This window comes from Vulpes lagopus, chromosome 19, assembly GCF_018345385.1.
Source record: "Vulpes lagopus strain Blue_001 chromosome 19, ASM1834538v1, whole genome shotgun sequence".
NCBI lineage: Eukaryota > Metazoa > Chordata > Mammalia > Carnivora > Canidae > Vulpes > Vulpes lagopus.
In genome coordinates this window covers 34,928,010-34,988,957 of record NC_054842.1, presented here as the reverse complement: position 1 = coordinate 34,988,957, position 60,948 = coordinate 34,928,010, and the positions used below count along the sequence as shown (strand labels likewise).

The window sequence follows — 60,948 nt, the reverse complement described above, 5'->3', positions numbered from 1 at the left end:
TTTATTTATTTATTTATTCTTAAAGATTTTATTTATTTACTCATCAGGGACAGAGAGAGAGAGAGAGAGAGAGAGAGACAGAGAGAGACAGAGGGAGAAGCAGGGTCCTTGCAGGGAGCCCCACATGGGACTGGATCCTGGGGCTGCAGGCCCTGGGCTGAAGGAGGCGTTAAACCACTGAGCCACCCATGCTGCCCCCTGTGTTTGATTTTTAAATGTCCTATACAAATATGTTGAACCAGGGTTCCAGGACCGCACTGGGGCACTGTGCCTCTTCTGCTTCAGAATGACTTTTTTTGTCCATGTAGAGCCCCTTTTTAATTTTTTAATTTTGGAGACAAGCTTTCTTCTCTTTTGTTGCTAAAGCCTTTTTTTTTTTAAGATTTTATTTATTTATTTGAGAGAGAGAAAGAGAGAGAGCATGAGCAGGGAGGGGGTTAGAGGAAGAAGTAGTTTCCCTGCGGAGCCCAATGTGGACATGGGGCTAGATCCTAGGACCCTGGGATCATGATCTGAGCAGAAGACAGGTGCTTACCAGGCTGAGCCACCCAGGCACTCCCTTCTGTTGCTGAAGCCTTAACCTATGTGCCATGATCCAAGTGTTAGTTGTTATACAGACATCTGCAGTCTTCCTTCCAGATCTTCCTGCAAGCAGATCTCCCACATGGTGGTATCTTCTGTTGTGGGTGGATTCCCGAGAGGTGAGCGTATAGCCTCCACTTCTCCTGCCCCACCTCCCCCTTCTCTGTCCCTTCATTTCCCCCAAGGAAAATTTCTATTTTCTTTTTAGACACACAAAATGTGGTAATTAATTTTTTCCCTTCAAAGTTGTCTGAAATTTTACTTCCCTAAAGAGCTTACTGTGGGATTGGCACATTTACTGTAGCAAAAAGGTTAAAAGAAGGAATTTAATTTGCTCCTTTTCCCATTCCTTCTGGTTGGTGGGTGGAGTATTCACCTGGGATGGGTATACCAATGGAGAGAGATCTGAGAGGGCTCCAGGTCCCAGCCCCAGCCTGGGCAGGGGAGGGCAAGAGAGGGGAGGGGAGGGGAGGGCAGGTGAGAGGAGGGGAGGGGAGAGAAAACCCGAAAGCCTGATGATTACATAGGCAGGCATGTCTTGCTGGCTGTTCACCACAGCCCTAGTACAACTTTGCCTCTGTCTGCTCAGTCTTCCTCCTTGTCCCCATTTTTTTTAAACAGCAAAAGAGGAACCAAAATGGGAATGTGTTAGAAAGACAACCACTGCTTTAAACATAGTTAATTCTAGCTATTTCTGATGTCAGAGCCTCTCAAATTTCAATGAGCATACAAATTATTGAGGATCTCGTTAGAATGCACATTCTGATTCAATAATCTGGGACAGCATGGAGATTCTGCATTTCTAACAAGCTCCCGGTAATACCCAACGCACTGGTCCTTGAGTAGCAAAGGCCTACGGTTTAGACATATAGCCATGTACTAACATCAAGAGGAGGGCTTCTGGGGCCGGGGTCAGAAGCCATGTGAGATTTTTGTGATGCTTCATGGTCTCTGCCACAGTGGGACAATACCAGTGGAGGCATAGAAGGAATGAGAGGGCATGAGGTCTTCAGTTTGGGGTTGATGTCTTGGCAGCAAAACTGTACTTTTATATACTTTCATAAATCTAGTCTTTGCTTGGGTGTGATTCCCAAGGGGGAAAAGTCCAGACTGAGAAACAGAAATCTCTATGTGACCAGTATGTGTCCTGGAATTTTACCAGTTTTAAATTGATGTATGTACATACTTAGGCCAGTCTTAGGAAACAGTACAATTGCATCAGTTAGGAATACAGCCAACTTCCAGTAACAGAAAATCCAGTAACAGTGGGGTTGATTGGTTTCACATAATGGGAAGTCTGAATCCTTCAGTAGTGTGGCATTACCTCTGACTTCTTTTCCTATATGCCTCTAGAATGTGGTTCTCAATCCTGGCCAGACCACCTGGGGAGCTTTTAAAAGTTCTGATGCCCAGATGACTGCCTAGACCAATTAAATCAAAATTTCCAGGATTAGGACCTGGGCATCAGTATTTACAAAATCTGTCCACATGCCTGAAATGACCGAGAATCTCTGCTCTTGGCCTTGCTGCCACACGGCTTCCTCTAGTACTTTTTCATCATGGTCTTAACAACCCAGCCTCTGGCATTAGTTTAGTGCCTGACAATGTTACTACCAGCATGCGATTGTTTGGCCTCTCCAGCATGGTTCCTAGATAGCTGCTACAGCCCCACTTGCTCACTGAGTCTGCATTCTAGGCAGGAAGAAGGGGAGAGGGCGAAGACAGGGCCCAGACTTCCACTCACATCTCATGGCTGGAATGGTGCCACGTGGTTTCTTTTGCTAGGACAAAAGTGGCTAGAAAAGTGACTATTTGAGCTTTTCCAGCCTCTATAGCAGAAGCAGGCAAGAGCAAAGAGGGTGGGGAATGCTATGAGGTAACAGAACTTGTGTAGGTCTTTCAAAACGTTTATTTTCAATGCAAACATAAAAACTACATGCCCCTTACAGAAGATGAAGAAAAGCAGAATAGAAGAAAGTAAAATTACCCAAGTCTCAGCACTTAAAGACCAGGACTGTTTATAGTTTTTTTTTTTTAATTTTTATTTATTTATGATAGTCACACACACACACACACAGAGACAGAGAGAGAGAGAGAGAGAGAGGCAGAGACACAGGCAGAGGGAGAAGCAGGCTCCATGCACGCGGAGCCCGACGTGGGACTCCACCCGGGTCTCCAGGATCGCGCCCTGGGCCAAAGGCAGGCGCCAAACCGCTGCGCCACCCAGGGATCCTGACTGTTTATAGTTTGATGCATTTCCTTGCAGATTCTTGTCTGTTTCCCTCCTGATTCAGATCATAGTGTATTTACAATAATCAATTCTACCCTTTCTTGTAACATGAAATGATGAGAATTTCTCCATCTGTTATGACAATTTCTTAAGCACAATTTTATTTTCTCCATTATATTTCATTATGCTGGCATGCTATAGTTTAACTTCTCTCCTGCTGTTAGGATCGTTTTTGTCCCTTTTCTGGCTTTATAGAATTAAAAACAACAACCCTGCACTGAACTACTTTGCACCTTCAGCCTTTTGTTTCCTTTGTTCTATGTATATCTTTTTTTTTTTTTTAAATTTTTGATGGGGGAGGGTAAAAGGTAAAAAAAGTTGGTGTTTGCTTCAAAATGCTTTCCCAAACAGTGGCGATTCATTTTTATTCACATCATTGTGGATGAACACTGTACTTCAGGCTTTCATTACAGTTTGAATTCAAGATAATGTGTGTAATATGTGTTTTTCTGAAATCCACCACATTCATTTGCACGTATGAGGTATGTTCCTTGTGCTCTTGTTCTCAGATGAATGGTATTGGCATTTTGGTTTCAAGAACAAATAAAAAAATCACAAATACAAACAACCTGTATTTGATTTGGGTCTGGACTAATTTACTAAGGAAACATTCAGCAATAACATTTTCAAATATTTAAAGACTTAGTGAAACTGCAATGAATTGAGGGACTGTTGGTTCTAAGAACTAGGCAACCATGGGGACTGAGGGAAGAATTTTAAGTCTAGACACCACGTTCAGAGCCAAATGTCAATAATCTCCTCTTCATTTTTGCAATTATCTATAAATAAAGTAGAAGGAGAGGATAATTAGAATTATCTGAATAATGTTAAATAATAAGTACATACAGAAGAGGTAAAAATTTTTTTCCACTAAGTTTGCCACTCATTCCACTTCAATAAAATCCTTGTAAGGAGAATAACAATTTAAGGCAGAAGACTATATTGCTGCTCTTCAGAACTTCTTAAGAGCAAAAGAATGTAGTCTTAGTTCTGGTTAACTTCCCTGGTTTAAACTTAATGGCTTATTTGAAAATGGGTTATTTTGTAACCTGGACCTCTATGTTATACCTTCAAAAGCCGAAGAGGGAAGTAAATCATATAGAAAGTCAGAAACTTCACCAATACATCTAGACAGACATTTGCTGGTGGTTTTTGGTATCTAAAACCTTTCCCACCCTACATCACACACATGCCCTTTTTATAGGCACAGCCCTGGCAGGAATGGGAACCTGTGTAGTACACAGGATTTTTTTTTTTAAACAAATTCTCCAAGTGGGGAACTTATTCTTTCCATGTGGATTGAATCCTGAGTTTTTGAAGTCAAGACTTTATTTTTGTTCAGCTTTCTTCTATCACTTTCCATAGTATTCCTTGGACATGCACAGATATGTGTCTGGAATGATAGCATTAGCAAGTTTCTTTTCACATTCTCCGTACCCCAGTCTTCCACCGATGATTCCCTTGGCAGGACCACAGCCAGGCTGACTTTCTCTCAGCAGATTCCCAAGAATGGAGCTACTGGGTCCCAGGGAATGAGCCAGGTAGTCTTGCTGTGTGTTGCCATAGAGGCTGTGAGGGTCATCCCGACACCAGCTCTCCAATAGCCTTCATCGGGTTCTCTCCGTTCTATGGGCTGTGCCCCTCTGCAGCCAGATGGGAGTCTGTCTGCATGACAGCTATTGGTGGGAGGGCTGTACCAGTCCTCACATGCACTCACCACTGACATTCAAAATATCTCTACTCATATTCTGACCCCTCACTCCCACCCCTCAACATGTTTGCTTGCAGAGGGGCATTTTTGTTTTTCTCTCTCTAAATTATGATTTAACTCCTAAGACTTGGGCAAACACTCCCAGTATCATAAGGGGCTGGCTGGGCAGCCTGTGCCCTGTTAAGGTAGTTTATTCACCCTTCAGCCTCACTCCATCATCCTTTCCAGAGCCATTGCCATGGCAACTGTCCTCCTTTGGCCATTAAGTATGGGTGGCAAAGTCCTACATGCTTAACATGTTTGATATTTCATCTTTCAAAAAATTCTTTGGGGGAAATTCAAGTTGGCTTGTTGAATTAAAACAAATAAGCTTTTTAGAGTCAATGAGGACTAAGGACGGCAGCTTTGATAACAGGGAAAGATTGGAGTGGCCAAAAACCTCAGACCAGCCACCTCCAGCTCTACTTGACACAAGAGGGGAACAGGAAGTCTCTATAAGGTTAGTGGAGACTGACTCAGACTCCAGTGTTGGGGACTTCAACCTAAGATTAGTGCTGAGATGGCGTTCCTTGGCCCAAACCCAACCTCAAGGACCTCTGAGTGGCTTAAGCTGCCACCACTGGAGGATTTCATCTGCAGACAGGGCACTTTGGGGACCCTGGGGTTTACCTGCCCTTTGGATGGCATCATACCACAGTCTTTTCTGGTTCGGAAGCCCTTAAAGCACACACACGTCCCATAACACACTAAGAGCTTTGCTGAGGTGAATGTGACAGCTCGGAAGGGATCAGTTAGCTTGGTGTTCTCCATTCCCACCAATTGTCCACCATTTACAATAAATTTTCTCTAGTTTAATATTGTTTTTTTAAATTTTTTTTTAAATTTTTATTTATTTACGATAGTCACAGAGAGAGAGAGAGGCACAGAGAGAGAGAGAGGCAGAGACATAGGCAGAGGGAGAAGCAGGCTCCATGCACTGGGAGCCCGATGTGGGATTCCATCCCGGGTCTCCAGGATCGCGCCCTGGGCCAAAGGCAGGTGCTAAACTGCTGCACCACCCAGGGATCCCATTGACATTGTTTTAAACATGAGAATTAAACATTGAATTTACAGTATATTGTTTTAAGTACTGTGCTTCTTGGATTCATACGCAGATACCTTTTTCTTTGGATTCCTTCCTTCCTTCCTTCCTTCCTTCCTTCCTTCCTTCCTTCCTATGTATGTATGTAGTTTGCCTGTTTAGTGAGATTCACATTGGCATAGTAGAAAGAGAGTGAGATGTGGAGCCAGACAAACCCTGGTTGGAATCCATCCCCAACCAGAAGCAACCACTTTAAAAATAGCTTTGGATTCAGTTTTATTATTCTAAACAATTGGCATATATCTTTGGTCATAAATATTTATGATTATTTCCTTAGGGGAATTTCAAAAAAGAGAGATTGCTCCATTAAAGAACAAATATTTTTAGCTTTCTTTTATATTACATAAAAATTATCTTTACATTCCTCCAAAAATCTAAGTTGACAGAACAAAATATGATGTTTTCTATGAAGGGAGTTGTATGTTTCTTGTTTCCACACAGGACCTAGCTCCGAAGGCTCTCTATGGAAGAAGTCTGTTTTCTTCCAGCAACCCCTACGATAGCGGTGTCTAAGAGATTTCATCTTCTTTGGTCATTAGGTAGTAGTTGCTTTTACTATTGAGTATTGTGGTGGTATGCACACTAAAACCCATCACTGTCAGAACTTTTTTTTTTGGTACCTAATTAAATACTTTAGTGGCATTTTGTCTCCATGATACAGTATCTTGCACTCAATATTAAACCAAAAGGAAACTGTTTATCTTCAACCCTTAATACCTTTTAATATTCACTTCATATTAATTTGAGCTATTATAAAGAGAATAATCTCTTTCTTTTTAAACTGTGGATTGGTAGGTATAAAAAATCAGCCTGGCTTCAGCTTGAGGAATGAAATAGTTCAAAAGCAGTTCTGAGGCACCTGCAATGCCTAAGATTTGAAAAATCCAAGAAATTATGGTTCCTGCTGAGGATCCTGAGTAATTTGAGTGTGTGTATCTGTGAGTGTGCATTTATGTGTGTGTGTGTGTGTGTGTGTGTGTGTGTGTGGTTGCTGACGCATGTCTGCAAGATTTGCACTGCTCACTTTGAAAGGTCGTAGATTGGAGGTTAGTGGAGTGAGATCAAGATTATTGGAGGATTAGAGATGAAATCAGTAACACCCTAAATGCAGTATTGATGATCACAAGGAGTTAATAAAAAAGTAATGTGAATTATTGTGATTGATCCTTCAAGTTCACATAAGCTGGTTGCCCGTGGAGTCAGGACAAGAAGTTCAAGTTTCTGATTCTGAGTCCAGTGTTCTCACCAGTGGAAAGCGTCAGTGTGAGATGCCAGGTCCTTTGGAAAAAACTGTGCCTATTGCTGTGGTTGACCCTGTGTAATGTCCTGTGGAGGCAGGGCAGGGTTGCTTATTACTCTAGAAAAAGCTACAAGAATTGGCCATCCCATGGAGACATTGATGAAATCTCCTTTCTTTTGGACATCAAGGTGGTGACAGAGGAATACTCAGTAGTCATCAGCTTGAGATCCCCCAGGTGATTTTTATGGATAATGGCGGTGAGTCATATTTTGAGCACATATGCTATGATTTGATTCATTTATGTCTTTGCATGGGAGTCTTCAAAATGCCCCTAATCTTAAGAAATCTAATTTAAATGACTCAAAAGTCTGTAACTGAGGACAGTTTTCTACTAACCAGTTTTGTAATCCCATTTGTTTAAAATTGAATGTAAAGTTTTTGCCATTTTTAGGTTTAATTATCCATTTTCTGTGAGAACTAGAGTAATCTCTCAGATCCTTCCTCTCTGTACTATAAATACTATGCTATTAGGTAACTGGTCAGAAAGGTTTGGAGGTTGTTGTGCCTCTGAAGCTTGTCTCGACATCAGGCAGCCAAAGGGGTAATAAATGAGGCAAAGCAATGAATTTGCCCAATTTCTAAGGATTCTGGGTCCATTGTGTGTACAACAAATTTCTATATCTTGTCTGTGGGACCCAGGCTTGGTTAAGCTAAATACCACTGCTCTGGTTGTATGAAGATGTTTAGGAGTGGTTATATGACTCAAAGAACCCAATAAGTTTTATCAGGATTTTTTTTTTCTCCTACAGTTATCAGGAAAGAGATACTTCCTTTTGGCAAGGTACCCTAGCTGAAAGATGGCATATGCCTAGAACTATGAGCAGCCATCATTATTATCCTGTGGGGACATCCTGCCTGGGAAGGAAACCAACAGAGAGGAAAGCAGAACTGAGGTGCGGACAGAAAAAAGTAGAATCTCAGTCATATCCCTTGATACAGCTATGCCTGAAGCCAATACTGGCCTCAGATGTCCCACTTCCCTAAGTCAATTCCCTGTTTGTCTTAAAGTTATGCAAGTTGAGTGTCACTTAAATAGGTCCTTTACTTGCATTATTTCATTATGCTTATTATCCCCACTCTGTAGAAACCGAGACTCAGAAAAATTAAATACTTTGCTCAAGCTAACACAGCTGGGAAGTGGTGGCCCGAATTTGAGATTGGGCTGTTCTGACTCTATAGCTCATGTTTTTCCTTAGCTTGATTCATCTTCGGTGAGTACAGCTAATGAAGCCGGTGAAGCCAGACCTTGACAGCCTTAAGAAGACAGGGGTTGGCTCATGGGCAGGCCAATGACATTAAACGCTTCAGGCTGGTACACTGAGGGTCAGATAGGCTAAACATGGTCCTTGGATCCCATGCCCCATGCCTGGCTGCTCTGGAAATCCCCTTTGATTCAGGCTTCCCAACTTGTAGGAACTAAGTGGGTGGGATCAGATCTCTTTGGTCTCCCGGCAACCAGGCTACTGCCGAGTAGACAGATGCTGCAAGCAGAAACATTCCAGATGATGCCCTCAGCTTTGAGGTGCTAAGACTCCCCCCTCTATGTCTTGAAGCTTAGGACAAAAGAGCAGGAGCTGTTCAAATGTGAGATAATAGTAATTTTAATATTTAGTTCACAAAACATGCAGGTCAATAGTCAATGCATATACAATAGGATAGAGAAACAACAACAAAAATTAACGAAGCACAATCTAACTACATGGAGGCTTGCAAACAATGAAGTGCTGGTTAGAGAGTGTGCTAATTAAAAACCCAGCTGAGCCATACCTCAGTGCCTCAGATCTGACCAGGGACTTTCTGGTGGTAGGAAAGAGAGCTTCTTGTGTCCATGGCCTTCAAGTCAGATTGTGAGAACTTTTACAGTCTCCATGCCCTGGATTGCTCTGTTTTATCTTCCCCCATCCCTGCTTTTTTTTTTTTTTTCCTTTTTTTCTTCTTGAATTATCTATTCCTCCTTTGTTCCATTTGAGACAATGAGTTCCATAAATACCCTTATCTGATATAGCCTAGAACCATTGCTGTCTCAGTAAGAAGGGTCTCTCTGAATTTGTTTTGGTTGTTGCTGGCTGAATAAAATTCTTCTCAGTTTAATGGGCTGTGATCTCGTTTTTCCCAGACAAACTGTCCAGGCTTAAGACCCCCATGAATAGTCCCCCATCTCTCTGGAGGCCACTTTCATACATGCTATTGGTGTAAGGACTTTTTTCCCCAAATAATAACCTGATGGTGAGATTCCCCCAGTGTCAATGCTGCTCTCTGATTAGATAGTTTTGAGAGACTGCCCTTATTTTAGTTCTCAGGAGACCTATTCTGGCTCTGGTACTGAGATGGAATTCTGGTGGCCTGGAAGGAGTTTAGCCTTTCTGCAGCAGTGATGTGAACACGGGGAAGGTGTGTGGCTGCCAAGAGCTTTCAGTTCTTGAACATCCAATGGTCCAATCACGGTAGGTGAATTTAGTGAAGGGAAGAGCTCTCCAAGTAACAAAGCTGACCACAGTGTCAGGTAAGTGCTACTGTCAACTGACAGTGACCCCTAGCCATGCAAGTGTGCACCGGGGGGTCACGTGATATAACATTATATTTAGGCTCATCACTTTGTTGTTGCTGTTTTTTGAAAGAACTGGTTTCAACTCATTCTCTAGGTTTCATCATTTGGTTTTTGCTGTATTTATCATGTATAGTCACAGTCCTGGAGAGCTCAAAGGGAAACAATTAGGATCAGGGAACATTTCATGGAATTTGAACTGAAGTGTGTTTTAACAAAGTCAATATAGACAATATCAAAGCTATTATTTTTTCATTTTCTCCTATTCGTGTGCAGGGGTGAAGTTAATTCAGAGACAGTGTGTCATTTCACTAATCTATTATCTATTTTAACTACACTTAGAATATCAAATATATTCAGATTACCCACAAATATCCTCTTCTCATTCTTGTAGGGATACTTTCTGGCCCGTGACAGAAAGAGGACCTGCAATGGAGAGCCCAGGAGACCCCTGGGGCGTCTTGCTGGAATTAGCAGATGCCAACAAAAGCAGAAAGCTTTCCTTTAAACTGAAATCGCTTCAGTCCAGGTAATGTCAAGATCACAGTGTAAGAAAACTCAGATAATGAGCTGGAGACATTACAAATATCTTTCCCTATCAGCTCTACTTCAATCAGTGTTTATTAGTAGCCAAGTTGGCCGGGGAGGTTAAAATCAAATAGTAGGAAATGATGTCTTTTGATGGACTCTCCTTTTTTCCTTTCAGAATTGTTCTGGGGGATGAGTTGGGAAATAGATCATCGATGAGCTATTGTCTGATAGGAATTCAAACCACATTCTATCATCAGATTAGAAAGGTTAAATTAAAAAAAAAAAACCAGAGGATTGGAAACTGTGAACTGTAGCGTCTAATTCATATCTGATAACTCAGCTGTTTTTGTGATGGAACATTAGAAACACAGAGACAGTGGCCCAGACCATCTGGCCTCCTTACGGGTGAAATCAAGGTTTTTCTTACTTTCAACTGTGAGTCAAAAGCAATAAGGAGTCAAGGTAAAATTTCCTTGTTTTTCAAGTGAGCTCTAATCGGGGGGTTCTTCTGCCCATGCTGAGGTGCCCTGGAATGCTACACATAGTCGTACTTGGAGGGATGAGATTGCATCTCGTCCTCTGTGCGGGCACCCCCATCGTATATCTTCTTGTTTTTGCTGCTGGGCCCAAAGCCAGTGCTGGCCTTGAAGCCTCCTGGCTTGTAGGCGACATTGTGGCCTGAGGCATGATAAGACACGGCTTTGTAGCTGAGAGAAAAAGAAACATTCCATGACCACAGATGTATTTGGTAAGAAGGCAACCCCCTCCATTTACCCTGGGATGTCTCCTTTTTAGCACTGAAAGTCCAGCGTCCCAGTAAACCCTTAGTCCTGGGCAAACTGAGATGGTTGGTCACCTGAGGCTTTGAGACACTGGTTTTTCTGCTCCTGCACTGGAGCAGAATTTCTTGCCTTGTATTACAGCTGATAATTAGCAACTAGTGAGTTCCCTCTGTTAATCAATTAAAATGAAGCTGAACCCAAAACTGTCCATTCATATCTGATAACTCAGCTGTTATCTAATTTATATCTGATAACTCAGCTGTTTTTGTGATGGAACATTAGAAACACAGAGACAGTGGCCCAGACCATCTGGCCTCCTTACGGGTGAAATCAAGGTTTTTCTTACTTTCAACTGTGAGTCAAAAGCAATAAGGAGTCAAGGTAAAATTTCCTTGTTTTTCCAGTGAGCTCTAATGGTGGGGGGGGGGGGGTGTTCTTCTGCCCATGTTGAGGTACCTATGAGAGCACTATGAGGTAACTATGAGAACATAGTTATGCCAAAAAAAAAAAAAATCACAGAATTTGTGAGCTGGAAGGTGCATACACAGAGCCCATCTCCTCTAACCTGCTCAGTTTATGGATGAGCTAATAGAGGCCCAGAGAAGGGAAATGACTTGCTGGATCAGGATTGGGATTCAGGTCTCCCAGCTGCAGGTCCATTTAGGGAGCTATAGTGGGGTTTCTCTGCAGTACTACTTTGGCATTTTGGAACAGATTCCTTTTTGTTGTGAGGGTCTCTCCTGTGCATTGTGGAAGGTTTAGCAGCATCCCTGGCCCCCACCCACTAGATCCCAGTATCACCTCCCTCCCTGCCCCCACTGCTCCAACCACCCAAAGCTGCAGCAGTCAAGAGCCTTCAGTTGTTGCCAAATATCTCCTGGTGGGCAGACCTGCTTTCAGCTGAGAACCACTGAGTTACAGAATCCTGAAGTCAGAGGGAACTTAGGGGAATATTTTTCTCCTCAAACATGATCATTTCTAAATCTGCTCAGCTAAGATGTTCCTATTCTGTTCAAGGTTCCCCCAAAAAGAGAAGGTCCAGGATCCTTTAGTTAATAAATTCTTCCATAAACCTAGACTGATCATTCTGGCTGCAAATTATACTTTAAAATGGACTCGGATGAAATGTCTGATTGCACTGGGATGGGGAGACTCACTTGCTTTCTTCAGGAACCAGGCCCCGGCAGGCGATGCACATCATCACACCCCCAATTAGTGTGAGGCCTCCGGCGACCCAGCCCACGAACAGAGCTGAACCAAAGGTGTACCTGAGAGGGGGAAATGAGGCTGTGAATGTGGGCAACTCAACTCTCCAGGCTCCACCCACGGCACTCAGCCACACCCATCCTCTCTGTCCACTCTTTTGGGTTCCACACCCATTCCCACCCATACTGTTGAGCAGACACTCCTTGGGGTCACAGCAAACTGAATGAGGTGCCCTAGAGAAGAGAATTGGGACTGAAACTAGTCAGTAAAACAGCAGAGGGATTCTCGGGCCCCTAGCATCACTCAGGCATGGAATTAATTATAAGTCTCTAATCTCAGAGAAACATCTCTGGAAATCCACCTTCCTCCCTACTGGCATTGGGGAATGTCTTAAAGATTTGGCAAGAGGAATTTGAGAGATGTGGAATCAGTCTGAAGTTATTATTTCTGAAGGAATTTGGCCCTTTGAGTTCTTCCTGTGGGCCAATAAGCTTTCATCTTATGTAATTCAAGTACCCTGGTAGGCATCCATGCAGGTAGGAGCATTATCTTCAGAAAGAACTAAGTGAAGTGACCATTCATTGTTTCATTCATTGTTTACACATTTGTTCAACATGTATTTATTGAGCTCCTACTATGTGCCCAACACTGCCTTGGCACTGGGACACAAGGGTGAACAAGACAGACACAGACTCTACTTTCCTAATGCTTCTGTTTCAGCCCACAGTGGAATCTGAACCTGTGATCATCGGACTCCAAAGCTGGTGCCCTTCCCCTAAGATGTATGCCTCCGTGGGACTCGTTACATCTGAGCAAGACTGCCTGAGAACAGTGTCCAGAGAATAAAATAATTCTGATTCCAAATGGACCTTTGTGGATGGTGGAGACCATGACCAAAAACTGATAGGAATTCAGTGGGTATTTCTGTGTTAGCTGGTAACTTTCCCTTCATCTCCAAGAGCCCCGCAGAAAAGGAGAGCTCAGCACAGTGGATACCTGCCCTTAGAGGCTTTCTCCTTGTGCTCATCAAGGAGCGTGGGGCTGTTTGTGGAACACCATGAATCACTGGTATGTTAAAAGTCACAAACTAAGAACACTATACCAGTAATTGGAAGACAGAAACATGTGTGCAGACCTCTGCAACCTAGGAAAATAAGATACTTTAGATGTGCTTAAAAAGTGCACACATTTTGGTAGGATCAAAGTCAGTGATATAAGCCTGATGACCAGTGTAATGTACAGGGCAAAGCTAGCACACTGAGCTCAGGGCTTGAAAAAGTTCTGGGAGGGCAGCCTGGGTGGCTCAGTGGTTTAGTGCTGCCTTCAGCCCAGGGTGTGATCCTGGAGACCCGGGATCGAGTCCCACGTCGAGCTACCTGCATGGAACCTGCTTCTCCCTCTGTCTGCGTCTCTGCCTCTCTCTTTCTCTCTCTCTCTGTGTCTCTCATGAATAAATAAATGAAATCTTTATTTTATTTTTAAAATTTATTTATTTATTCATGATAGATATAGAGAAAGAGAGAGGCAGAGACGCAGGCAGAGGGGGAAGCAGGCTCCATGCCTGGAGCCCGATACGGGACTCAATCCCGGGACTCCAGGATCGCACCCTGGGCCAAAGGCAGGCACCATACCGCTGAGCCACCCAGGGATCCCCTAAATGAAATCTTTAAAAAAAGAAAAAGTTCTGGGAGAAAATTTATCTATAGGCTATCTTTATTTCCTTGGACTAGGAAAAGATAAGACATTTGTTTTGAGGGCTGTTGGCTTGGAGTGAAGAACCCCATCCCACTCTCTTGGTCCTCCCCAGTGTGGCTAGGGGTTTAACTGCTGACCTCGTCCTGGGGTTCCTCCTGAGCGGTCCCTGGGTGAATCTTCTGGGGGGGAGTCCTGGCCCTTCTGCCCTGGCACAGAACCCCTGTCCTTGATACTCCTCTAGATGGTTGAGTGACTGCATAATGTTAATGACAACAATCGCTACCATGTATTGAGCCCTTACTGACATTGTGATGGACGCTTTTACCACAATTCTATTTAGCTCTTCCATCAGCTCCATTTGGTGGGATTTATCACTCCCATTTTATAGATGAGGAGAGTGAGGCTCAGCTCAGAGAGGCTAAGGAGCTTTTTCAAAGACCCAGGAAGGAACTGCTGGAATTCAAATATAGATCCCTTTGCCTCCAGAGGCCTCATTGTTAGTCATTAAGCTAATACTATCTTCTGTGCATGGGGAATGAAGTCCCCTCCTTTTACTTAGATCCTTTTGGTCAAGGTTAGCAAACCTAAATACCTAACTGGGACAGCTATGAAATTTAAATGAGTGAAGTGGGCTGGGTATGAGAAAATATTTCACTCTCTTAATTCTATTATATATGGGGAAAAAGCTCCACAAGCATAATGATAAATGACCTCAGATTTGGGACATTTGAGTGGTTGGGGCTGTGATGAACTAGAAAGGGTGAGTCCTTGTATCTGTCTCAGCTAGAGACTGTTGCCATAGAGGGCCCATTACTGTCAGATCGGATTTTTTTTTTTTACAAGAAGCTGGAAAAACAGATTGTGTACATAGGTGTGCGCACATGCACATGTGTAGTGTGAAATATCCTTGTAGCAAACACTAATGATGTTCCACCCAGGTTCCCTAGGTTCCTTTACCCATTTCTTCTTCAGCTCCTGAGGTCTTTGCCTTTGCCTGCAGTCTCCACATCTCCCCCTGGAACATCTGCTTTGGTATAGCTACTGGAGCCATTTTGCCTGGTGCACAGAAGCTGACTGGTGCTAAAGTGTGAAAGTTTGGAGTCAAGACATCTCTGAGGTGTGCTTCATGCCCCACAGCTCCCCAGGATTGGGCTGAGTCCCAGCCTTCATTGCACCCGCTTCTCTATCCTGGGTGCCCCACCCCCTTCCCAGTCTCCCCTTCCGTAATAAATCACTTGCACAAGGAGTCTTGGATCTGTTCCTGAGTAATCCAACCTATGACACTTCCTATTTTTAAAAGTTGATGATTAATTCAAGATATAAAATGAAATGTTTAGGCTAATATAAAACACCTCGCAAGCTGTGTATAACCTGAAGGCAGGCAGTTTGTAGCTCAGGTTCTCAGTATCGCAATAGCAGAGGAGGGGATACCAGAAAGTGCCTTCAATTGACTGCCAAGATCTTTCTTGGCAACTGTGCTGTTCTGTGATTTCTGGGTAGAGAGGATGAGAAGACAGAAAGAAAGGAAAAACTGCTGCCCATCCATGGAGGAAGGCATTCAGGAGGTCTCTCAGAATCCTATAGTCTTGATCTAAGGACTGAAGTTAGCTGTTCAAGGGACAGGGTAGGTTCTAGGGAGATGATGTGGGATAATGATGGAGGGCATTAGTGCTGGGTGCCAATGGGATGGGTGACTCCTCTGGGCAGGGACAGTGATACTAGGCATCCAGATACTCCAGATAAGATAGCTCTTCTGAGTAGGCTGACCAACCATCCTGATTTGCCTATGAAGCAAGAGTTTCCCAGGATATGGGACTGTCAGTGCTAAAACTGGTAAAGTCCCAAGAGAAGCAAAATGAGTTGGCCAGCATACTTCTAAGTTACCCTAGTAACCAAGAGACCACGGGAACATCACAAAGGAGGATGAGGGGAGATGATGGGAATCATTTCCTTTCATTCTTGAAACAAAGCAAGAACATGGATGGGGACTGGAGTCCCAGGGAGCCAGAGAGTAACGGATTCATTGCATCCTCACCCCCTTTTGTATCCCTCGATGGTGTGGCTGGAGAAATACCAAGTGTATCCACTCCAGAGATGATGGGTCACTTAGATATTATATTTAGATCATTCACAGAACAAGATTTTTCTTCTTCAAAAACTCACTGCTGTTTCTTACAAATATGTCCTTTTGAAATGGCTAAATGAATATGGATGTTAGAATTGCTCTTCAATCATTTAAAAGTTCTACTCTCCTTCAGAAACCAAATTATAGTGTGGTTTCATCTCCCTCAGCTAGACCAAAACCTCCATGAGGATGGGGACTTAGTCTTATTCCAAGTACTCAGAACAGTTCCAGACCCACCACAGGTTCTCCATACATTTGTAGAATGAATGCATGTATGAATGAGAGGAAGAAGCAGTTATACAAGGAAGAAACATAACATTACTCTTCTCACATATATTGCACCTTGCTCAATTCCACTCAAGCTTTCACCTATCCCTAGCCAGGGTCCCATCATGGCCTGGAGATGCAGGTTGATGCCCATTTACATGCCTGGCCTAATAGTGTCTGTTTCACTGCCACCACAATGGGGCCTGTGTAAGTGTGTTAGATAAATACTGTGAACTGTCGCTGTATTTCAATGCAAATGTCAGCTCAGCCTCAAGTCATAGTACCAAGGATATTTCACTGAAATGAAGTTTATGAATTTACGGATCATTGTTGATTTATGATATGGCATGGTTCCCTCTGATAAATTTTTGCTATTTCAGGCACTGACAGTCACATTAGGCATATGTGTTTAATAGGATTTTTACAACAATATTCACTACAGAATACTAAGACTAGATTAGGAGGTTACCTGGTCTGAACGGTCTGCACCATCCCACCGAGGCCAGTGTACATGTTAGCTGTAGACATCCAGAAGTTAGTAACTAGCATGTTGGCAAATACAGATACTCCAACGATTGCACAGAGACCTGTGGGCCAAGAACAAGAAAGCTCCATAGTCAACTTTAAAGGGATCACGATGTTTCTGAGGCAATGTGTGCTTAAATGAGCTTAGCACACATTCTTTAGCAAGCTGAAGAATATTCCCTTTCTTTTTTTTTTTTTAAGATTTTATTTATTTATTCATGAGAAACACAGAGAGGAGAGAGAGAGAGAGAGGCAGAGACATAGGCAGAGGGAGAAGTAGTCTCCGTGCAGGGAGCCCGACGTGGGACTCGATCCCAGGTCCCCAGGATCACACCCTGGGCTGAAGGCAGTGCTAAACCACTGAGCCACCGGGGCTGCCCGAATATTCCTTTTCTATAACAGAATGGCTAATCCAAGCACTGATTATTGAATTCCCACTATGTGCTAGACATTATGTTAAGTGCTTAGACTCTCTTATCTTTCTAATTGTGGAAGGATTTGTATGTGTGTAGAAAGAGATTTTCCAGCATGTTGGGACAAGGGATTAATAATACAAATATTTTGGGCCTGGTCCTTTGATGGTGTCAAGTGCTCTTCCCTTAAAATCATTTTCTAGAGTCTTACCAAAATAATACCTTTAGAGACTGAGTCACATGACTACCTTAGGATTGAGAATCTCTTCTAATAAAATGGTGTGGCAGCTGAGGGGGACCTTAACACTCATGGTAATTTTGTAGAGCACAATTGGGCCCTAAATCTCAGATCTTGAATCCTAGTGTATAAAGCTCTGATCCATGTTCAAACTATGCTCAGTAGTGAGAAGCCATATTTTCTTTGCCAGAATGATTTTGCTTTGACATTCCCACAAGCACATTTGAGAGAGGGAACTCGGGCTCCTTGTTTACCTGAGATGATGAACATGATCCCAGAGGTCAGTGTCATGTTGGCTTTGGCGGAGTCCTCCATGCTGCCAATGCGGATGCACTTCAGGGCAAAGATGGATACCAGGAGGCCGATGGCACCCAGAACAATGCCCACGATCATCAGGGCTCGCACTGCCTGCAGCATGGCTGTGGGACAATGGACAAGACACAGGCTGACAGATAAGACCATCTCCACATGACTGATTAAGTTTTGGTTTAATGAAATAAAGCAACCATAATCAACCAGCACCAAATTGCTGAGAAATAGCAAGTCCATAAACTATGAACCTTGTCACTGCTAGGGGATGTGGAATTGTGAGAAATGCAAAACCACCATGTATAATCCTCTGATTGTTGAAGGACCTGCACACAGTTGTCTGTAGAATAAGAAAATTGTGGTGCTGGGACAGCCAATGGAATTTAGCTATTTCATTTCCTCATATTAAAGCTTGATAATCTGAGGTCTAGGTAGAGGAAATGGCTTGACAAAGGAGACATGAAAAATTATTGATAGAACTTATAGTAAAACCGTGTGGCTTTGACTTCTAACCCAAACATCTTTCTCCTCCAGTCTTTTCATATAGGCTTAATGCTTCATATCATTGTGTCCACTTTAGGAAAACCCAGTATTCATTTATAGCATGTGATGGAGCAAGGTTACTAGGGGATATAAGAAGGACACCATATTTTTGCCTCTTTCCAAAGAGACTACTAGGGTCAGGGTGAGCTGTAGGTTTTGGGTGTGTATAAAAGGACTGCTAGATCAATCAGAGGCCTTTCAACACAATCAGTTTATCAGCTGTTCCTATCTCAGGAAGCAATGGAGACTGTAGGTCCAGCTAGGACTCTCCAGCCATGACCTCCCTTCCAGATATATCCAAAGTGGTTTTAGTGTATCCTTAATATGCAGTGACTCATTTCAACACTTTTTCTAAGCCCCTATGACTATTGCACAGGGATCACAGTAATTAATAGGTTAAACATGGTCTTTGTACTCATGGATCATGTGCCAAAGTAGGGAAAGACAGTCATTAAACATGCCCATAATGCATTTTTCAAAAGAAAGGCAAATGAATCCTTGGTGTTCTCCACAGGGAAAGACCCCAAGCATGGGTATTTCTGGTAGAGAAGAACTGAAGAATTATGTGAAGCAAAGCAGAAAGCTCTGTCCTACCCTAGTTATTATAGCCAATTGCTACTTTTTGACTGAAAACTATTAGTGGCTTTTCAGGCATGAAAAAATTTAATCCACAGAAAAAAACCCCCTGCAATGTAGGTGATATGATTACCTCCATTTTATAGTTGAAGAAACTGAGAGAAGTTAAGGATCTTGCCCAAGGACACATATCAAGTGACAAGTAAGAGCCAGGGGTCAAACCTAGAACTATCTCAAAATGGGGTTACTTTTTCCATTACAGTACATTGCTGAGGTACCTAATCCTGGAAAAAACAGGCTGCCATCAATGTAAGGGGATCTGTAAGCACCTAAGAGAATGTATCCTCCAAACTTGGAGACTCAGCCATGAAATACCATACTCTAAAATGGATGCTAAAAATGTATAAAGACATATTCTCTAAATATCATCTCAGGAATAGCCTGTCCCAGGAGATTATTTCTAAATGTGACTCTCAAGACGAGGAATCTCCTGGGAGGAATTTCTCTCTAATCTCTTCAGGAAGATTTCCATCTCAAATATGGCCAATATCACTGGAGCTGCCAGCTTATTCACTCTAAGGTGTGTATCACAAAGCAACTAGTCATGATGGAAGAATTGGCAATCAATGAAGTATATTGAAAAAGGAGCAGTAGATCATGCAGACCTCATTTAAGAGCCTTCTGTGTTGTCTGAGAAATGGAGGCCCTGGCAACTCTCTCCCTGTGTGGAGATGGTGGTATCCAGCCACTCTAGTTCTATGCCACTTGATTCCGATTCTCTTCTTCCTGAAGAAACTTCTCTAGTGAAAAGAGAATTCTACATGCAGCCATCATCAGTCTTGGTCTTACTGCAACTATATTGGCAGGGTTAATATGTTGGTTTATGGTGTGGATCAAGCCTCCATTCTTTCCTGGGAGAATTGAACTGATTAACATTGATATGTTGGGTTGCAGTTGAGTTTTCACTCTAGAGCCATGGTGTCCCCAGTAGAGTGAAGAGAACTCAGGAAGGCCTTGGAGTGACCCTTGGATCCACTCCTAATATAGGAGGGCTCTGGAGGGTCACCTACATTCCCTAAAGCTTTGCCCAGTGGCTTTACTGGCCCTACAGGATACGGGGAGCAAACACTCTGTTCAGTCTCTTATTAACAAATGCAAGTGTACAACATCTAGTTGTATATTCATTTACATTTTTGTGTTTACATCCAGCACATTTTGGCATATGCTCATAATCATATGTTACATAACCATACAACTAATCCATGAAGTCATTCATTCATCAATACTTTAAAGCTCAAATTCTCTACAAAACCCTTTGTCAGATGCTGTAGGAGGTATAAAGTTTCATGAAAAATAATCACTGCCTTCAAGGAGTTTACAACCTGAGAAGATCATATTTCTACTGGAAATTCTGAACCTCAAATTTCTTTTCACTTTGGGAGTACTTGGCTAAGTAATAGTAGAACCACTTTCTCATAGTTGCTCATGATGTGGTTTTAATTCTCTTTAACACATATAATTACACTATAAGCCTGGTTCAGGACTGCTATGGAAAGGACATTTGTGGGGCAGTCCCAGACTTCAGGAAATATCCTCCAGGCTATACTAATATGTATGTTACTATCAGAAAACTGGACATATGGGAAAAGGAAGGAACTTGACTTTCTCTCTATCTTGTCCCCATGGGCCTCTTGCGAACTTCAAATCCACCCAGAAGCCCACTGGAGGTTTTAGACATTGCTCTCATTCTGACATTTTAAGCCTTAAGCTATTTAGAGAACAAAATCATTTATCCCTTTTGAGAAGCACCTGGCAAGGCACCTGATTAAAACAACCAAAAACCAATCAACCAACCAGCCAACCAACCAAACAAAAACCAAATAAACAATATTAATTAAGCAGGATAAAGGATGTCCCTTCCTCATTATACAAAAACATTACATTTCTCCTGGACTCTTGGCGAGGATGGGGTCATTGACTTTTCTGACTGAGTAGTTTTAATGTTTATTCCTGAAAACATATCACCAGGTGGCTGTAGCTGAGGCACATGGTCTTGCCTGACATTGCTGGATTAGAAAGGCTGTGGGCAGTTGCTGCTGCTGTGCCACAGCAGCCCTTGGGTATGGGAGCCCCTGCCAGCCTATCTTAGTCAGCCTTCGCCTCAGGCTCTCAGAGGCCTTCTTGCCTTTGCTGGGTCAGGTTTGCATGACAAGGCCCATTTTTTCCTGCTCTTTCTTGATCTCTGGATTTCTGATAAACACTGGCACCTACTTTGAACCAGGGGTCCAACTTCACCCTGAGTAGCTTTTTATTTCTTAGAATCTGTTTCTAGCTTACTCCTGCCCCTTTCTTTTAGCCTGTGGTTGGAAAAGACACAACACTGTTTTATATCTTGTGGGACCACTGTCCAAGTCCCAACCCTGAGCCTGGATGGATGGACCAAAGTCTTCCTTGCTTTGGAGATTCCTTGAGGGGTTCTTTTGAGAGTGGGAGCTATGATGGGGGCAAGTTCCAGGAAGCGGGAGGAAATATTATTCACCGCTCGCTGCCAGAAACTCCCTATGTCTAGTAATGATCATGGAGATACATGGAGGTGATCTCAACTTCCTTTCCAGCTGGAAGATTCTATCATATGGGGTTCTAATCTTTCATAGATGGGCATCCAGAGAAACCGCTCCCAAAGGAAGTAGGTTTCTCTTTTAGCCACTCTGTCCCTTATTTGCTATTCCAAGCAAGAGGCATATAGGCTTATCAGCTGATAACAGGTGAGTCAACGGCTTTTTAGACTGATTCCCCCCACCAAAGGTGTGACTACTGCATTCTTTCCAATGAACAATGAGGCATTATCGGGCTTGGAAGGGTGGGCAGGATTCAGGGCTGACAGAAGCAAACAGAAAAAAGGGGAACTCCATGTTCCCTCCCTATTGCAAAATAGCCAATTCCCCCAAAGCAGCTATGCACTGACAGGCAAAGTGCCTTTGGATCTGGTTCCCACCCCTGGTTATACCTTAGCATCTCCTGGGGGAACTTGTAAAGAAATGTTAGATTTTGCCTCCACCCTTAGAGATTTTCATTTAATTGTTTAATAACATAAAATTTCAAGGAATAATCTGGGAAAACTGCCCTCAAGAGGGCTCAGGAGGAGGTATTCAGAGTGACGAGTTGAGAGGAAAGAGTTCCCAGTGGCTGACATCCCTGAGCTAGCTGGGGTGCGGGGATGGGACTTATGAGACAAGGGCCTGGACCTGGGGCTTTGTTGGTGGGGTTAGAGAGGACCCATACCTCAAGGTACAGTGTGACTTCAGATTGGAGGAAGGGAGGGCTGATGGAAAAGCGTGATGGGGTCAGTTTCTTCCACCAGACATTGGGAAAAGACAAAAGCTGGTCTCACAAGATCATGAACGTTGGATTTAATGTGAAACACTTAGCCACTAGTAAGGGAAAATAAACCAGCTGGCTCCTTTAGAAAAGATGCTGAAAAGCAATTTCATATTTTTTCCTTTATGGTTTTTTGTTTTAGATTTTGTAGAATTGTTTTCTGGGTTAAATATGATTTTGTTAAAACTCCCCATTTCCATGTATGTAAATATGATCGACAGGTTGATGGGAAACTCCTAGCTCTCCAGGAGCTGTTGTTTTTTCACATTGCAATCAAAAGGGGCAATGTGGCCAGTTGTATTAAAAAAGAAAAAGCAAGACCCTCAGTGCCTGCAAAGAGGTTGGAAACCAATGATGTGTCCAGAACACAGGTGGAATGGGGGACTGAAGGGAGAAAAAAGAGGGCCCTAAATAATCCTTATCTTGGGTATTTGGATTCATAAAAGATGCTGGATTTTGGAGAGGAAAAAAGCCCTGAAGGATCAAATTTCCTGTTTGGGAGCTTTGGATGGTGTAGACAGGGCAGTGATGATTTATTGACAAGAGTCAGATCTTGTAAATGGGTTGCAGAGAATTTTCATACAGATGCCTTATTGAGGCGCATTTCACAGATGGGGAAAGCAAGGTCAAGAGGTATAGCTAGCCAAGCTATGCTTTTGGTCCCAACTCACTTGCCTCTAACCGTTAACATGGCACCAAATTCAATCCAAATATTTTTAAACACGTTAGAAAAAAAATATTACTTGGAGCGCCTGCATGGCTCAGTCCGTTGGGTGTCTGACTTTTGATTTTGGCTCAGGTCATGATCTCGATCTGCTTGGGATGCTCTCTCCCTCTCCCTCTGCCCCTCCCTCTGCTCTTTCTTTATCTCAAATAGACAAATAAATAAATCTTAAAAAAATTACTTGACTATGATGTCATCATGGGACCAGGGACATGGTCTTTGCCAGATCTTTGCCTCTTCTCCACTCTGTTCATTAATTGCCCTTCCCCTCCCCCAACTCCACTGTCTCTAGGTTAGGGGAAAGGGAATGACATACAAGTCATCCACTTTTTAAACTTGGTACTCTGAATTGTTCATTGTGATGATATGGCTATAAATGGGTCAAGGTACTTGTACCTTCTACTTTTATTGTGCTCAAGTGCAGACAAATCTCTTCAATTCTAAAGGCGGCCCCTTCTAGCTGGAATGCAGAAGCAGGGCCTGAGCACCAGGAGGAGAAGACACAGACCTGGAAGCTTTATGGCCTCATGTTTTTTCCCTTTTTCCATCTTCTGTCCATGGGAGCTGGGGCACCTTACTTTGTCTCCCTATCTGAACCTCAGTTTCCACTTTTGTAAACAAAGCTAATACATATTTCTCTGTATTACTGTGAAGATTAAACTGGAGTGTCTATGTGCAGTTCAATAAATGGTAGCTGTTTTTATTTCTGGGCGGTGTCCTTGGAGGACTGCATGCTGCATTAACTGTTTGGAAGACAATGAGAGGAAATCTTGGACTATTCATTGTACAGAGCTGGTCGTATACAGGTAAACAGTCCTGCTACTACCACCATTTACGTCATTAATCCATCTGTAGGTTACATAATACAGCTAGTTGAATGGAATTAAATTATTCTATGGCTGTAAGTTCCAACTAAATGTGATACATTTTTATCTGATGAATGAAAGGTTATGTGAGATTTTGCAAGAAAAGAGCTTATCCTTAGGAAGAATTGAATAATTGGTAGTGATATTATGATTGTTAACAGAAGTATTACAGTAATATCTGCCTCATGCTTTTATAGTACTTTAAAGCTTATTTCTCTGCTGGCGGGTGGTACTCCCCTGAGTTCTAGGTCAAAATGAAACCCTCTGCAATCTTCCATTTCACCTCGATCCTCTGCTTCAAGTCTCTCTTCCCTAAGTCCCTTGACATGCTCAAGAAGATGCTCTCAGCAGTGGTTCTTTCCTTTTTTTTTTTTTTTCAAGATTTTATATATTTATTCATGAGAGACACAGAGAGAGGGGCAGAGACCTAGACAGAGGGAGAAGCAGGCTCCATGCAGGGAGCCTGATGTGGGACTCGATCCTGGGACTCCAGGATCACACCCTGAGCTGAAGGCAGATGCTCAACCGCTGAGCCACCCACGCATTCCTCAGCAGTTGTTCCTGATGGCCAAGTCTCTGCTAGGTGCTAGGTCCTGGGTGGTTAATGTGTGACCCCTTTCTGCTTCCTCAGGAGCCCCACAAATATCCACCAGCCACCCACTGGCCCCTTCTCTGACTGCTCCATCTTCTCATATGTCTGCCTTTAGTTTTGGAGTGTATTTTTAGCCTTTTCTTTCTGGCAATCATCCCACCCATCCCTTACTTTAGTCAGTCAAATATTTTATTTATTTTATTTTATTTTTGAGAGAAAGAGAGTATGCCTATGGGAGGCAAAGAGAGGCAGAGGGAGAGAGAGAATCTTAAGCAGGCTCCACCCCCAGTGGGGAGCTCAACACCAGGCTCCTGATCTCACCACCCCGAAATCATGACCTGAGCCAAAATTAAGAGTCAGATACTTAACTGACTGAGCTGCCCAGGTGCCCCAAGTCAGCCAAATCTTAAGTCACCAAACAAATATTTGCATTTTGGGATGCCAATTTACACTGCAGTCACTTTTGCTGCACAAGGCCTGGTTATTCTTAAATCCGCACTGTTCTCCATGGCCTTACATTATCAGTGATTTAAAGTATCTCCTTTTTGGCAATTCAAGTCCAAGAAATGTCTTTCCTGGATTTTGGTGGAATCCTATTCCCCTGACCCAGACAGGCAGGACTGGGATATGCCTCTGTGATGACTGCTTGAAACTTTTCAGCTTTTCAAACTTGTGAGCAGTGTAATGAGGGTGGGTATGTTCAATGCTATCAGAGCGCTCTGGGTTTGGCACAGAGATCCATGGGATCCTATTCAATTTAGGGATGTGAGGAGGCCTCACAGAGGAGGTCATATTTGAGCTGGACCTTGCACATGAGAAGATTTGTGGAGATGGCAGTGAGGTGGTGGAGGGGGCATTGGGCACTGGGGGCAATGGGTATCCAGGACCAAGCTCAGGGTATAGTAAATGGACAGGGAGAAGCATAGGCTGGGGACAGAGGAATACTGAAAGATAAACTAGGCAAGGTGAGGGATATAGGAGGGCGTGGGTATCAGGTGTCATGTCTCCACCTAATTCAGCTGTGAGTGGGGGAACCATGAGAGGGTTTGAGTTTTAAAATATCTAAGGAGGGGCAGTCTGGGTGGCTCAGTGGTTCAGCACCTGCCTTCAGCCCAGGACCTGATCCTGGAGACCCGGGATCAAGTCCCACGTCGGGCTCCTGCATGGAGCCTGCTTCTCCCTCTGCCTGTGTCTTTGCCTCTCTCTCTCTCTGTGTCTCTCATGAATAAATAAATAAAATATTAAAAAAAAATATCTAAGGAGATGAGAGCTGAGAACTAGAAGTTGGTGACTGAAAGATTCTACTCGACCTTCTGCCACAGTCCAAGGAGTCAATACTCTAAAGAGATGAAGGATGAAAACCAGACCGAGAAAGCCTAAGAGTGAGAGGCGGTAGTAAAATTAGTTCTTTTAATTTGGTTGTCAGTGACCCACGGAGGGACAGAACTTGACAATGATCAGAATCATGAGACCTTCTAAGAAAGGAGAATATAAGCCTAATTGAGGAAGGGAGATGAAAGAGGCAAGAAGGACAGGGGCTGATCAGCAGTTTTGACCAGAGAGGACGGCATGGGGGCCCATGTGTGGAAAGAGACAGGATGGGCCAGAGACTGGTAATGCATGGTGGGGCCCTGGGTATGACGTCATGGGCTGTTATCCCTTAATTTTGAATATGAGGTCAATCTTTTCCCTTAATTTAATAGTTAAAATGTAGTGCAGCAAGCAGCTCCACACTCCACGCTTGCACCTCCGGCCTTCTGACCACTCCCTCACCCCAGAGCAAACCCCTCCTCGATGGCTGTCTTCCCTGAGGCCAGGTCCCACCCGCCTTGTTTCTCTAAGCAGTGTCTCAGTCAGTGATCCTGCGGGGCCTGCAATACAAGTGGCTTCCAAAAAATACAGTAAATAACCCGATTCTACTCTGTCACCCATCTTCTACTTCTTCCCAAAAGATGAAGATATATTAGTTGAATTACTTTCCATAATTCAATTTCAAGTACAAGGCTCTTAATAGTGCTGTGCACATTTATTTCCATCTTCTATTCACAAGGTGCTTGTTCCAGAGTGGCAAACCCAACACTATTCCCTTCCTCACCAAACTCAATATCTTGGCCACTCCTTGGAGCCACTAATAAGACTGGGCTTTTGTTTTCTTTTTTGCCCACTTGTTCTTTAAATACAAGTAGCTCCCGTAATATCTAGAATGCAAAGTTTGTATATGTATGTTTGAAATAATCTGCATTAAAAGCAGGAGCTTGGGCAGCCCGGGTGGCTTGGGCAGCCCGGGTGGCTCAGTGGCTTAGCGCTGCCTTCAGCCCAGGGTGTGACCCTGGAGACACAGACCCAGGATCGAGTCCCACATGGGGCTCCCTGCGAGGAGCCTGCTTCTCCCTCTGCCTGTGTCTCTGCCTCTCTTTCTCTCTGTGTCTCTCATGAATAAATAAATAAAGTCTTAAAAAAAATAAAAAAAAGCAGGGGCTTAACCTATTTCATCTTCAGGGGTGCAAAGATGTCAGAGTTATATTTATATTATTATGAGATTATTATAAATTATATTCATATTATGAGTATGACTTTATAATATCCTGGCAGACATTGTTTTTTAGGAGTGCATGCTAGAACTTCTCAATGCAAAGCAAGAAAAGGGATAGTTCTAATTTAATGGCAATATATATCTTCTGGCGCTTACAGAGACTCCCAACTTTTCAATGAAAAATCTAATTGAATCGAAAATGAAATGAAACGAGCTCTCCTTAAGCGTTTCTGGCTGGACGAAGACATTCACCATCCAGCTTCCTCACTCCCATGGATGCACAGGCAAGTCACACGCACATGCATGCACACGATTTGCTCCTTAGAGCAACATTCGACTACTCCAAGTATCCCGAGCACGCAGGCTCTGACAATAGAGCCCTTCTTTTCATGACCCCGCGCTTCCTTTGACTGGAGTACGAATTCTCCGATTTTCTCGGGTACGACTCTAGCCCTCTTTGTCACGGGGCCAACGTCTCTAATTCACACCTTTTCTTTGGAGCCAATACTGCAAGGGTTACACACACGCAGAGGTGGGGGGCGCGGCCGGCCCCTCCCGCCGCCTCACCTGCGCAGCTCCCGCGGCCTCACCTGCGGGCTCCCAGGGCCTCACCTGCGCGGCTCCCGGGACCTCACCTGCGCAGCTCCCGCGGCCTCACCTGCGGGCTCCCAGGGCCTCACCTGCGCGGCTCCCGGGACCTCACCTGCGCAGCTCCCGCGGCCTCATCTGCGCGGCTCCCAGGGCCTCACCTGCGGGCTCCCAGGGCCTCACCTGCGCGGCTCCCGCGGCCTCACCTGCGCGGCTCCCGCGGCCTACCTGGAAGGCCCAGGATGGTGAAGTAGGGCCGGCACTCGGTGAACCCTGAGCTCTGCCTCACGCAGCTCCGCCAGAGCCCCTCGTACTGGAACACGGCGGTAACGGGGTTGTCGTACAGGTCCTGGGTGCTCCACATGTCCATCCCGGTGGCGGCGATGCAGCCCGCCAGGCCCAGGAGGGACAGGAGGAAGCCCACCACTTGGCACGTGGTGGTGGACATGGCCTTGGCCTGCGCGCCTCCGGCCGCGGGCTCGGGGAGCAGCGGCGCCTTCCTCCCGGCGGCGTGTGGGTGGCTGCCCCGATCAGATGGTTTCCCTCAGCCCCGGGTGTTTGCTCACACTGTTTTCCTTAGATAGTTCAGTTTCACTCTTGGTTCAAGGGCATTATTTTTTCATTTGTTAGGGTAGTGGCCCCAAGAGGCACTTGTCCTGCCCAGCTGCGCAGGCTGCGCCGGCTTGAGAGCACAGGGACCTGAATGCACACCCTTCCCAAAGGCCACCACCACGAGTCCCGTACCTCCGACAACCCCCGCAAGCTCTTCCTTTAGGCTCTGCTCATCCCAGGAAACCCCTTGGGCTGACCTCACTTACAGACCCCAGGGGTCTGCGTCTTAACCCAGACCATCCCATTTTTATCCTCACAACTCATACACTCACTATTTTTCATGTACATCTTTCCATTTTGCTCTTACAGAAATGGGTAGAGTAGGTATTAGTATCCCACACCCATATATTTTGAGGCAAATGAGGGAGGAATCGATTAAGGAACTTGTCCAAGTGCTATGAACCACAGATGCAATAGAGTCAGCGAAGGTGGAGCTCCAGTCCCTGCTTCTCTAAGGTCCGGTGCTCCTTCCCTATTTCCCTGTGGAGTGGGAGAGGCAGGCAATGTGTTCTCACTTTTGAGAACAGGAAGTCAAATCCTAGAGATTTGCTTTTGTTTTACAGTATTGGAGATAGGATGAGAAGAAGGGAGATATCCTGATGACCTCCACCTCACCCTTTCACTCATGCCATGAGAACCACATGGAGACTACATGGCAGACGCAGAAGGTTCTGGAAAGGCCAGAGAAGGGATCAGGGCTGGCTGAGCCTAAGCCCCTAATCTGGTTGCTGAGCATCCCGGGATCTGCTCCTGACACCATCACTAACACACTGGGTGCTGGGTGATTTTGAGCAAACTGTTCGGCCCCTGCAGGTCACAGTTTCTTCATCTGTAACATTTGCAGACTAAAGTAGAATACTTCAGGGCCCTTTTGGATCTCACACACTGTCTTCCACATTTCGCAGAAAAGTTTTCACTATAATTGGTCAAAATATCAGGAATTATGTAATGACAAAAAAGAGAAACTTGGCCAGAAATTAGCCATTGCATTTTGCCTAACCTGTTCAATTTTGTTAGAGAATTGGTTGACCTGCCACTTCCTGGAGGTCATGTGTATCTGGCCTTTGAATTCAGAACCATCTTTTTTTTTTTAAGTAGGCTCCATGCCCAGTGTGGAGCCCACAGTAGAGCTTGAACTCCCAACTCTGAGGTTGAGATTGAACTGAAATCAAGAGTTGGACACCTAACAGCCTGAGCCACTCAGGTGCCCCCAGAGCCATTTTAATTATAGTTTCCCCACCTCTAGATTTCCAGGCCTGGAAACACACCCAACATACAACTTTCTAACCCACACAGGTTCTCCAGGAAACAAGCTTTTGCATCTGGACATTTCAATGTTATCTTGAGTGCACCCGGCCACTGCTCCTATTCCTTTTTTCCCAGCAAACACAGAAAGCAAATATGGAAGGTCTCCCCCTAGTTTGAATGGAGGCCACACTCCCCTCAAGTGCTTATCTTGCTTTGGGTTCTGTGATCACTGCAGAGAGTGAATCATGAGCCAGAAAACTAAAAAAAAAAAAGTAAGCAAGAGTTCTATCACTTATGATGCAACAGCGTTGGTGTCTGTTTTCCCTGAACTGAGTTACAAGGCCAACCCCAAAGGGTGAAGAAGAAGCAACTAGAAAAAGTACCTCTGGTCTCTGCTGCTGGATGGGGATTGATTTATGAGACTGGAAAATATTGGAATAGTTCAAGAGTGATTCATTGTTTCATTTTGCTTTTGCTTCAACTAAGACACATGATTTTTATTTATAAAGAGTTTGGTTTCCAGTTGTTCATTTTATGACATTTGTCTAATACCCACCTTGTACCTTGACTATGATACTATGGATTGAAAATGGAAAAAAGAAAAGAAATAGGTTATTACAAGTTATCTATTCTCACTCATGGCAGTTTCCCTCTCCTTTCCCTATGCAAATGTTTTTATGCAAAATTTCAAGACCAGGGAAAAATATTCAGGCAATAATGAATTAGCTTCCTTTTTTGTTGGAAATGGTGCCAGTGACTATTTTTTGGAAGAAGGTAACGTTAATTTTAAAGGATAAACTAAAGCTACTTCTCCCTAGTAGAATGCTAAATGAATAAAGGGAAAATGTGAGTCCACATATTTTTTTAAAAAATGTAAGTCTATGTACTTTTTTTTTTATTTTTAAGTTTGTTTTAGATTTTATTTATTTTTTTTTTATGAGAGACACAGAAAGAGAGGCAGAGACACAGGCAGAGGGAGAAGCAGGCTCCATGCAGGGAGCCTGATGTGGGACTCCCAGCAATCCTGGGGCTCTGGGATCATGCTGTGAGCTGAAGGCAGATGCTCAACTACTGAGCCACCCAGGCGTTCCTATGTATTTTTTAAATGTGAAATACATATTGGTAGGTTTTAAAACATCTGGAAGATGGAATTTGTCACTTCTTGGGTGGGTTTTCTGTGTCATAAAATGAACGGACCACTGCTTTAAGTTTACTGCCAAAGAGTGAATGGGTGTTCACAGAGGAAAATCCAACTTCCTTGTTCATGCAAGAGGCTTTGTTAAAATACATTACATGTATCTCTAATAATAATAACAATTCATGGCCTGATTCTCATAATATATAATAATAATTCATGGTTAGATTCTATTTAACAATAATGGGGTTGGTATAACTTTGCTTAAAAATCTTTAAAATGAAGCAAAATCTCTTGCTGATTTCTTCAGGGAAATCATACCCTTATTCAGGTTTAAATATGGTCTGGTAGTGCCATTCAGGTTATAAATGTTCAGTGGTTTATATTATTTTATGATATTGGAGAAAAATTTCTCCCATCTTTTCCTTATATCTTCTTAGGAATATTAATATGCATAATGTCTTCTATGGTAATTAGACAAAAATGGTGGTCAAATAGCAATATAAAATATCATAGCTAGAAATACAAGAGGAGTAAAATGAGTATTTTAGCAAGACAAATCATTGATACATCTGTTAATTTTTTCTTTTAAAATATTACCACACTGTATATCCCTAATTTCTGATTTCACTTTTGGGTGCTCATAATAGGAAATTTGGAATTAGAGAAAATTTTAACAAATCACTTATAATTTTAAATCCTGAACAAAATATTTGACATATTTCCTTTTCATCTTTTCTCCGTATCTATATTTTGACATGATTAAGAAATTATATAACTTGATCTTTTGCTCTTTTTACCTAATTGCATATATAGACAATTAAAGCTTCTTGTAAACATCATTTAATATGTTTACTATTAAAAATTTAATTTGATATGAGCAAATTAGTATTTTAATACTAGCAGATTAATATTCCATTAGATAGAGATGCTATTATTCAGCTAAACAGCACCTATTTTTTTTTAAATTTAGTGTTTTTATTTTTTTTAAATTTATTTATTTATGATAGTCAGACAGAGAGAGAGAGAGGCAGAGACATAGGCAGAGGGAGAAGCAGGCTCCATGCACCGGGAGCCCGACATGGGATTCGATCCCAGGTCTCCAGGATTTCGCCCTGGGCCAAAGGCAGGTGCTAAACCGCTGCGCCACCCAGGGATCCCAACAGCACCTATTCTTATACAGTTGGATTACACCTTCCCCCAGTTTGTGTGTGTGTGTGTGTGTCTAAAAAACAATGTTATGATGAACATTTTTGCATAACTATTTGCTGGCACTTCTGATTAGTTAAAATAGATTCCGAAGAGTAGAATTAAGATGTCAAAGGGTGTGAAGTTTAAAAAAAATCTTTTTTACATAGAATCAGATTTTTTTCTATGAATTTTATTCCAACGGCAGTATTTGAGAGATCTTGTCTCACTGCATGCTCATCTAATTTGTGAATTTGGTAAGTTATACATGATCATTTCTTTTAATTTGCATCATTTTGATTACTGAGTTTGAAGCTTTGTTTTAAAAACAAATATTTATGATGATCTATTTTTTCCCTTTTCCTACATTGTCAGTTTGTGCTTCTATTTACTGTAATTTTAGCACTTTGCCTATTGATTTATTGAATAGATTATTTGTTTAAGATCTTAATATACTGTTATAATTACTAAAGAGATCTTCTCTCATCGATTATTGGCTTTTAAAATTTTTTCATGGTTTTACATATTCCATTTATTGCTTCATAGTACCTGGTGCATAATACATACTTAATAAATACTTGAATGATGTAGTCATTCAAAAAGCAAATGAGTTTGCTTTTGAGTTTCTTTCATCATTTCTGTGCTTAGGAATTTATTTTCTATTTAAGGGAAGAAAACATTATTAGAATCATTTTAGAATTTTAGAAGATTTAAAAGTATTTTGTGTATTTTTACATTACCTAATCTGGAACCTATTTTGGTATACATGTTGATTGCTACTATAATTCTTTTTTCTCTTGAAAAATCTAATCAATAATTTCTGCAGTTTCTGCAATTTCTTACTGAATAAACTTTCCTTTCCCCATTGCTTTGTAAATCCTCCTCTACCTACATGAAACTCACGTATATGTACTTCTAATTTTAGATTTTGTTCCATTGACCAGTCTGTCCATCTTTGGGCCAAAGTGCACTTTTAATTACTACACCTTTAGAATGTGGTTAAGTATCTGGTAGAGTTAGCTCACTATTTTTATTTTATTCTGAAAAAAACTATGAAAGGTTAATTTCATCTGCTTCTTCTTACAGATTAATGACTTTGTCAAGTTCCCAAAGGAAAACTCTTGCTGATATTTTGATTAGAATTCTTGGTATGCAGCTTAGGCTCTGGGGAAAGTCTGCCTGAGTTTGAATCTTCCCCTTGCCACTTACTATTAAAATGTCATCAGGCAAATTCTTTAATCTTTCTGTGCTTCAGTTTCTTCATCTATAAAATGGAGATACTATTACTACTTACTTCATAGGGTTGTTGTGACAATTACAGTATGCATAGGTAATTTATGTAAACGTATATAATTATGTAATTTAGGCAATTAATATATGCTAATTTATTAAACAAATACCTAGCACACAGTAAGGTCTCAATAAATTTTATTAATAATAATAAAATAATATTTATTATTATACATTAATTAGGGACAAATCCACATCTTCATAAATTCATATCTTTATAATATTATTATCTAGGAACCTTAATTAAGACTTAACTTTTCCTTAGTAAAGCTTGTTTTTCATTTTGATTCTTGCAAAATATTTAAAATTATCATTCCTAAGTGTTTAACGCATGTCGTTGTACTATATCACCCCCTCTTCCAGCTCATATCACACAAAACTAAGTTATTTTATTTCTATTAATACACTATGCTCTCTCATGCTACTGTGTCTTTTCCAGATGATATTCTCTCTTTCTGGAAAACCCTTCACCCTTTTACTTCCTTGAGTAACTCATATGCTTCCCTAGTAACTTGGCCTCACTGGCATTTCCTTTAGAAAGCCTTCTTTTCCTCATGTCTATACCCCATACCATACAAGACACTTACTATACTTTCTTGCACTGATTCTTAACGGGGTCTGATTTTGCCCTCCAGGGACAGGGCACAATATCTGGAGATGTTTGGTTATCACAACTGGGTAGAGGGTGCTGCTACTCCTGTCTAGTGGGTAGAGACTAGGGATGCTGCTAATTATCCTATAATGCACAGAACAGAAAAAAGAATTATATGGTCCAGAATGTAAATAATGCTGAGGCTGAGAACACTTGCATTACAATGGCCTGTTTACTCTTTGTCTCCTTCTAGATTTGTGATACCTATGTTCCTTAGGTGTAGACAGCCTGGGACATAATAGGTGTTCAACAAATATTTGTTGTATAATTAAGGATTCCTTCTAATGCCACAATTTCTGTGTTATTTATTTTCCTATTATTTCTGTGTGTGGGAAAGGATCAAAGCCCCTTGCTTTTTCTTCCTTACCCTGCCAAGACGGGCACTTGTCCAAATCTGGCCAGCCCAGACAAGTTGGCTGTCAGTTATGGGCCTAGTGAAATGATTTTACCTAGGAAGGTGACTGCCAGTCCTATGCCTAGAGTTCCTCTGGAAGGTTTGGTTGTGCCTGACTTCTTCCCTCTGAGCCTGAGAGTCGTTTGGGAAGTGTATAGCTTCTCAATGGAAATTTTAGAATTCTGTACTTTCATTTCAATGACAATGGAAGGGAAATTAAGACAAGTACATTCCGGATCCTCAGGCTGGCCTTTTATGGTTCTCGTTTGTGTTTTTGTTAATGATCTTGTTTATACCAGAGGACAGTGAAGTAATCTCAACTCCTACATGAAGACAGGGTTCATTCTTCCTCAAACCGAAGTTACAATCAGGGCAATTTCTCTCTACTTTGTGGTGCTGATACTCTAAGCTAGGGCACCTGTGCCTTGTGGTCAACACCACATTAGCTTCACCAGCAGCATTGCACTGTCCTGTCTTTCCACATACTTGATTGCAACAATCAGTGGTGGTAAATGTATGGCAGAGAATTTCCCTTCTGAGTTCCAGAAATAATTGGGTTGATAACCTTAGAGCCACATTTCAATACAACTTAACCCTAAATGAGCAAGACTACTGCAAAGAGCTATCAAGCCACGGACACCTTATTACCACAGGAAAGAGGAGGCTGGTGTGAGACGTAAGTACCTCGAACTTATTAACACCATTTTATAAAACAAACCTATGCAAATAAAGAATCTGCATTAATAATATTGAAGTCAAAACACTGAAACGGAAAATGCAAAGTTGGATTTGAGGTTATATCTTTGTCTGTTAAACTCCCAATGCACATGAACACTATCCCCAACACCAACCTAATTTTGAAATTTAGATTAGTTTTTCAGTGTTACTTACATTACATTTGCAAATGTGCTTTTTGTACTTGTATAAAACTTATATGCATTAAGAATTTAAATCTACTGTTATACTTGAATAAATTCAAGTAACATTAAAATAAGTATAAGTTAAGTGAACATTGAAGGTCTGTAAGATTTTTTTTTTCCTTTAAAAGGGATTCCTACAAAACTCTTTAAAAAAAATAGTTCTCTAAACTAGTGACAGGATTTACACATGCGTGTGCACACACACACACACAACACTTGAAGGTTCTGAGAGAAGGTCTAAGGGGCCGTTTCAGTCTGGCCCAATGTTAACTCTGTAAGCTTGGGCAAGTTGCTGGGCCCCTCTCAGGCTCCATCTGTAAAATAAATATGGGGTGTGTTGACAGATGTTTGTTAATCCAGGATAGCTGCCCAAGGAGAAGTCTGTGTGGGGTTGGGGCACCAGGCTTAGCCAGGAGGTGAGGCTAGGAAGGTCCCTCCACGATGGCGATTTTTGCTTTGGGTGGGGAGAGATTTCTGTTTGGAGCTGGAGAGTCTCAGGGCTCCACGTTAGGACAACCAGCTGGGGTATCCATGAAGGCAGAGCAGGGTCTGAGCCCTGACTCCATCTGTATATGACTTTGGGGGAAGTTACTCCTTGTTTCTAAAAGGGTGTTAATAATAACTCCAAGCCTACAGGGCGGTTTGCAGAGGTTACATAAAGTGTTGCAAGCCAAGTGTTTGCTCAAGTCCTAGTCCATGATCCGCCATTGTTAGCCTCCCTTTGTGGAGCAGCACAAACTCCTCAGCAGCCACATGGGTGCTCTGTGCGGCAAGAGGTCAGCTCCAGGCTGATTTCCTCCACCAACGCCTCTAGCTCTGCATTGACCCAGGTCCTACTCTCTGGAGAGATCTTGAGTTTTTGTATTTGAGGTGGAGGAGAATACCAAGGACACTGGTTAGATCAGAGCCAAGGCTGGGTCAGCAGGATACCCGGATGTGGGAGTGGCTCATCTTTGCTCCAGTAGCGGAGGGAGACCCCACTGAATCCGCAGCTGGTCACTCACTGATCTGATTCATGTCCTATTGTTTATACCCAGTCCTGACCTCTCTAACAATGGCAATCAATGCCCTCCATTATCGTGCCTACACAAACCCTCTCCTTCAGCAAAGGTCATTCTTTGATTTTGCCCCAAGTAAGACCCAAGTGGTAGCACCCTTCTGCCCTTGCTTGTGCTGCTGCCCTTTTCAAACCCTACCTGCCTTTTGAGGGTTACTTGTGGTTTTTCCTCCTCACTGGAACCTTTCCTGAGCAGTTCCGTCCTCATCTCATCTCCATAGCACTGGCCGTCTGGCCTCACTTGGTACCTTGTCATACCCAGACTGGGGTGCACTTTCATATTTTTGAGGGTACTAGCCCCAATAATCCTGAGAGTGCAGTGAGCTCTCCATCAGTAGGTGTGGAGTGTATTAAAGAATGATTCACTCTGTGACTTAAATCTTTGTCACCTTCTGTGTGTGTCTGAATCTTAACCCTACAGTCAGATGGCAAAGTTCCTGGAGGGGAGAGCCCCACTTTTTTATTTCCTGTGCTCCCTACAATGCCTATCTTGGATCAGTGTCCTTCTCAAGATTTTGATGTATATTTATGGAAGGAATGAAGAACTAAAAAATAAAAAATGACAAGTTTATTCATTGTCTTACTCTGTTACATGGGTGAAAGACACTTTTAACATCTACTCCTTTTTTTAAAAAAAAAAAAAAAACACTTTTAATACCTACTCTTGAAACCTGAATTTTTTTTCAAGTTAAAATGACAATCACACAATCCTTGTGTGGTTAATACCAGTCTGGGGCAGTGGGCATCACAGTCCACACACCTTGCCTGTGGGGCAGATATCACTTGCTACAAAAGGCCTCTGTGCAGAGAGCACCCTGAATCTGATTCCATGTGGCCAATATTTTCTGGAGTTCAGGAGCGTAGAGCCACAGAGAAGGGGCCCATCTGGCGCACCCCAAAGAAACACAGCAGTTGTTTTTCTGCATGCCTTTCCTCTGCCCCTTCCTGTTGCAGCTGCCACATGCTTAGGCTTCCCTGGAAGTCCGGCCCAGGCACAAGAGGTCCTGGGATGAAACTGTTTATGAGATTCACAGACTCCATTTCAGGGAGGGGGAATAAAGTTGGGTCTAAAGTTGGGTCCCTGAGTCCTGTTCCTGTGTGTGACTGGATCTCAATGACATTGCTCACACAGGAGTTGTTTAAATGATGTGCCCCTTGGGAGAAATTGGGCACCATCACTAGGGAAACGGGAGCCCTGACAGCTCAGAAAGCTCCTCTCCCTAAGGCTCCTGCATTCCTGTTCTGACTCTGGTGGTGGGAGCTGGGGCTTCTCATTCCCCAGCAGCCCCTCTCTGGTGCCCCAGGCAGCGGCCTCCATCTCCCTGCCAGCCCGCTGCACCCGGCCCTTACCTGGCAGCCCCAGCAGGGTGAAGTAGCCCCGGCACTCGGTGAAGCCAGAGCTCTCGCGGACACAGGAGCGCCACAGGCCTTGGTAGTTGAACACAGCTGTCACCGGGTTGTTGTACAAGTCCTGGGTGCTCCACTGGTCCATGCAGGTGGCGGCAATGATGCCTGCAATCCCGATCAGTGAAACTATGAACCCCAAGCCCTGGCAGGCAGTGACAGCCATGGTGGGGTGCAGTGTTGACACAGAGCACCACACAACAGAGGGATAGCCCAGTTTTGAGCGTGCAGAGTGTAGCGATAGAGTTTTCTCTGAGAGGTTGGTGCACACGTCACAAATGGGCCGTGTATTGGAGGAGGGGACTCAACGGTGCCACCTGAGCATGTCCTCCTCCTTTATCTGCCCAAGTGAGATAATTTCCACAACATGGTACCAAGAGCCATTTGTTTTCTACCATATGTACACTCTACTCACTGTTTACCTTTGGAGGGAGTTTCTTCCCTGATTAGCCAGGTTCCCCTCTAAAGGGTAAAGTAGGTACAGAGGGCACTGCCTGGAAGGGCCCACAGGTTGGTCATACCTCAAAAATACTTGAAGATGAAAGGGCTGCATCTGTGAGACCCTGCTGAAGTATCGCTGCTGCTTTAGTTCAATAAATTAAATAGAACAAAAGCATAGAACCATGCAAAATGTAGACCGAAATAAAGAGATAGAAAACATGACACTGCAATAAGAAGCATGGAGGATAGAATGAGAAGCTCCCACATATATCTACTAGGAGTTCCAGAACAAGAGAGTAAAGAGCCTGAGAGAAAGACACTATTTGGTAAGTGATTGCCTAAGAATTCTCTAGGATTGATGAAAAGCATTATCCCTTATTAAAGAGGTCCAATAGTTCCACCAAAGGTAAATAATAAATCAACATGTGGGTACATTATAGTATTGTAAGGTACAAAAGATAATGGGAAAAACCTTTAGGAAACCCAAAAGAAGGGAATTATAGTCAGTAATCGATTACAGTAGTAGAAACCAAAAAGAGAACAGGATTCTATCTTCAAAAATTAAGAATAAAAATAACTATCAACCTCAAAAAAAAGGGGAGACAAGCCACAGATATAAAATGTTTGCAAAAGGAAAATATTTTCAAAGAAATATTTTGTATCCAAAAAATATGCTTGGATAAAGGACTCCCATCCAAAATCTACAAAGACCTTAAAACTCAGCAGTAGGAAAATGAAGAGCCTGATTAAAAAATAAGCAAAATACCTGAACAGTACCTCATCAAAGAAGATATACAGATGACAGATAAGCGTAGGAAAAGATGCTCAACATCATACGTCATTAGGAAATTACAGATTAAAACAATAAGATACTACTACATACCTATTAGAATGGCCAATTCTGAACACCAAACTCTGATGAGGATGTGGAGCAACAGGAACTCTCACTCACTACTGGTGGAAATGCAAAGGTACAGCCACTTTGGAAGACAGTTGGGCAGTTTCTAACAAAAATACATTCTCTTAGCATATGATCCAACAGTTGTGCTCCTTGGTGTTTACTCAGATGAATTGAAAACTTACATCCTTACAAAACCCTGCAACAGATGTTTATAAAGACTTTATTCATAATTGCCCAAACTCAAAAACAACAAGATATTTTTCAGTAGGTGAATGGTTAAATAAATTGGTATATCCAGACAATGGAATATTATCCAACGCTCAAAGAAAGGAACCTTTTTTTTTTTCTGTTTAAAGATTTTATTTATTTACTTATGAGAGACACAGAGAGAGAGGCAGAGGGAGAAGCAGGCTTCATGCAGGGAGGCCAATGTGGGACCCGATCTTGGGTCCCCAGGATCATACCGTGGGCCAAAGGGGGTGCTAAACTGCTGAGCCACCCAGGCTGCCCAACATGGAAGAAACTTAAATGTGTATTACTAAGTGAAAGAAACCAATCTGGAAAGGTTTCTGTATGATTCCAACTATATGACATTCTGGAAATGGCAAAACTATGGAGGCAATAAAAAAAGATCAGTGATTATAAGGAGCTCAGAGCTCTGGGAGGATTAATCAAAGGAGCATAGAAGATTCTTAAGGCAGTGAAGCTATTGTGTATGATACTACAATGGGTGGACATATGTCATTATATACTTATCAAAATCCATGAATGTGCAACAACAAGAGCATATGCTAATGTAAACTATGGACTTTGGGTGATGATGAGGTAGTGTCAGTTCACCGACTGTGACAGATGTAGAACTCCAGTGCTGGACATTGATTGTGGGGGGAGACTATGCGTGTGTGGGGGCTGGAGTATGTAGAACTCTCTGTGCTTTCCATTCAATATTGCTGTGAACTTGAAACCACTCTAACAAATAACATCTGAAGGCTGAGTTCCATATTTGGGTTGATACTGAAGTGGAGAGGGAAGAAGAGCTCTGGAAGGGCACACCAGAGAACAAGCCTTCAGTGTGGGCCGGGAGTTGGAATCAGCAGTGGGAATGAAATGTAAAATTCTGAGAAATCACAGAGTGGGCAGTACACTTTCCCAAAGTGGAATGAGGGCTCAAAACAATCTCATTTAGATCTTCAGGAGGAGGGGAACCGCCTAGGAGAAATTTCAGGCCTAGTAGAAAAAGTAGAGACTGTATCTCGGTGATGTACTCAGTAATTGGGCAATTGTGAGGCCTTCACTGGGGAGAGAGAATTCTGACGGAACATGCCCTTCAGTGATTGTGAGGCTTGTTCCTTATAGCTGCCTTCCTGGCTGCTGGATGTTCACATTAGTCCTGCAGCCCAGAGAACATTTCTTATATCTAACCTTCTCTCCAGATGATCAGTGGTCAAGGATTCTTGGAAACTTGTAGGATTGTTTTAAAATTTTCTTTTTTTTTTTAATCAAATCTGGGACTCAGAAGCAAAGCTATCTTGGTATGAATGATAACGTGTGAAGAAGTTCATGTCTTAACTCCAACATTGTTTTACCATTTCACCAAAACTGGGCCTCTGTTTCTCAGAGAAATAAGGAATATTTTTTACCTACTGTATAGGAATACTTTGAAAATAACTGGCTGAATGCCACTATGTCTAGAGGTCCCTAGCATTGAGCGTGGGCTCTGAAAAAACAAATTAAAATTTCCAGAAGTGAGAGAGTCAACCTACTATTTCCAGGTGAAATGTCCATTCCAGAATCTGGCAGGAGAAACTCAGCATGTTCTTGCCATGAGCTCATGCTGCCAAGTCAGATATGACTCAGAAAAATGACCCCTAAGCCCTGAGTTTCAGCCTAATGTGAGTGTTCCGAGGACAGGATTCAGTCACTTAGTGACTCATTTACATTTGGTTTGGCTTGTGGGAGTAGCAAGATAATAATTCCCATATTGTGGATAGGGGGTATAAGTGACCTAAGTGCCCCATGCCATTTCAGTTTTGAGACTTAATTCTAAAGCCTATAAGCATGGCTATCTAATACTGCTCAGTGTTCATTGGTTCATTTTCTCTAGATATGGCCATATTTTTGAGTCTCAGTTTGAGTGACTAATAGTACCCGAATTTTTAGTAAAAATATACCTAGCATATTTGGAAAAGAATTTGAATATTCTGCATCTTTTCAGGCTAGACAAGAATTAGGTCCCTATTTGTTTGCTAGAGTTTCAGTGGGGAAACCCAAACACTGCCCCCTTTGGTGATAAAGCAAGATGCAGCAGGAATCCACAGGATTGGACAGGATCCACAATATTTGGGTTTTTCCTGTTGCCAGTACCTGTCAATATCAAGGAATACCTGAAATATAGGAGGCCCCTTTAGGGCAAAAGTTTTAAGACAGAATCAGCCCTTGGCACTAGTACAATGATATCACAGATGAGCCTGACTGCCCTCACCAGTTTATCTTTCTCTGAGAGCATCCCTTCCTCACTGCTGCTCAGTGTTCTAGGTGCCTCATGTTCCCCAATCCCCCAGCTCTAAACTCTGCTATTAGGAAAGAGATGTGATAAGACCTGATGAACCCCAAATAGCCCGGGGAATATTAAAAAAGAAAACCATAGCTGGGGGCATCACAATGCCAGATTTCAAGTTGTACTACAAAGCTGTGGTCATCAAGACAGTGTGGTACTGGCACAAAAACAGACACATAGATCAATGGAACAGAATAGAGAATCCAGAAGTGGACCCTCAACTCTATGGTCAACTAATATTCAACAAAGCAGGAAAGACTATACACTGGAAAAAGGATAGTCTCTTCAATAAATGGTGCGGGGAAAATTGGACATCCACATGCAGAAGAATGAAACTAGACCATTCTCTTATGCCATACACAAAGATAAACTCAAAATGGATGAAAGATCTAAATGTGAGACAAGAATCCATCAGAATCCTAGAGGAGAACACAGGCATCATCCTTTTTGAACTTGACCACAGCAACTTCTTACAAGATACATCCATAAAGGCAAGGGAAACAAAAGCAAAAATGAATTATTGGGACTTGATCAAGATAGAAAGCTTCTGCACAGCAAAAGAAACAGTCAACAAAACTAAAAGACAACCTACAGAATGGGAGAAGTTATTTGCAAATGACGTATCAGATAAAGGGCTAGTATCCAAGATCTATAGAGAACTTATTAAATTCAACAGCCAAGAAACAAACAATCCAATCATGAAATGGGCAAAAGACATGAACAGAAATTTCACTTCCTTTTCAGGAAGACATGGACATGGCCAACAAGCACATGAGAAAATGCTCCGCATCACTTGCCATCAGGAAATACAAATCAAAATCACAATGAGATACCACCTCACACCACTCAGAATGGGGAAAATTAATAAGACAGGAAAAAACAAATGTTGGAGAGGATGTGGAGAAAGGGGAACCCTCTTGCACTGTTGGTGGGAATGTGAACTGGGGCAGCCACTCTGGAAAACTGTGTGGAGGTTCCTTAAAGAGTTAAAAATAGACCTGCCCTATGACCCAGCAACTGCACTGCTGGGGATTTACCCTAAAGATACAGATGCAGTGAAAGACCGAGACACCTGCACCCCGATGTTTCTAGCAGCAATGTCCACAATAGCCACACTGTGGAAGGAGCTTCAGTGTCCATCGAAGGATGAATGGATAGAGAAGATGTGGTCTATGTATACAATGGAAAATTCCTCAGCCATTAGAAACGACAAATACCCACCATTTGCTTCGACATGGATGGAACTGGAGGGTATCATGCTGAGTGAAATAAGTCAATCAGAGAAGGACAAACATTATATGGTCTCATTCATTTGGGGGAATATAAGAATTAGTGAAAGGGAATAAAGGGGAAAGGGGAGAAAATTAGTGAAAATATCAGTGAGGGTGACAAAACATGAGAGACACCTAACCCTCGGAAACAAACAAGGGTTAGTGGAAAGGGAGGTGGACTGGGTGATGGGCACTGAGGGCGGCACTTGGTGGGATGAGCACTGGGTGTTATGCTATATGCTGGCAAATTGAACTCCAATAAAAAGAAATAAACAAAACAAAACAAAAATAAAAAAATAATAAAATAAGACCTGATGATTGAATGTCATCGCTTAGTTTGTAACCTCTTCTGAACTATTTGGATTTCATCCTATGAATCAACTTCTTTTCTATCTTAAAAACAAACCAAACAAAACCTTTTCTGTTCACTGATGGTGTGGTAATCTCCAGACTTTTGAATTGTATGCATAAGAAAATTTTTGTATAAAAGATTCCAGAACCCAAGATGACACCAAATTTTGATTTTGCCCAGCAAGGTGATAATTAATTATAACAATCACTCTCATTTACAAGAAAAAGAATATTTTAATAGAAAAATACAGAAAAACCACAATCTGAGAATAAAGCATAGTCATGGATAGCTAGGACATATATACTTGTATTGATGTTCCATATTATCCTCATCATTTCCCTCTTTTATTTTCAGATGGGAAAACCATTACCAGAGCTGGAGTCTTATAGCCAGTCAGATGCTCATCACTAAGATTGTTGAAGGGGAACAATGCCAAGATACAGGGGTAGAGACATGGCTCTTGAGCTGAAGGTGACTGGAAATTTTGGTGATTCTGAGAGTGGGGGGTGGTGCTCATTTTGGGAGGAGATTAGATGGACAAAGATAGGAGATCTTGAAGCCTCAGGATGATCTGGTTGAGAGGCAGAGGCTGAGGTGGGTGGAAGAGGGTTGGTGTGTTTGGTGAAAAACATGGAAGATATGCAAGACAGCAATGAAAAGTCCCTATGGACAGAGACTATGACTTTATAAGGGACTCATCTAGAATGTTTTAGGGACAGAGACTAAGAAACATCACTGATTGATTGATGGGACTCATTAATGAATGCATTTGTCTAAAAAAGCTATTATTGAGGCAGGCAGTACACTGAGCACTGGGAATATGGAAATTAATAAGGTACCATCCTGGTCCCCAGATATGTGTAATCATAAATGATCTATATGTGCTACTTATTTATGTATTGCATTGTAGAACATAGCTTAACATGGAAATGAAAGGAAGATAATACAAAAGTGATTGTAAATAGAAGTTCTGAAATTATCTTTCTGTACCCTAGTGGATTGTTTGGTCCATCCCTGAGCTGCGTACATTCCCTGTTTGAAAATTATTGGCCAAGGCAGTTGTAAGTAAGTTGAGAGAGACTGGCAAATATGAGTGAGGTGAGAGGACCATTACTATAAGCCTGAGGAATAGACATGGGCTCAAAGGGACAGTGACCTTCGTTCTTTAGGGTCAAAGAGAAAAGAGGGAAAAAGTGAAGAGGGAATGCCTGGGTGGCTCAGCCATTGAGCTCCTGCCTTCGGCCCAGGGCATGATCCCGGAGTCCCAGGATGGAGTCCCACATCGGGCTCCCTGCATGGAGCCTGATTCTCTCTCTGCCTATGTCTCTGCCTCTCTCTCTGTGTCTCTCATAAATAAATAAATAAAATCTTAAACAAATGAAGAGAAGTGAAATGAATCAGGAGAAGAGAGAGGAATTTAGACATGGGCCTGGGGGAAGTACAGTAATCAAGAAACTAGTGAGTGACCCTCAAGGCAGAGCTTACCAACAGAAAGGGCACTGGAAACTCTGGTTGGAGTGGTTCAGGCTCATTTGGATCTAGCTAAGTGAGCAGCATGAGACTGAGTCTGCAATTCACCTATCTATCCCACACTGTAGTACACTGATGACTGACAGTGAGTGCCCAACCACAGAGGACAGGGCAGGAAGGACTTACATAAGACCTGAAAGAGGGAAAAACCATACATTTCCAGGGAGAATCTTGTACTGCTTCAGCTATTAGGTCACAGGGCATTGGGTCTCAGTGTTAGCTTTTTGAATCATTTGATACCAGCACTAGGTGACCAGTCATCCTGGTTTGCTCAGGATCATCCCTGTTATAACACCGAAAGTCATAAGACCTGGGAAACCCCTCAGTTTCAGGCAGACTGGGATAGTTATCACCTAAGTTATAGCACTTTGCCTGCTCTTTTGAGTTATCACCTAAGTTATAGCACTTTTGCCTGCTCTTGTATCCTTCTCAATCTACTAGGTTCCAGTGGACTGGTTTCCCTCTAGAGGCAGACATGTGACTGAGTGCTGGCCAACCAGCATCTTTCACCTCCTTGGTCATAGTGGTTGGATCACAGATGGGCACATGAGGCAAACCAGGTCACTGAGACTCAAGTCTGGACATTTTGACAGGACTGTTGGGAAAGAAGAGGGGATTGATTATTTGCTAGGATTTCTGGCATCGGGTCTGATGAATGCTTATAGATTCTGGAACCTCCTATTGGAATCTGGAATAAAGCCAATTTTAGAGAAAAACAGAAAGGAGAGATAAAAAGATACTAATTCTTGATGGTGTCGGAGTCCCTCTACTAGACCATGCCTAAAAAGAGTTTTACTCTTAAAGTTTTTCAGTTATGTGAGCCAACAAATCTCTTTCTAGCTCCACTGTCCCACTTCACCCTTTGCTTGAGGCAGTTTGGATTGTTTTTTTTTTTTTTCTAACTTTAACTGATAGAGTCCTGACAAATGTAGCTGTGCTGATCACATAGAGGCAAGGAAATACGTATTATCCTACCCAGAAGCCATCTTTCACAGATGCATCTTTCTGCGTCTTGATTCCTGGGTATAGTGTTCCTAAGATAAAGGAAATAATCAGTAGTTGCATGGAGTTTAATGGTCAAGAATAAAAGTAAAGAACTGATATCTAATGGCACTTGGTTATTATTTCAGAAAGTAGTAAGGAGTGGTAATGTAGGACTAATGGTATAAGAGGGTTGGAAAATTTCAGAGTGTTTACTTCTATTCCTTTATTTGTATTTATTTATTTTAATTTTTATTTATTTATGATAGTCACAGAGAGAAAGAGAGACAGAGAGAGAAGCAGAGACACAGGCAGAGGGAGAAGCAGGCTCCATGCACCGGAGCCCGACGTGGGATTCAATCCCAGGTCTCCAGGATCGCCCCCTGGACCAAAGGCAGGCGCCAAACCGCTGTGCCACCCAGGGATCCCTATTCTTTTATTTTTATAAAGGAACTCTAGTTCCTTTGCCTAGAGTGATTAGCAGCAAAATTTTGAAAAACTACATTAAAAGTGAATTTGTGAGTATCTTTTGGGGATCGCCTAAGCTAGGGGAAGACAAAATCAAGAAACATTTAGGTGAACTAATAATTTAGAGCTCTCTGTCCAATGTAAAATCTTTACATATTTGTTCAACATTTATTTAGAAGTGGCAAGAACAACTTATTTTTATGAATAATTCACTTCCACAAAAAAAAAAAAAATTCACTTCCATTGATTAAAGCTGCCCTAAAAATATTCCATAAAATGTTCTCACTTTTTTGTAGTTCTCATTCTCCCCTATAATTTTATTATTTTCTGAAGTAGACATTTCCTTGGTAGCCTTATTAAAAAGTTTAAAAATTTAAAAATAAATCTCAGGAAATGGCCTATGCCATGCATGATTCATTTTTGTAATTTCAATTCTCTGGAACAGAGAGTTTTTCAGCAACCATTAGCAGGCTGACTCTGAGTTGGAGAAGTTCAGAGAAAAGTATAGCTGCTGAAGAGATGTTTTAAAATTTTTACCGCAGGGCATATTCTACTTTGGAGGGAGTGGGTCTATTTAACTTTCCATCAACGGGGTAAGGCATTGTATAAGGAAACCTCAGTTAATTGACATATTTCCAATGTATTCAGTGATGGTTTAATATCCTATATGGACTGTCACACAGTCTGTTGCCTGGTTAGCCTGGCCCTAATCCAGTTCTGGAAAGAAAAAGTGGTAGCACTGACAACCACTATACAGGAGAAGAAGCTGGATCTCTGAATCTTTAGGAACGGATGCTTTGAAAAGTATAGGGAACACCAGTCTATTATCTTTAGGATGGGCAGTAGAAATGGTAGAAATGTCAGCCAGGTGGAGAGGTTTCCTATTTTTAGGAATGGTGGGCTAGGTAATTTGATCAAATCTTCTAGTAGGAACTATTTAAAAAGCTGGAAAAAATTAAGAAAAAGCTTCTTGAAAACATAATAAAATAACAAGATAATAAAGAATTACCAGGCCAAAAGTGAAGGAAAAATAGAACCCTGAGATATAGTGAGCATGGAAATCACTTGATAAGACAGTATCTCACATTAAACTGGTACCCAAAAGTGTAAATGCTCAAGATAAGGATGATTCAGAAGTTTAGAATTAGAACTTTTAAAAAATCCCTAGTATTATGGATAATTTGATTTAAGGTAGTTTCATACAAAGCAACAACACTGAGCACTTGACATAAAGGAAATTAAAATTCTCCTTTGAACACTGTCTCTTTATTGTGGACCTCAAATTATTCCTTCAAAAATTTTAAAAAAAACCCATAATATATAACATAGGCAAAGATAACCAGGCATACACATAAATAAGACTCTATGAGGGATGCTCAGTGGTTGAGTGTCTGCCTTCAGCTCAGGGAGTGATCCTAGGGTCCAGAATCGAGTCCCACATCCGGCTTCCTGCAGGGAGCCTGCTTCTCCTTCTGCCTATGTCTCTGCCTCTCTCTGTGTCTCTCAAGAATAAATAAATAAAATTGAAAAAAAAAAAAGACTCCTTGAAGAAAACCCAGCAAAAGTAAAACCTAACACAATAGCAGCTTAGACAAACTCAAAGAAGGAATTAATGAACTGATAGATCCTTCAGAAGAAATTATCCAGAATATGGTATGGGATTAAATGAGAGAGGAGGTGAGAGGAAGAAAAGAAGGAAGGGAGGAGGGGAGGGAGGGAGAAAGAGAGGAAGGGAGAAAGGGAGGAAAGAAAGAAGGAAGGAAGAAAGGAGATAAGAGTCATAGAAGACACAGTGATAAGATACAAACATATATTTAACACAATCCACAAAGGAGGAGTGGGAAAGAAGGCAGCAGATGCTGTATTTGAAGAGATAATCACTGAAAAATGTTCAGAACTGATGAAAGACACCAATGTACATATTTAAGAAGCCCCAATTTCCCAAGCAATATAAATCAAAAGAAATATACTCCTAGACACATCATGACATTGCTGAAAATCAAAGATAAGGAGAATTTTTAATAGCAGCCAGTGAAAAAGAGATGACTTTCAAAGGAGCAGCAGTTGGATTGTCAGCAACAATGGAAAGCAGAAGAAAGTGGGATGATATCTTCAAGGTGTAGCAAGGAAATAGCTCTGGGCCTACAATTTTACATATTTGGCAAATGTGTCTTTCAAGAAAGAAGTTAAAAAAAAACATTAAAAAAGATGAGTGAGTTCTCCATCAGTAGATGTATAAAAAAGAAAATTCTAAAGGAATTTTTTTTGGGAAGTAAAAATATGACTCTGAAAGTCCTAGATCTGATATGGGGCATTCACGAAAACCCTACAAATAACATTCTATCTAATGGCGAAGGACTGAATAGTTTCACCCTAAGATCAGGAACTAGACAAGGATTTCTACCTACTTTCATCATTCCTTCAACATTTTACTGGAGGTCTAGGCAGAACAGTTAGTCAAGAACATGAAATAAAAGTCATCCAGATTGAAAAGGAAGAAGTAAAACTATTGCTATTTGCAGATGACACAGTGATTTATAGAAAATACTAATAATACTAAATCCATGAAAAAAACGAATAGAGTTAATAATGAGTTGGGCAGGTTGCAGAATACAAGATCAATATACAAAAATTAATTGCATCTCTATATTCTTGCAATGAAAAATCTGAAAATGATGTTAAGAAAATAATTCCATCTAAAATAGCATCCAGGGAAGCCCAGGTGGCTCAGTGGTTTAGTGCCGCCTTCAGCCCAGGGCTGATCCTGGAGACCTGGGATCAAGTCCCATGTCGGGCTCCCTGCATGGAGCCTGCTTCTCCCTCTGCCTGTGTTTCTGCCTCTCTCTCTGTGTGTATCTCTCATGAATAAATAAATAAAATCTTTAAAAAAATAGCATCCAAAAGAACAAAACACTTAGGAATAAATTTAATGAAAGAATTAGAAAAATTATTTCCTAAAAACGATAAAACATTATTGAAATAAATTAAAGGGACTGAAATAAATGGAAAAACATCTCCTGCTTATAGATTGGAAGACTTAATATTGTTAAGATGGCAATATTCTTCAAATTGACCTTCAGAATCAGTGCAATATCCATAAAAATTCCAGCAAACTGCTTTGTAGAAATGATAAGTTTATCCTAAAATTCATATGGAAATTCAAAAGACCCAGACTAGCCAAAACAATCCTGAAAAAGAACAAAAGGGACAGCTCATTTTCCAATTTCAAGACTTATTAGAATCTTCATACAATGTGAGACAGGCAGAAGAACAGACAGATAGATCAATAGAATGGAACTGAGTCCAGAAATAAATGCGCACATTATGGTCAACGGATTTTTGACAGAGGTATCAGAACAATTCAACAGGAGAAAGAATAGTGGTGCTGGACAACTGTGTATCCATACCCAAGAGCATGAGATTGGAATTCTAACTTCCACCACTTATAGAAACTGAGTTAGTTTCTATAGTTAGAGTTTCTATAGTTAGAGTCAACCCAAGATCTAAATGTAAGAGCTGAAAGTATGAAATTCTTAGAATAAAACACGGAAATACATCTTTATGATCTTGAAGTCAGGTAACAGTTTCCTAGATAAGATACCAAAAGCACAAGCAACAAAAAGAAAATGAGGAAATTAGATTTTATCAGAATTAAAATTTTTATGTGTCAAAAGACTTCTTGAAGGAAATGAAAAGACATCGGAGAGAATGCAGTGTTGTGAGAAATCATCTTTTCTAAAAAAGTTTTTACAGGGATCCCTGGGTGGCGCAGCGGTTTGGCGCCTGCCTTTGGACCAGGGCGCGATCCTAGAGACCTGGGATCGAATCCCACATCGGGCTCCCGGTGCATGGAGCCCGCTTCTCCCTCTGCCTGTGTCTCTGCCTCTCTCTCTCTCTCTCTGTGACTATCATAAATAAATAAAAATTAAAAAAAAAGTTTTTACTTATTTATTTGAGAGAGAGAGAGAGAGAGAGAACATGCACAACTGGGGGAGGGGTAGAAGGAGGGGGAAAAGCAGGCTCCCCTCTGAGTAGGGAGCCAGACATGGGGCTGGATCCCAGGATGCCTGAGAGCAGGACCTGAGCTGAAAGCAGACGCTTAACTGACTGAGTCACCCAGGCACCCCAAGAAATCATTTTATTTAAGGATTTGAAATCAAAATATCACTTTGTTCAAAACCACAATGAGATACCACCTCACACCAGTGAGAATGGCGAAAATTAACAAGGCAGGAAACCACAAATGTTGGAGAGGATGCGGAGAAAAGGGAACCCTCTTACACTGTTGGTGGGAATGTGAACTGGGGCAGCCACTCTGGAAAACTGTGTGGAGGTTCCTCAAAAAGCTAACAGTAGATCTGCCCTATGACCCAGCAACTGCACTGCTGGGGATTTACCCTAAAGATTCAGATGCAATGAAATGCCGGGACACCTGCACCCCGATATTTCTAGCAGCAATGTCCACAATAGTCCAACTGTGGAAGGAGCCTCGGTGTCCATCGAAAGATGAATGGATAAAGAAGATGTGGTCTATGTATACAATGGAATATTACTCAGCCATTAGAAACGACAAATACCCACCATTTGCTTTGACGCGGATGGAACTGGAGGGTATTACGTTGAGTGAAGTAAGTCAATCGGAGAAGGACAAATCATCATATCAGTCATATGAGGAATATAAGAAATAGTGAAAGTGATTATCAGAGAAAAGAGGGGAACTGAGTGGGGAAAAATTAGAGAGGGAGACAAACCATGAGAGACTCTTAACTCTGGGAAACAAAGAGTTATGGAAGGGGAGGTGGGCGGGGGGATGGGTAACTGGGTGATGGGTGCTGAGGAGGGCACTTGATGGGATGAGCACAGGGTGTTATATGTTGGCAAATGGAACTTCAATAAAAACAAATAAAAAAACAAAACGAAACAAAAATCGCACTTTGGAGAGTGGAGGTATGCTGAAAGAAAATACGCTGCCAGTCCTCCTGGGCTGATTAAAGGGAGTTCAGTGCTTCACAACATTCCTGAAAGGTCCTTTGTAGTGATAGTTTTCCTAAAGAGTTTGTGTGCATAAACTGGGGAGGATTGTTTTCTTCCAGACTTTTGGTTAATGGAAATAAAAAATACTAAAATATAAAATTAAATCATCTTTAGTTAATGTACGCAACAATCCCCTATTTGGGAAGTGGTTGGGGTAAGGATCACTGAAGTTTGCATTTACCCACCAGCACGTTCCTTATCTGACCCGCCACTCAGAATCAGAAAGCAGTAGTACTTTATGTCTCCTGGTCTCAGGAGAGAATGAGGCAAGAGAGTAAACAAGGTGTGGACTGGCTGGTTTCTGTTTGCCTAATTCTAAGTCCTCAAGCCTCCCTGCCTCCTCCTGATACTCAACACACAAACTGCAGGTTCACCTTTGGGTGCTTTTGTTCAGGGTAGCTGAACAGACACCCAGAGAGCTTCTGAGTCACGGGGAAACAGAGCTTCAATTTGTATTTAACTTCACAAAAGGATTTCTTTCAATGTCTGTTCGTGTTTTTTTTTCTTATCATAACAGTAATATAAAATGGTAAAAAATGTTAAAGGATAAAAAAAAGTTTAAAGGTCCTAAAGATGGGGCAGCCCGGGTGGCTCAGTGGTTTAGTGCCGCCTTCAGCCCAGGGCGTGATCCTGGAGACCCGGGGTCGAGTCCCACATCAGGCTCCCTGCATGGAGCCTGCTTCTCCCTCTGCCTGTGTCTCTGCCCCTCTCTCTCTCTCTCGCTCTCTCTCTCTGTGCGTGTGTGTGTGTGTCTTATGAATAAATAAATAAAATCCTTAAAAAAAGTCCTAAAGATGGTTAAATAGGTAGAGCATAGGGTTTTTAGGGCAGTGAAACTACTCTGTACAGTACTATAATGGTGGATACATATTATTATATATTTTCTAAACCCATAGAGTATACAACACCATGTGTCAATGTAGGTTCATCATCTGTAACAAATGCACCACTCTGGTGGGAATGTTGATAGCTCGAGGGGTGGGGAAGAGGCTGTGCACCTGTGGGGGCAGGAGATACACGAGGAAATCTCTGTATTTTCCCTTCAGTTTTGTTGTGAACCTATAACTTCTTTTTAAAAAGTCCAATAAAAATCTTAAAAAAAATAAAAGTTTTTTATTATTTTTTATTTTATTTTTTTAAAGTTTTTTTTTTTAATCTGAGGAACAAAAGCATAGAGAATAAAATGATAAACTGTGATTCTACCTCTAAGAAGTAGCATGACTAATATTTTGGCTTTATTTCTTTCTCGTCTTCTTTCTTTAAATACATATCCTTTTTTACATAGTTGTGATCATACTACAAACACAGTTTTTATCATGCTTTTTCATTTAATTTTATATTTATCAAAAATACTTATTTCATCAAAAATTCACCACAAGCATAAATTTTAACATTTGACTATATGTAGACGTATCATGTCTGTTTAATCTTTCCTCCACTGTTGAATATTTAGGCTATTTGCAAGATCTACTTTTATGTGTAGTATGACTTTTGAGAAACCAGAACTTGAATTTTGGAAACTTGAGAAGTTGAAAAAATTGGCATCTAGGCTATAAGCGGTTTTCTATTTCATTAGAGATAAGGGCTATACTACTTCTTCAAGACAGGCTGTGCCTGGAATGAACACTAAGTTACATCCATGTAGATTACTTACCTACTTACTATTCTTGGGGAAAATGTGGTGTCACCACCAGCCATAATAGAGATGTTTGTAGATTGAGAATCCAAGTATCCTGATGGCTAAGGTACATTGTTTGGGGTTTGCTTGAGTCAGATTTGGGTCTGCAGATTTTTTTTTTTTTTTTTTGGTAAGGAGAAGTGAATAGAGTAAAAAAAAAGAAAAAGAAAAAGTTTTTTTTTTTTCCCAGTTTGAAATGAAACTTTTTTGCCCAAAGGCTTGTTCTCCTGGGTATGGATATACATGTCCCCTGGGTATGGATATACATGATTACCCAGGACACGCAGCCTCTTGAGATCTAAATAAGACTAGTTTTATTACTCGTTCTGTAGCTCATGGGTCTCCAAAGCCCGGCTCAAGAGTTCTGCGATTTTCTAAGGGTCTTATGATCTCATTGCTTTTGCCTCTGGGATCCCGTGTCCCTGTAGCTGTTTCTGTTCTGTACCCTCTACATTCAATGTCAAACAGAGCTGCTTCCTCAATTTCCATAATACTAACTCACAGAGAGTATCCCTATATGGAGAAAACCAGTGACATTTATTGAGCATGTACAGTGTACCAGGCATTATTATAATAACTTTAGAAATACTGCCCAATTTATCTTTGTAACAACTCTATGAGATAGGAACTTAAATATCCTAACTTTACAGAAGCAAGAACTGAAGCACTGAGAGATTAGGTACAATATATGTTCAAGTATGTTCATTAAAGCATTTAATTATTTAAAAAATTATTAAGCATCCTAATAATTCTGTGAAGTGCTGGGGATTCATTCAATGGTGAATGACACAGAAATAATCTTGGTCCTCAGAGAGCTCATAGTCTAGAGGCAGGAAACAGACAGTTAAGAAGTTACCAAAAACACAAAGTAAATGAACTACAGAGTGATACTCTAGAGAATTTTTTTTACCTCTGTAGTTATGGAAATTCCCAGAAAAAAGTGACAACTAATAAACACCTGCAGGATGATTGGAAGTGAGCCACAAAAAGGTGGGAAGAATCATGTAAAGAATATTCCAGGTAGAGAGCAGTTTGTGCAAAGCCTGGGAATAAAGAGTAAGCATGGTGGGGTACTAAGGGGGGTTTGGAATGGCTGTAGGACAGAGTGAGGAAGGGTGGACGATGAGAGAGGGCTGGGGACTTGGGTAGAAGCCAGGACATGGAGGCTTGTAGGCCATAGAGGGTCTTGAAGGCTCATTAGGAATTTTAGACTCCAACCCAATGGTAAATAAAGGCAAGCCAGTGAAAGGTTTAAGCAGAAGAGGGACATGATCATATCTGCATCCTAGAGGGTTACTTTGGTTCATTATGGAGAATGTAATTGACTGGTGCATGACGACTAAGAGCAGGAAGTCCAGCAGGCTTTGGAGTGGGCCATTCAAGAACTCATGATGGCCTGGACCCAAGGAGTGGCAATACCAGTGGAGAGAAGCAAATGGATTTGAGATTTACTTATAAGATTGTATTAGTCTGGGCTCTTAGTTGCAGAAAATAAGATATAATCCAGATGATATAAACACAAAGGGATTTATTATTGGATATTTAGGATATTGTAATATGTTTCTAATGGTAAGGAAAAAATCAAGAAAGAAATTTTCATTTTGGAAAAAGAAATAATTAATTAAAATCTGACCCGCTTTACAAAATTAAAGGAAATCTAAAACATTTCCTGTGATTTTTGGCTGTGCTCTTAGGGGACACCAGTTTGGCCAGTTAGATCAGAGAGGTCCCCCTGGGTGAGCAAGGGGTTATGTGTTTAGGTCCCACAAAAGTTCCAAGTGGCTAGCTTGGAGCGAAAAGGAAGTGCTTCCCACCCTTCTTAGGCTGCAGATGGTGGGTCTTGAGCCAGGAAGATTGCACCTCCTTTCATGGAGTCATCTTGGGTCAGGGAAGGGATAGCCCTTTGGGTAGGTTTTCTTTCTAAGCCAATCTACCTCCATTTGCCTCGAAAGTCCAGAGTCCACAGTTTACTATGTATTTTGCCATTCAACCATCCTAGTTGCTCTGGAATTTGTTCACTATCTCAAACATACACTCACTATTTACCCACTCAGCCACTCATTCATTCATTCATTCATTCATTCATGTGAATATGTGCTCATTTTGAATATGTATTCACACTTACCATGTTTACTCAACAGACCTTTTTTTAAAAAAATATTTTATTTATTTATTTATTTGAGAGAGCATGAGAGAGAGATAGATAGAGAGAGAGAGAGAGCACAGAGGGAGAGGGAGAAGCAGAGCAGGGAGCCTGATGCAGAGCTCAGTTCTAGGATCCTGAGATCATGACCTGAGCCAAAGGCAGATGCTTTTGTTTGTTTGTTTTTTGTTTTGTTTTGTTTTTTTGTTTTTTGTTTTGGCAAAGGCAGATGCTTAACCGACTAAGCCACCCAGGTGCCCCAATTCAACAGAACTTTTATATGTTAGATATTGTGGGGATAGAGGAGAGAGATGGGTCGGTTCAGAGTTTGAAATCCAGGACTGTCCTGCCTTGGCTGAGGGCTGGGCAGACCCACCTTCCTTTTCCTGTACCCCTCCACTTCACTGGTGGCTCTTAAGCTCAGTGCTTTTAAAACACTGATGTCCTCATGAATCACTTGTGATCTTGTTAAATTGGAGATTCTGGTTCAGTAGCTATGGGTGACACCCAGGATGCTGCATTTCTGACAGCTAAGACCAATGCTGTTGGTCCTCAGATCACATTCTGAGTAGCAGGAGTCTAGACTGGTGCTGTCCAATAGACATACTAGGAGGCCCCATATATATAAGACACCCAGTTAAATCTGAAGTTCAGATGAACAATGAATTTGGTTTATTGCATGTTCCATGCAATATTTGTCCCAAATATTTGTCCCAAATATTGAATGGAACATATTTAAACTAAAAATTTACTAAATATATACTAAAAAACTTTGTGTTTATATGAAATTCAAGCTTAACTGGGCATCCAGTATTTTTATTTGTTAAATTTGGCGATCTTACATATGCTCTGAGCCACAAATGTGAGCCACATATGTAATTTTACATTTTCTTGTAGCTACATTTTAAAGTTAAAAGCAGGTGAATTAAGTAACATACTTTATTTAGCCCAGCATATCCAAAATACCATTTTAGTTTACAATTAATGTAAAATTATTAATGAGATATTTCACATTGTCTTTTTTGTTCTAAGTGTGTGAAATCCAGTGTGTATTTTACACTCAAATCTCAATTCGAACTAGCTGCATTTCAGGTGCTCAGTAGCTGCACATGGGTAGTGGCTACTATGTTGGACAGGGTAGGTCTAGATCTCCCCCAGTATTCTCACTTCATTGGCCTGGGCCATAGGTATATTTTAATAGCTTCCTGGTGATTCGAATGTGTAGTCAGGTCACCACCGGTGCTACCAGGTTGTCTGGTCACAGATCATTCAGTGATGAGCGACAGCTGCCACAAGAGGGAGCCAGCTTCTTGGAATAAAGACTTCTCAAAGCCACCTGGTCCTCACTAGGCAGGGGCTGGGGAGATGCTGGGCGAATCCACAGGCACAGCACCTGGACCTGTTCTTGTTTCCTTCCCACTTGCTTTCCCGGCCAAGGTCTCTCTCAGTCTGGCTCTCTACAGCAGATCCCTCTGTTAAGTTGCTCTGTAATTATCCCTTTCATCTGCAGTGTCTCTCCTCCCTCCTTCCCCACCACAGCAGAGTGGAAAGGTACCAAGACTGGGAAGCAGGGGTCCACAGATTGAGGTCTGAGCCCCAGCTCTGCAACTTATGGGTTAAGGGCTCTTTCAACATGTCACATAACCTCTACTGGCCTCCTCACTGGTGTGAGATCGTACCAATCTCATCACCACATCAAGGAAAGACAATGTGTGATCATATACTTAAAGCAGTACCCAGGAAATGCTCATAATTAGGTAAAGAAGCAGGTGCTCAGGAAATCATGGATCATTCCCCCTGCTCCCCGCCTTACAGATATATATTGGAGGTAATGCGGTACACCTAATATATTAGTTCCCCAACTCGGCAGCACCACTGGGTCTCCTAAGGAGCTTATGAATATATCCTATTTCTTGATCATCTCTCCAAGAGATTCTGATTCTGTAGGTCTGGGATGAAGCCAGGGTTATGGATTGTGAATTTTAAAGAAGTTCTCCAGGTGATTCTGAGCAGCCAGCCTGATACTGGTTTTGTGGGTTGTTTGGGAACCATTGACATATGGAAGGAACAGAGGATTTGGAATCAGGAGTCCTGGGCATAACTTCTTGCTTTGCTGTTGGTTCAACTTCTCTGAGCCTCAATGATACCATTTGTTATAGGACAAATAAGACAGCCTACCCAGGAGGTGGTCATACATATAAGGCAGAGTAAGGGCTGGGTGGTCATGGCCTTTTTCTTCTTCACTCTCTCTCTATGTTCCCTCTTTCCTAATTCCCTGAGCTACCTACTGTTTCTAGCACAGGCCATTCATTCTCACCTCCTGACGGTTGTTCATTCTTTGCTTGCCCACTTGGGCTCTCCTCTGCTTGGTCTGTTCCTCTATCAGAGCTGGGCCAGCTATACCAATAGCCCCACAGTTCCCTTGGACTTCAGATTAGATTCTCTTTGGTGTTGCATTGCTCTATTTCTGATTCAATGTCTTTGAGCAATGAGTTTACCATTGGACCAGTTCAAATAAGGCTTTCTCTATCCCCTTACCACTCCTCCCATCCTACCCTAAGGAGCCAGACTTAGCTGACAGTTCTTCCTGGGAGCGGATAGGTGCTGGAGGGGCAGGCAGAGGAGAAGTTCTGTGGGGGCTGGGGGGAACAAAGAAGACAACCCCATCTGCCTTTGCAATCATAGGCTTCTGACCTGAAACAAACTTACTTTATAGCAAAACAAGAGCGAAGCTAAAAGACAAATGACTAATATCTTAATAGGTATTATACATGAATGATATTAAATCAAATTTGGAGTTTCGATTGATATCATGGATGCCTATTTAAAGTATTGTTCACATCCAGTATTCTGTAACCTATTTTTAATTTAATATATCATGGAATAGTTTTTTATGCCATGACATAAAAATTTTCCTAGGGATCCCTGGGTGGAGCAGCGGTTTGGCGCCTGCCTTTGGACCAGGGCGCGATCCTGGAGACCCGGGATCGAATCCCACATCGGGCTCCCCGGTGCATGGAGCCCGCTTCTCCCTCTGCCTGTGTCTCTGCCTCTCTCTCTCTCTCTGTGACTATCATAAATAAATAAAAATTAAAAAAAAAATTAAAAAAAAATTTTCCTCAATGTTTTAAAAGACTGCATAGGATTCCAGCATGTGACTATATTATAATTTATTTCATCAATTCCATGTCAATATATGTTCAGTTTCCAATGCTTTTTATTATTAAGAACAATGATATCTTAGAACATCAATCTTTTACCACTTTGCATTATTTCCTTAGGACAAACTCTCTGAAGTGAAATATGTAGTATAAACATAAAAAATGTATATCTAAAATTTTGATGTATTGTTCTCTCAAAAAGTTAAATTGGCTTATACATTTGCTAAAAAACATTATGTTTGCATGACAATTTTCCATATCCTTGAAAACTGAGGATTATCAATATTTTTATTACTTTCAAGAAAGAATAGATGGATGTGATGTACCATTTTAACCTGTAGTGCTTTGATTATTTCCCAATGGGTAACTTTTCCCATGTTTGTGAATATTTTTTTCTTCTCCTTTGATTTGCTTATTCATGGTGGTGAGTAAGATTTTTATCAGATTAATAATTCCATTACAAGGTTGTGTTTTAATATCTTCTTTTCATGAAATTAGTGTCAGTTTGGTGAGCAGAGGTCTTTACCCTCCAATTATATATAAGATTAACGCCTCCAATTAGAGTACTCAGATTAGAGTACTCTTCAGATTCTTGTCTTCTGTGTAACTCAAGGTTTTATGGTGTTTCTGTTTTTTAAGAAGAGTTTGAGTATAACATGAGAGTATCTCATTCAGATAGAAATAAGTTTATTAACACAGCCTTTAACCTAGGGGCAGGTACTGCTTACCTAGTTCACCTCTCGACAGGACCCACTCATTAATTCTGGAAGTCAGGCAATTCGGATCTACTTGAAACAATCTTGAAAATGTTTAGAAAGACTAAAAGGGTTTTTGTGAGACTGAACTCAATTTTTTATTGGACTGTTAAATTTAAATATAGATGGGTTCAATGATCAATTTCAATGTTCTCTTCACCAAGGGGCTCTTTGAAAGTCTTCACCTGGGATGATGAATAGAACAGCTATTTCTGGCCTGTTGGCAGTGACCAGGTTTCTGGGGACCAGCTCTCTGTGTCTCAATAGCTCTTGTTATGTCCAGGCACATCCCTACAGGAGGTGCAATGGTGCTAGAACGGCAGGTAGGCCAGTGACTGCCAAAGTCTTCTTTCTGAAAAAGCACTGATCTGAGTATCTGTGACAGAGAGGGAGGGCCTGCAACTGTAGAGTAGGAACATTTTCTCTCTCTTTTTTAAAGATTTTATTTATTTATTTATTTATTTATTTATTTATTTATTTATGAGAGACACACAGAGACAGGCAGAGACATATGCAGAGGGAGAAGCAGGCCTCCCATGGGGAGCCGGATGTGGGACTCGATCTCAGGACCCCGGGATCAGAACCTGAGTCAAAGGCACACTCTCAACCACTGAGCCACCCAGGTGCCCCAAGAAGGAGCTCTCTTGTAGAGCACAGACATGTCTCTGAATAGCGAGACCCAATGTGGCTTTACTAATGACCACTGACTGGTGAGTGAGTCTTCAATCAGGATGCCTCTTCCATGGTGTTTCAACTAGCAATTATCTCCAGAGTCCTCAGGGGGAAGCGCAATTAGTGTGGTCCCTCATCAGGCCTGATAACTCTCCAAAGCCTCCCTGGGGGTGTGATGCCCATGCCAAGAAGGCGCTGCAGCAATTAAAGAAGGCTTTCTCCCTGAGCTCTGAGGTATATTTATCTTCAAGCTAATGGTACAGTTGGTGCTTTCTTTTGCCAAGCTTCATAGCAACTGGGCCTCCTACCCTTTCACAGTCTCAGTGTGAGAGGAGGGTTCAAAACAGCAAACCATCTTCCTTCTAGAGAGTGAGGCAGAGCGCTAGTTGAATATCCATTAGCTTCAGTGAGTCAGCTTCATTTCAAAGGCATCTTGCTGACCCATCTCTGGTCCTGCTGAAAGCTGTGACCTAGAAGAGGCGTTGGGCCTTTTGTCCCCAGTGGCTGCTGGGAGGGAGGCTGGGCAGCCCAGGACGATGCCCTGCCGGACAATGGGGAGCATTGACGAAGTGCTCGCATTTATTGGTTGAGCGGCCATATCAGTCATTCATTCACAGGCACAAGGTCTAAATTGCAGAACCAATTAACAGCACTAATAGCCCTTGCCTGAATTAATCTTTGAGACAAAAGGGAGGAGAAGTGGAAGTGCTATTAGCAAATCAAGCTGTACCATCCCTGCTTTATTGCGGAAATCTCAATGTCTGTATGTGGCTATTGTGCGCTGACTGCAATTACAGCCCTCATTTAAAAATGATTAAGTGGTTATAATTATTTTTCAATTAAAACTTGTATCTTCCATTTATGCAACATTTCAGACTTCAATTAAACTTCTTTTTAAAAGTGCCACCAAACCAAAAGATTCCTGTTTCCTCTTTTACCAGGAAGCCCTAAACTCAACCCAGACAGGATTTTGATTTCCAGCCTTCAGAAATGGTTTCGTGAAATTTAGACATCGTGTTGAGGGTTACCAAGCAACACAATAATGTGTGGTGCCTGCTGGCAGTGACCAGCATGACCATGGGTATAGAGGAGAGAGTAAGCTCCTGGATGTTTGGGACTGCTGGGAAGAGAAGTGTTCTTGCCAGGGGAAGGTGATGCTACTAGAAAGGTCGACTCCAGAGGCTATATATTTAGATCAGCCCTCAGCTTTGCTCTTATGACCGTAATGATTACTATAAGAAAAGTGTGAAGTTTTTAACAATTTAATTCACTTAAAAATTAGAGTGGTTTCTGGGTTTTCCTTTCAAAATCTACCTTGTTTGCCTATAATGTGCTTTTTTTGAGGGCGGAGGGAGGAATTGCTAGAGGTTACACATAAACCATAGCCTGTTTCATCTTGCTACTGCTTCTGATTATAGAAACAGAGCATATTCTTGGAGTATGACCCTCATGTGTGTGGTGGTGGAAAAAAGCATTTAGGACCTCTGGGGTCTAGAGGTTCCAACCTGGATGGTTTTGTGGAGCCCTGCTTACCACCGTTGGTGAGACCCAGAGCTAGAAAAAGCAATCTTGGCCTCAGAGCGGCAGTGGAAAATGTTAGTTGTTGCCCAAATACTGGCCGATATTGGCCTCCAATTTTAACTG

General features: G+C 41.9%; 1 protein-coding gene and 1 pseudogene across 2 annotated transcripts; both read right to left on the bottom strand.

Annotated features, from left to right (window-relative positions):
- Window positions 1-3,999: 3,999 nt before the first annotated feature.
- LOC121478681 lies at window positions 4,000-5,393 on the bottom strand (annotated as a pseudogene).
- A 3,214-nt stretch (window positions 5,394-8,607) lies between these two features.
- CLDN18 (claudin 18) lies at window positions 8,608-37,556 on the bottom strand. 2 transcript variants are annotated; one of them, XM_041734629.1, is made up of 5 exons: window positions 37,307-37,556; window positions 17,606-17,770; window positions 16,645-16,762; window positions 12,040-12,150; window positions 8,608-10,807 (listed from the first exon to the last, which is right to left on the bottom strand). In XM_041734629.1, exons 1-5 carry the CDS (start codon window positions 37,524-37,526, stop codon window positions 10,636-10,638), a joined length of 786 nt encoding a protein of 261 aa, XP_041590563.1. In that variant the 5' UTR covers window positions 37,527-37,556; the 3' UTR covers window positions 8,608-10,635. The 2 variants fall into 2 exon arrangements, with proteins under 2 accessions (XP_041590563.1, XP_041590562.1); XM_041734628.1 differs by lacking the exon at window positions 37,307-37,556 and adding an exon at window positions 27,689-28,023.
- Window positions 37,557-60,948: the final 23,392 nt, after the last annotated feature.

Excerpts from the sequence above, each read along its gene's own strand:
- CLDN18 (XM_041734629.1), bottom strand. The coding sequence starts at position 37,526 with ATGGCTGTCACTGCCTGCCAGGGCTTGGGGTTCATAGTTTCACTGATC. Across the intron at positions 16,763-17,605 it reads GATCATGTTCATCATCTCAG|GTCTCTGTGCAATCGTTGGA; the intron begins GTAAACAAGGAG and ends CTTGGCCCACAG. Across the intron at positions 10,808-12,039 it reads CTGGTTCCTGAAGAAAGCAA|CTACAAAGCCGTGTCTTATC; the intron begins GTGAGTCTCCCC and ends TTTTTCTCTCAG.